Here is a 72089-nt window from a genome sequence, read left to right as displayed (position 1 = left end):
CTCCTTCTCCAAGCTTTCGGCCATCTCCTCCTCCTCACCTCATTTCCACCATAGATTCAACAAAATTAAGTGGTGAAATTACCTTTTTTTGATAGGTAAGTAAGGGAAAGCTATCTTCATGATATAGATCTACTTTTTTTTCTCCCTAGCTCGCTCCAACAACGTGCACATGCACTTTTTGTGGCCTAGCTAGATCTATGTATGTTTGTGGTGTTGCATGTGTTTGTGGTGTTGCATATATGTTTGTGTTTGAAGGTACCGGTATTTGAAATATGCGATAGTTGCCAATATTTTGCCGGAATGTTTTGATTCATTTCCGTTTCGGCGAGAATTTTGGCACTATGCTTTCTTTTTGGTCCTATTTTTAGGGAAGGTCATGCCAAATTTTTTCTTGGTTCTAACATATCGTTTTGCTCTACCCCGCAGGCGACCATGGTCCGCACGATGACTGAAGGCATCGTGAATAGGTTTTTGAGCTCCGCGAAGGCCGAGATGCTTCAAAAGAACGAGACGGAGATAAGATGTCCATGTCGAAGATGCAAGCTGAAGAGCCCTATTGCGGACCCGGATTCCGGGCAGGTGCGGGACCACCTGCTCTTGCGTGGTTTCATGGATGGCTATCGGTGGCAAGGTGATGAAGATGACTATCAAGTCGTCCATGGCCGGGGCCGGGCAAGAAATGAGGAAGGGCAACAAGACAAGTACCACCGCGGCGAGGGCGGGCGAGAAGACGAAGAATCTCCAGGACATGATCACGACGGTGATGCTGTACACAGTCATCATGTAGAAGATGTCGTACATGATGATGAGGAAGATCAAGACGAAGGGAATGATCATGAAGATGAAGATGCAGGAGCAGACGACGATGGAGGCTGGGTGCAGGACCCTCATATTCAAGAGCTGCTTCTCAAGCAGACGGATAACGCAAGAGCTGCCGCCCAAGAGAAAGCCAAGCTGGATCAACTGGAGATAGATGCGGTTACTCCATTGTATGAAGGATGCAGGCCCGAGGATACCCGCCTGAAAGTAACGCTCGTGGCTCTGGAGATGAAGGTAAAACACAAAATGACCGACGCATGCTTCGACGAGAACATGTCATTCTGGCACGAACGTCTTCCCAAGGGGAACAAGTGCCCGACCAGTTTCGAGGAGGCGAAGAAAATCATGTGTCCTCTGGATTTACCGCACATGAAATACCATGTGTGCATGACCAATTGCATCATTTATCGGGACGAGCACGCGGAGTCTACCATATGTCCGGTGTGCGGCGTCACTCGATACAAGAAGAGGAAGAAAGCTCCTCGAAAATCGGTGTGGTACTTTCCGATCACTCCTCGTCTGCAGCGGTATTTCGCGGACCCTAAGGTAGCAAAGCTCCTGCGTTGGCACGCGGATAGGGAGGAGAAGAAGCGAGAAGATGACGCAAATGATCCGGAGATAGATAAAAAAGACAAGATGCTGAGTCACCCCAAGGATGCGAGCCAGTGGCAAGCGTTGAACTTCGAATACCCAGAATTTGGGAACGATCCAAGGAACATCGTGCTGGGCGCGAGCACCGATGGAGTCAATCCGTTTGGCAGCCAGAGAAGCACACATAGCACCTGGCCTGTGTTTGTGTGGATGTACAACCTTCCCCCCTGGTTGTGCATGAAGAGGAAGTACATTCACATGAGTATGCTAATTGAAGGACCGAAACAACCAGGGAACGACATCAATCTGTATCTGGGGCTGCTGAAAGAGGAGCTTGACACGCTGTGGAAAACGCCAGCCAATACGTGGGACGCCGCAGAGAAAGAATATTTCCCTATGAGAGCCGCACTGCTCACGACGGTGCACGACTATCTCAGTTACGGATATCTCGCGGGGCAGGTAGTCCACGGATTTTCTGGATGTGTAAGGTGCATGGATGACACAACGTATCGCCAGCTAGATAGAGATCCCGGGTCTTCGAAAACCGTGTTCATGGGACATCGAAGGTGGCTTCGCGACGATGACCCGTGGAGGAAACGCAAGGATCTGTTCGATGGTGAAACCGAACCCCGAAAACGCCCGTGTACGAGGAGCGGCGAGGAAATAGACAAGCTGTTGAAAAATTGGAAAGACTGCCCACTGCCGGGAAAGAAGCGAAAGGCGCCAGAGCCGCTGCTGAAGGTATGGAAAACGAGGTCTGTTTTCTGGGACTTGCCGTACTGGAAGATCCACCGTGTGCCTCACAGCCTTGATGTCATGCATATCACGAAGAACGTGTGCGAGAGTCTGCTTGGTACCCTGCTCAACATGCCAGAGAGGACCAAAGATGGGCCGAAAGCAAGGGCAGACTTGAAATCAATGGGCATCAGGCAGGAGCTTCACGCTAATGATGATGATGATGATGATGATGATGAGGCAAAGCAGGACACGGAAAGTCGTCGCAAAGGCAAAAAGGCCAAGAAGACCGGAAATGACTACCCTCCCGCGTGCTTCACTCTAAGTCAGGAGGAGATCGAGCAGTTTTTCACCTGCCTCCTAGGAGTAAAACTTCCTTACGGTTACGCGGGGAAGATAATCAGATACCTAGACCCAGCGAAGCAGAAGTTCAGCGGGATGAAGTCTCACGACTGTCACGTGCTGATGACGCAGATACTTCCAGTTACAATCCGTGGGATCATGGACGCGCACGTCTGTGAAACGCTATTTTGCCTATGCAACTTATTCGACGTCATCTCTCGGAAGTCGATTGGCGTGAGGCAACTCAGAAGGCTATAGGAAGAGATCGTGGTGATACTATGCGAGCTTGAGATGTACTTCCCGCCCGCATTCTTCGACGTTATGGTGCATCTGCTGGTCCATATAGTGGAGGATATCATCCAACTCGGGCCGACGTTCCTGCACAGCATGATGCCGTTCGAAAGGATGAATGGTGTTATCAAAGGATACGTTCGCAACATGTCACGTCCAGAGGGAAGCATAGCCAGGGGCTTTCTGACCGAAGAGTGCATCTCCTACTGCACGAATTATCTAGGCATCGAGAACCCCGTTGGTCTGCCCGTCAACAGGCGCCTCGGCAGGCTCGCTGGATGGGGTCACCATGAGGGTCGCCGCGAAATGCATGTCGACTTCGAGGGTCGACTCGCCGACTTTGAAAGAGCAAACCTAGTCGCGCTACAACACATAGACGTGGTCGATCCTTGGGTGGTAGAGCACAAAACCTTTATTAAGAAGACGTACAATGACCGAGGCCAACAGAGGACGGACGGAGATATACTCAAAGAGCACAACTCATGTTTCACGCGTTGGTTCAAGCAGAAGCTTCTATCGTACCCTTTACATGAGGATTCTTCCGCGGAAGAACAACTCATATTCGCCTTGTCACAGGGCGCCGAGCACAACCTGATGACCTATGAGGCGTACGATATCAACGGCTACACATTCTACACCGAGGACAAGGACATGAAGAGCGATGGTTATCAGAACTCCGGGGTAACGATGGAATCCTACACCGGTAACGACAAGGACAGATACTACGGAAGGATCAAGGAGATCTGGGAGCTGAGCTACGCTGGAGAGAAGGTCCCGATGTTCCGTGTCAGATGGGCCAAAAACGTCATAAAAGAAGACCGGTATTTCACCACCATGGTTATACCCAAAGCCAAATCCAAGACCGCGGGCGCAAACGTCACCGCGAAAAATGAGCCATGGGTACTGGCTTCCCAAGTGGACCAATGCTTCTTCATTACCGACCCGCCAAAGCCCAGTCGTGTTGTCGTGAGGAGAGGCAAAAGGAAGATCATCGGAATGGATGGAGTAGCCAATGAGCAAGACTTCGACAAGTACGGCGACCCGAAGATCGAACATGACGACGACGATGAAGTAGCAGCACACACCACAAGAAGAAGCAGGACCACCCTACCTAAAGGACGTCCGTTCCACAGAAGAACTCCGTTTGCGAAAAAGAAGGGCAAGAAGATTGTGAACAGATAGCTAGCTAAGACCGATTGTATTTAAATCGTAGTCTTCATTTCTCGATTGTATTTCATGGGCACCTTTTGATATCATGAATATTTTTAAATTTCATGGGCACTTTTTGAATTCATGAGGACACTTGATCTCGATTCCCCCTCCATCTCGATCTCGATCCCCCTCCATCTCGATCGCACCCGCACCCTCCCCCTCTAGCTCCACCCATCGCAACCCTCCCCCGCTCCACTGCCGGAGCACCCGGCCCCCCGCACCCGCACTTTTTGAACATATTTTTTAAATTTTTTTTACTATTTTTATAAAAAATATTACTGTTATAATTTAAACAAGTTTGAACATATTTAAACACAAATAAATATAAAAAACAGCATTTAAAATGCATAAAAAATATTACTGTTATGATTTAAACAAGTTTGAACATATTTAAACACAAATAAATATAAAAAACACCATTTAAAATGCATAAAAAAAATATTGGGGATCCTGGGAATCGAACCCAGGACCTCCTGGTGTGTGTGCTGCATGCTGACCAGTCGGGCTAGTGCATGGGTTCTGTTGTAGACAGGGTTGGGCTGTAGATATGGCTACTAGGCTAGGTTAAAACAAAATTCTAATGGCGCACCGAGGGGGGTGCGCCATTAGAACAGTCGTACTTATGGCGCACCTGCGTGTGGTGCGCCATTAGAAAGCTTCCCTCCACCTATTCCCCTCTGGCCTCTCTCCCTCCCTCGCCAGATCCCCCCCCCCCACTCGACCTAACTTTTCCCCCGCGCCGTCGCCCCCCGACGCCCAGCCGCTGCCGGAGCTTCAACGCCGGCGTCTTCCTCAGTCCGAGCACGGGGTGCAGGACGACGACCGCGGCTGCTGGCCTTCCCACGGCCAACTGAGGCATCCCTTCGACGACGCCGCCGCCGCCGACCCCGACCCCAACCCCGACCCTGACCCCTCCGGCGACCGGCCGCGCCTGCCCAGGTACCTCTCCTCCTTCCTCCTTCCTCCTTCCTCCCTCTCCATCCTTCCTCCCTTCCCAACCTATGCATGGTGATTCCTCCCTTCTCCTCCACCCCCTCACCTGCAAACCCTACGGCCATGGCGGCAGGCTTCTTGCTCCCTTGTAAGAACATCCTCTCTGTTGGCCTACATGTATTTCAGAGAACAAATTCGTAGTTCATTTCATTCTATTGGCCTGCATTAGGTAAGCATCAAGTGGATTTAACTATTTTAGATAGTTTCAGTTAACTGTTTTGCGTTTCCTAAAGAGGTTCACCTATAGTTTCAAAAATTCAGTCACTGGATATATGCAATAATTTACAAAGAGCAAGTGATGTAGAGCAAAAATTCAGCAAATGATGTATAGTTTCAAAAATTCAGTGAAACTGAACCTACCCTATTGCTTCATGTAGCAAAGGCGGCAATGCAAGCAAGATCATGCTTGGCTTAGCCAAATTCATGTTACTGAATTTTTTTCAACATGATAAAATTGTCATGCTACTAAATGTTATAGAAATGCAAGGGAACACAGAAATACTAGGGCACACAACATTTAGAGTACTCTGAAATTCAGTTCTGAAATTTTTTGTTAGATAGTGGCTACACTAATCTAGAGTAGTATCCCAATCTGATGGAGTACTTGATTTGGGGGACTGAACTTATGCTTATGTATGCCATCAGAAGCAGTTCGAAATCATTATTCTCTCTTTTCCTTGCAGGTTTGGGCAACTTCAGTCGGTTGATCTTGAATCCATTGAGCCTTCACTTAGAGGTGGTACTCATCCATGTAACTCTTCACATTTCCATGTAGGATGGTTGCCTATCACTTACTAGTGTGCTAGTGCCCCTTAGTCCAAAGACTAATAGCTATGACAAAGTCTATGTTTATAAAGCGGTAAAGCGAAGCGAGGCGCTAGGGGGGCGCCTCACTGCTTAAGCGATAAAGCGTAAAGCGAGGCGACGCTTTACATAGACTCTGAACCTGATGGGCAGTATAATAGAGCACCATTTAGTGAGACATATATATGTTGATTCTAATCCACCAGTGAGCCCATATATTCTGATCCATCCACTAAGCAGTAAGGAACTAGCCAATTGCTATAAGAGAGGCAGTAGCACCTAACAGCAGAGGAGTTGTGCATAGCATAACACACAACAGAGCAGAAAAGGCTGGTGCAGATCTGAGGAAGCTGCTGCCAGAGGAGAGAGGAAAGAGCTGAAAGCCTGGATATTTGCACGCTCTGGTTTTGGTTCTCTCTCTTTCTTTCCCCTCCTGTAACTATTTCACATGTGAGCCCAGCCCTGTTTCCCTGCCAGGAATCTCTGTACCCTGCCTGGCAAGTCTAAGGCGTCCTCTCTGCCTTAAAGTGCCAATCAGGACGCCTAAGCAGGCGCTTCAGACGCTTTAGTGTCTAAGGCAGACGCCTTAGACACATGTCTAAAGCGAGTTGGACGCTTTGAGCCTGGAGGGCGCTCCAACGCTTAAGCGTCGCTTAAGCGACGCTTTAGGGACGCTTTACAAACAGAGGACAAAGTATAATTCCTTGTAGTGTTTAAGTATAACAAAATTCAGAGAAATGCATGCAGAAGCTAGATCAGTACCAACTAGCTAGCTAGCTAGTAGTAGTACTACTGCTACTGTTCTTTCCTTTATTTTGGTAGTACTACTGCTAGTAGTAGTACTACTGCTACTGTTCTTATGTGTGCTGTCCACAGATTGGTGTACAGTCCTCCTTCGAACCCAACTTTTTCACCAGGTGGAACCAATGTGATTAACTTTAGGATCATTCTGTATGCATTTTCCCTGTTAAGAAGGCGCGCCCACAAAGCCATCTTCCACGTGCTTGACCATCCAGGTCCATCTTCCCCTAGTAAGAAACAACGATGTATTAACTTTCGATTTGAGGAGAAATGTCCCTTTACTAGTAGGTGAGATAAACCAGTACTAGAAAAATATTTCTTGTTGCACCCTTTCTTGGCAAAACACATACAGCTACAAGTTTGTGTCTTATGTTTTCACTTGATAAGCGATGCTCCTAAGGCACATCCCGATAGTAAACCATTAATTCCAGCAATGAAGTTCAACAATGTGTATTCTTATTAGACTAGCACAATGCCCATTTGCTGCCACGGATTAAAAATTACACTGCAAGATTAAGATGATTATACTGCTATCTGTGCCAGACCACACCATCCATATCTGCTCTTATACACCCCCTTTGTGCTAGATCGAAGTCCAACAGTGGGTGTGGCGACTGTCAACAGTCATGTTGATGGACAGATTGCCACAACCATTTGATTTTCTTTTGCATTCATCCTATTGTCAAAACATGCACAATTATTTGACTAATTCCATAGTATTGCTCGATACGGTTGATTCAAAAAGCAGGACAGACAAAAAGGACATATCAAATGTGGACATGTACTGTAAGGAAAGCATAAGCTATTTTATACCGAACAAGTAAAATCATAAGACTAATCTGCTGTATCCATTACTATATTTGGTCCATAGATGTTTATGACTCTGAGCCATGATCTGTAAAAATACATTTGTCATTCTTTCTGTGTTTGTACAGACTTTCTAAACTATTGATGATTTTTTGTTGGGAGACATATTATATCTGGAATGGAAGCTCACATAAGTTGAGCTGATTTTTGTCCATATGAAAGCAGAGGACCATATGGTCTGTGGATGGGTTTTGTCTCCGACCATCGTGTCGTGATGAATTTGCAGGTACCCCGAGAGGCCCTTGAGTTTGCCGGAATGTCGATTAACTTCCGTTTCGGCAAATTCGGGTACTCCATATGTCCTATTTTCAGCAAAGGTCATGCTGAAATTTTCCGTGAATTTTAGCATGACTTTGCTAAAAATAGGACATATGGGGTACTTGCGACTAATGCATGGGCCGGGCTATCTTAGTACTTAGTTAAGTAGGATCAACTGCCCTGCCATTCTTGCTGCATTAAATCATAGGTGGCAATAGAGCCAAGTGATTAGGCCCAACTTAGAATTATCCTTAGCATCGATAAACCCTAGATGATAAACGCAACATAGGTGGCAATAGAGCCAAGATTAGGCCCAACCTAGGGTGCCTCGGCATCGATAAACCCTAAATGATGAAAACTTAACTTGGTTGCCCCGGATGCCTCGGTGTCGATGAGAACCTAAATGATGAAAGCTTAGGCTTTTAGGGTGCCTCGGTGTCGACAAACCCTAAATCATGAGACCATGATCTTGTTCCTTGACAATAACCATCTTTTTGACCAAACTTTTTTCCTATTTAGAGAGAAACATGGCCCACAACGATGAGGCCGGTGGTTCGGGCGGCAAGCAATTCTGGGAGCTGTCCCAAGAGATGGAGGAACAACCTCACCGCTATGATGACGCCGCGGAAGACACCGATCCTGATTACACAACCCCTAGTGGCGTCGGGGATGACACCACTGATGGTGCCGCCGAGGATGCCACCACTGATGATGGCGGCGCACACACAGATGGTGGCGGCGCAGACACAGATGGCAGCCAACCGAAGAAGCAAAGGAAGGACCGGCGCCCGAATGCGCTCCGCACCGTCAAGGAGGAATTCACTCAAGTGGACTCCGACGGGAATCCAACGGAGCCCAAACATATAGTCAAGGGGTACTCGGTTCAGCTCGGGTGCATTCTCCGGAGCACCGTCTCGATCAACACCGAGAACCTTAGGCATAAGGACCGAGGGAATTTGCGCAACCTCCTCTTCACGAAGATGCACGAATGATACAAGTTCCCCGCCGAATTTGAAAACACACGCCTCTCAGGGAATAAAGTGAACAATGCCGCCCTCACGAAGATGAGCACGGCCATGTCTACTTGGAGAAGCGCGGTGAAGAGAATGATTGATAAAGGTGATAGTTATGACAAGATCAAGGCGAAATATCCTTTGATGAGGGAAGATGAGTACAAGGAGTTCAAGATCAAGTGCCAGAGCCCCGCAACCTCCGAATCAAGTCAATGGGGGAAAGAAATGCGGGAGTTGAACATAGGGGAACACAAACTCGGTCCCGGCGGTTATAGAGTGGCGGAGCCTATATGGGACAAGGAGGATGCGGAGCGTGCCGAGCAAGGCCTACCGCCCCGCTTCGAGAAATACAGCGGTGACAAGCAGACCAGGAACTATGTCAGGGCCCGGTACAAGGAGGACCCGATAACAAAGGAGCTTACCACGGATCCGAAGACCAGGGCGCTTGAGCTTGTTCTGGTAAGGAATACACCCCCGCGTAATTAGCTCCATATGGTTGCACTCTAATTAATCCCCAATATTTCTAAATGGTTCATGTTCCTTTCGCAGGACAATGAAAGCAGTAGCGCGGGGTCGTCTAAGAGCTCCCCTTTCGACACCCCTTTAAATAGGGCGTTGAACGTAATGAAAAAGAAGGATAAGCTCGATAAGCCGACGTCAGCTGGTCGTGTGGCCGGCAAAGGCTTGTCCACAAAATGGGGGTCATACTATACCGCTGGTGTGCGGAAGGAGAAAAAGACCAGCTCGGAAAGCCAGATGCGCGAGGTTGAAGAACTCAAGGCACAAGTGGCGCGGATTCCGGAGCTTGTCCATGAGCAAGTGCAACAACAACTTGGAACGACGCTCAACGCCATGGTGCCTACGTTGATTCATGGGCTGACGACGTGGATTGCGGGCGGCCAAAAGGGGCCTCCCCCGGTTCCCAGCTTCACGGCCAGCAACTCGCACAGCGCGGCGGCGGCGCCATTGGTGTCTCCGGCGGCGGCACCATTGGTGTCTCCGGCGGCGGCGCCATTGGTGTCTCCGACGGAGGCGGTATTCGTGTCTCCGGCACCGGCACGGGCATTGGAGCTTAATGCACCCGGGTGTACGCCGACCGGCACCTCGCCAGCAAGCGCCCCCTCCGTCAGTTGCACGCCCGCCATTGGAGGTGCCTCGACATTAGCCGAGCTCGACGGCATCACGGTAACTAAGCCTCTCGGCCGATGACTTCATCTCCTTGCCTTTGACTGGGCATCCCTGACGCCCTATACATGTTTTTCCAGGGCACCGCCGACGTTCCTTGCACTCTTCTGCACTTCGTGGGCGCCGAGTTGGTCGATGTCGCCAAGGGCAGAATTGTTCAACCGGGCAACCCCATGTTCCACGGTAATCGGTTGCCAACCACAATGTATAGGGTTGAAGTGGTCCGGGTGCTGCCAGGCTGCGACGAGCTATTACCTCCGATTCGACCCGCTGGGGCCGACGAAGAAGATGAGATGACCCTCGGCACCTGCGTAAACTGGCCCCTGCTATGGCCGAAGAGACAGATTCGTTTGGGGGCGGGGGACACCACCCCACAGACAAGACCGCCAGTCGTGCCGGCGCCAAGCCATGGCAAGAACGCCGCAACGCTACCGGACCTGCCGGACATCCCTATGGCACAGGATCCGGACAGCCCTATGGCACAGGATCCGGACGGCGACGACAACGACGACGGTACATTTACCAAAGTTGATAAGTACTTTGCCGAACATGGGTACGCTGACGAGTTCTGCGGGCCTCTTTCTCAAGAACCCAACCAAGACCACCGCGATCTAGCTGGTACGGCGGAGAAATCCAATTGCAACAAGCGTCGTCTGGCGTTCAGTTCTCAGGACACGCCTCCAGCTCCCGCCTTCACCGAGCCTCAGATAGCTGAGGCGCGAAATATTATCAGCCCCAACACGCTGAAGAAAGCAGTCTGTGAGCAGAACTCGGTCCCATTACAGGAGATCAAGAAGAAGGGCCGGAAACGAAAGACTAACAAGGGCGCCGGTGCGAGCCAGCCGGCACCGAGTTTGATCCGTGCTCAGGACGGGCCACCTTCACCTAAGGATATCTCGAGGAGGGTGCATGTGGTGGGTAGGGCGATGCTACCGCCAAATATGCTGAATGCTGCAACCGGTGCTATGCGGAGTCTGCACGACAGTGTTCTGATTTTGGAGAAGCGGCGTCTCAGAGAGAAGGATGTGGCATACCCGGTTTTCGTGGCCAAGGTGCCAGAGAGCAAGGGATTTGTGGATGGCGACATTGGGGGTATGATCATCCTGCGGTTTGATGACATCTTTGCTATGTTTAACCTTCATCCGTTGCACTACACCTTCGTTCGGCTGTTTTCGCTGAGCATGCAGATGCGGATCATTAGAGACAATACCCCGGACATCGTGATAGTCGACCCCTTCTACATGCGTGCCAAGCACTCGAGCAGCGCTGGGGACCGCCAAATTACGAGTTCACACCTCGAAGGCGTCATTCTGGCAAACGCAGATAAGGATAACTTCCTTGTGCCTTACTTTCCCGAGTAAGTCATCCCTTAACCGCCCCGTAACATATGATTTCTTAGATTTCGATCGTTCTTTTTTTTCTAACATTCCGTGTTCTGTGCAGTGACACACATTGCACACTCATCCTCTTAAGCCCGAAATATTCCATGGCCACGTATTTTGACCCGAACCGTAACTCCATGATAGACTACACAAATGTGAAGAAAGTTCTTGATGATGTTCTCCCCGGCTACGCCCAATCTGGAGGCACCTTCACCAGGCCAGTTCGTAAGTACGGCAAGCACATCTTCTCACACAATACGAAGTTCTGCTGCGTCAAGCAGCCGCCTGGCGGTCAGAAGGATGCCTACTACGCCCTCCATCACATGTCGGCGATCGTAAGGGACCATCATCACCTTCTGCTACCAGATAATCTCAAAGATTGGGCCGCGAGCTTGTCGGCAGTCCAGGACGGGGACCTCAGACAAGAATTCTTTCGCATCCAGTCGGAGTTTGCGGACATCATCCATCAAGATGTCCTTCATACCGCGGGGCAGTTCTTCCTCAGATATCAACCGTCCAACAGTGAGATAGATGAAACGCTACAAATGCAGGGTGACAACGACCGTGATTTCATGACCATCACGACAGACGGCGGCTTCACCCACGCTCCTGTCCGATGAGTTGAGTCGAAAGTAGTGATGTGTAGTTCTGAAACATTGATTGGCTCATGTTGTAATTAAACTTTAATGAATTCGGATGTCTCTTTGGTTTGGACGGTTGTTCAACTTAGATGTAATCGATGCTATTTATTAGTAGGACCATGAATCATGCTATTAATGTCTTGCTTTTCTCTTCCGATCCTTTTGTTGCATACTTACACATTGCTTATGTATTGTCTGTTGTTTGGCTTGTGCATAGAGATGTCGTCGTATGTCGTGTACAAGGGTAAGGTTCCCGGAGTCTACGATGACTGGGAGGAGTGTCGGAGACAGGTTCACCGTTTCAGCGGTAACAGTTACAAAGGGTACACCACTAGGAGCGGAGGCCGAATCTAGATACGCCCGCTATCTAGCGGGAGAGAGGAGGGAGCGTTGGAGGAACCGGATGAAGACCAGTTTGATCGCGATGATGCTCATCGTGATGACCACAGCTCTCTTCTATGTGATGGTAGTTTAGATGATCGATATCGACTTGTAATGTGAAGGCAAACTCGATACTCGCGGTCTTGAGACTTGTAATGTTTTATCTTTGTCCGGTCTTTTGAATTCGGAGACTAATATGATGAATTGTATTCGGAGACTAGTCTTCTATTGTATTTGATGAATCTGATGTTGCTGTGTGCTGCTGTCTATATTCTATGCAATAATATATTTTGTAACCTGTGCAAAAATCAGAAAAGCAAAAAAAATAAAACCTAATATTCATACTAATGGCGCACCACACAAGACACTAATGGCGCACTGTGATCAGCACACTAATGGCGCATTAGCTGCTGGTGCGCCATTAGAATGCCAAAGCACATTTGTACATATGGCCCCTGGGAGGCATTCTAATGGCGCACTGCAGGCTATACTAATGGCGCACTACGCGGTGCGCCATTAGAACACCAGATACTAATGGCGCACCAGTAGTGCGCCATTAGAATTTAATTCTAATGGCGTGATGCCAGTGGCGCACCAGTAGTGTGCCATTAGAAGGCAAATTCGGTGCGCCACTAGCATGCCTTTTCCTAGTAATGTAGTGGTGGTCACACTCATCCTCTCATAGGAAATGCTCTCAATGTCACGTATGGTGGAGTCACTCATGTCTCTCATGTGGTGGTGGCTCTCCTCACATGGCACTTGGGGCATCTCGACATATGTGGGTGTCGGAGAGATGTTGGTGCAAATGTCTCCATGCGCGGTCACGTAGCTTGACTCGGAGTATGAGTCCAATGTGGGCGCCGTCTTCATGGTGTTGAAGAGGTTTGCGCTCGTCGCCGAGGTCGAAGGGGATGGCCCTTGCTCGACCGTCTTGTCACCGTCTTGGTGTGGGAGGCCCATATGATGCAGCACCTGTAGCTCGTCTCCATGACCGAAGGGAATTTCCCATGCTCGGCCATCTTCCTCGGGGGGCTTCCGAAGATGGAAGTGTCGCCCTCGCTTGTAGGTGGTTGCCTTGGACTTGATGAAGTCGATGTAGGCGTACATGTGGGAAGTAGGCGAAGATGCCGTACGTCCAAAGGCGAAGATGCCTTGATAGCACTTGGCGAAGATGCCGAAGTGGTTGATGTAGCCGTAGCGCCGTCTTGGTGGTGGTCGTCTCGCGGTCTTCTTTTGTGCTCTTGAAGCTTGGACTTGGCGTGATGTAGGGCTCGTTGGGACTTGTGCATTTGCGCTTGTGGAGCATCTTCATGATGATGACGTCGTTGTCGTGCTTGAGCTCATAGGCGTTCGTCGTCGTCGTGCACATGATTCTTGGAGGTGACTTGCCCTTCATGACGATGTTGATCACGAACGTGATGGTGGTCTCCATGTAGATGTGGGCTTGGATGACTTGCGCTTGCATCTTTTTCGCGCTCCAAAGACTTGTGGCTTGAATGTCGCCGTCTTGAAGATGATGAAGGGGAAGTAGACTTGAGCAAGGTCTGAATCTCCTCCATCCTTGCATCTTGCTCCTCTTTATGTGAGGCAAGCTTCTTGTCGATGTAGTCCCTTCTACTTTCTTCGGAGTGACGAATGTCGATGGAGATGTTCTCGATGCGCTCTCGCAATCTTGATTGTGCGCCTTGCACTTGTCGTTGTAGATCGAAGATAGACGCTTTGGTGATGTAGTTGTTCACGCCGTCGTTGTTGTCGTAGACCGGAGATGAAATGCCTTGCCTATCCATCACAAGACTCGAGCAAATATGAGTGGGAGAAAGAGAAGAACTTATACCAATGTACCTTGACCGATGTTGACAATGAATCAAGTTCACTCAAATGCGGACAATGAAATAGCACTATTGGTACCAATCCTTGTCGGTTCTCACGCCTACACAAGTAAAGCTTATGGTGGAGCTCGATGAGGATAGTGGCACAAAAATTTAATGCCAAATGTTAGCAAGAGTCAATAATGTTGAAAGAGATTCACAAATTCACAAGTGAAACAAATGGACCAATAGCAAAGAATGGCACACGGAAACACACACACGGATAGATAAATGGGGTCGTGCAACCAAGGAATGAGCACAAAATGTGGAATCCACGGAAAAAGCTTGTTTTGCACAACTCAAGAGAGACGCTAGCACGATTGCTCAATAGGCGGATACGACACTTGTGCACAACCTATAAGATGCAAAATGTATAAACTTTCTATCCCAAGTATGCTATGTATGTATGGTTCCCGGTGTTTCTCTCAAGATGATCCAAGATGATCGGATATGACAATCTTATGTGCAATGTGGTATGATGCTATGGCACTTGCTTACAAGCTCTTTCCTCTCTTTCTTTTGCTTAAAAGCTTTATTTCTCTTTTTTTGTATGGCCACTTTTGCACAATGCACAAGCCAAGATAGCAATTGTGTATATGCGGGAACAAACTTGGGACACAAGATAGGATACCAATATATGCACCACAATGGTATGGTATGTATGCAATGAGAAGTATGATCACTAATGTGCACAAGTAACGTTGCCGGCAATACTCAAATGGCTAGTCTCGATAGGCAAGTGACGCAAAATGGGCTAGGGGTTAACAATGCAATTGCAAGGGAATATACAATGGTGTCGTCGAGGTTACCGTCCTTTGCGATGATGAGTGGCGGTGTTCTTGATGTAGATACCAAGATGATGGAGACTCGTCCCTAAGTAGCCGAAACACCTTAGGAAATGGAAAAACCGCGAACTCAAAATCTCAAATGACAAATGTCAAATGGTGGTAGCGGAAAGTGGTGGTGGTTTGCACTTGGCAATGCGGAAGTGGAACGATGGATATACATGTGTCCGAGTTGAAGTTGCCGTCCCTAAGTAGCTGAAACACCTTAGGAGACACAAACCACAACTCAAACAAAAATGGGTTAAGTTGGGGTGGAAGTGTATGGTGGGCAAGGTTATGTGGAAATGGTGGTGGTGGTTGATGAAGAAGCAATTGTCCCTAAGTAGCCGAAACACCTTAGGAGACTCGAATCACTACTCAAGAAACCACAAATGCTATGGCAAGCAAAATTGGTTAGGTTGCGGAAGTCGGTGCTGGCTATGCGGATGATATGGTGGTGGCCCTAGGCAAAGATGCCAATATTCACAAAATTTGATGGAGTCAAATGATGTTGGTGGTATTTTTGTGGGATAGGGGATGTCAAGAACTTCAAAACGAGCTAAAGAACGTCAAAATCGAAGTTCGGATGAATTAGTTATGGACAAGACAAAAATCAACCAAAGTGGGAATCTACAGGTTACGGACGTCCGGAAAGGTCGGATGTCCGCGGCGTCGGACGTTCGGGAAGGTCGGAAATCCGTAAATTCAGCTCGGGTTTGAGGTTCCGGTCGTCCGGGAAAGGTCGGACGTCCGGTGCTTCGTGGGGGTCCGGACGTCCGTAAAAGTCGGTCGTCCGGTGGGCCGGGGTCAACGCGAGATGCGAGTTTGGGGCGCGATTTTGGGCGGAAAATGGAGATTTTGGGGTCAAAATTCGTGGGATTTCGTGGATGAAAGATGGGGAAACTTGGGGAAATGCTAGATCCACTCGAAACCAAGCAAATCCATGGATCAAAATCAACAAAACATCATCAAACCAACAAATCACAAAAAAATTTGGGGCTATTTTTGGTGGGGATTTTCGGATTTAGGCAAGAACACACAAAATCAAGCTAGAAAACGAGGGGTAGGGGCTCCAAAAACGTGAGCAACGTGGCTCATGATACCAAGATGATATCATGAGACAAGATGTCTCTGATCCAAGATGATATAGGGTGGAACCCTAGGTGGACGATCTTTCACGTTTGGAGTGGATCCTACGGAGAAACACGAAGAACACGCGGAAGCACAAAGGGGAAAACACGGGGAAGACGAGAGAGAATCATGAAACCAACAAGGAATCAATCACACGAGTGCTAGATCACCGACAACATAGAGTAACATATGATCCACAATCAACAAAGGTAAGGATACAAAGGAACCGTTCTTCTCCGTACGGAGGTCTTGATGATCTTCCCTAGAAAGGGGTCTTGAATCCGCTTGGGGGATCTTCTCCGAAGAGGTCCTGAACTCCGAGGAGAAGTATCCAAGTGGATGAGTAAGGGCTCTCACACAAATATGAGCTAAACCAATGCTAAATCTAACTAGGAGGAGGTGGAAGAGTATATATAGTCTAGGGCCACGAAGGGGTAAGTGAAGGGGTACATGGGCTGCGGCCCAACACACTGTGCGCAGACAGGCGTCGGACGTCCGGAGGGTTTCGGTCGTCCGGAGGCTCGGGAAGGTCCGGACGTCCGGTGCTCTTCGGACTTCCGTAGATTCGGCTCGGGTGCGCTTCGGTCGGACGTCCGGAGTGGGCCGGTCGTCCGGAGGCTCGCGGGGTCCCGGACGTCCGGAGTTCTTGGGATGTCCGCAAATTCGGTTCGGTGGTCGCTGGCACGGCCGTCCGGAGGGGGCCGGTCGTCCGGAGCCTGGGAGTCGTCGGACGTCCGGTCCTGGTCGGACGTCCGGCCGCTGTAGCTTCGGGCAGCTTCTTCTCTTGGTCCTTGTACTTGGTGTCCTCGCCGTCTTCTCCATGGTCTTCCTCCTTGTGCCTGGTCATGCATAGCACATATATATGAGGTAGTAACCATGTCTCACATGTGGGAAGTGAAGGTTCGGACAGGAGCGAGTTCACCTTGTGTCCAATGACGTATAGTTGAGGTCTCGTCATAAGTCCTCTTAGGGTTTGAAGAGTAGTCGGAGTGTACATGGGGGTGAACGTGGGATGCTCCGCATCACAGCGGTTGGGTGAAGATTGATAGTTAATGTGCCATAATTTATAGTTATGAAATATGAATATGTAAATTAATTAATTTATAGCTTAGACTTGCTAAGGTCACTTTTCTTTTATTCTTGAGTGTTTTACACTCCAGAATAAAGACACCTATTTACTAGGGTACTCAAGCACTTTCATACTATTGGACTTAAAGTCACAACGCAACCTTTCTGATTTTAGGTCGTCAATACTTAATGTCTATCATGAATTTTTATATGAGAGTAAATTAGATTAATTAAGCTCTTGATTTAAAATCTACCAAAATTGTAGTTATTCGATAAGAGAAACCCATTTGCTCGTAGACTTTAGTGTTACTGCCTCGTCTTACGGTGTGACATTGATATAATTATAATTAAAATTGCGGCGCGAAAATATGACATGCGGAGGGACGAGAACTAGCGGTAAAACGGGAAAAAAATTGGGTGGGGGCGGGTTCCAAACCCCTGACTGTGCATATCCGCTCTAATCTGTCGCCACCTGTCCCTGCTCTTCATCTGACGCTATCCTCTCATCCGCCCCTGTACGTACGTTTCTCGGCTCGAGTACTTTGCATCGGCTCAAAGAAAGAACTACTCGGCTCGTATCAATCACTTCCGTGGCGATCGGGGTTTCCATGGCGAGCGACTGGAGCCGCCTTCTCCACACGGTCGGACTGGTGCACTTGAGTTCCTTGGTTCGGCAATGGCCGCAGCGTGCCAGAACGACTCGCCGCCATCTCTCTCCCATGGCCGCATCGGGCTGGAATTACACCCATGGCCTCCGCAGGTCGTGCCCCCGCTGCCTGAAGTGCTGCCTCCATCGAGAAGGACGGGGGGAGACGCACGCCAGCGTTTGGCATTATCGTCGTCTTGGATCATGTAAACCACGCGGATGAAGACGGTTCCTAATCCATCTCGTACCGCCCGCTGCCGACAGTGATGCTGGGTGCGGCAAATTGCGACATAGACTACTTGCTGCCGCGGAGTATGACACAGCTATGACACTGTTAGAATACTTGAACCATAAGCAGAGAGAGGATCCAACATTTTTTTATGCAACAAAATCAAAGATATGAGTATGTAAAAGATGATATAGAACTTCAGTTTTCCTTTCAATTTATAGATGATCGCAATTATCTATCCTCTTACAGATCCGAAAATTTACAATCAATAATCCTGAACAATTTACAATAGAGATTCATCATTATTTTCATCATAAGGTTCTGAATATTCAAATTCACTGAGTTAAAAATTTCAACGAAATTTCAATGAAATTTCCCAAATTTCAGTGAGGTTCAAAATATTTTTTAACCCCGCAATTTCAAGGCTGATTCAAACTGATTTCGAAATAAATTTAAATTATGGTTAAATTCTTTAAAATTAAGTGAAATTTGAAATCTCAAAATCCGAAATAATTTCCAAAATATGCAAAATATCTGATCTCGTAGCAGGCCATGAAAATGCACAAATAATACAGTCCACTTAACACGGTCTACTTCATGTTCTCGGTCATCGGCTTCTCTGTTTAACCTTTGTTCCCTCTTCCTACCCCAGCTATCTATGAACCGGCCACTCTAAACCTATTTGCAAGCCTGAACTATTAGTGCATCAATTATAATTCAGAGAAGTTCAAAAAACTCTGACATCTAAACTGTAGGAGGCTTCGTGGAACACAAACAAGTTGCGTGCGATGGTGCCGGCAGCATAGAGCATATAACAATGCTAGCCAAGAAACTTACATGAACAGCTGCTGCAAAAGAGGGAACATACTTTTGCTTACTGATAATAGAAATACAGTGTGATATCAAACAGAGTTGAAATCTGAAAGCTATACTCGTTGAACTATTATACAGTCATGCTCTAGGGAGAGAGGGTATTACAATTGTGATGCCCATTGACAAGAAAATTGCTACACCAAAAACTAGAAAATCAAACCATTATGTAAGGTGTGCTGGTTCATCACTCATCAGTGAAAAGCTGCTCTTTTTCTGAATCGGGAAAACGAGTTCATTCAGTTGTTGGTTTACTAAAGAGTGGATGCACACAGATATCAGATCCGGCGAGCTCATGGCCACGACAGCACGCTGGCGCCATGCACGCACGAACTCGCCGAGCGGGCGCTGCACTCCGTCAGCCAGCAGGGGCTCCTCCATGTCCAACTACGGCCGCCACAGCGGCTGCCAGTCGGATCTGGATCTTCTGACGCCGGCAAATCAAGCAGCACTCCCACGGACGCACACCGTCCACGATACCTCCTGGGCCGCCGTCGCCGCCACTCCGCTCCGCCGACGTCGCTCGCCCTTGGCTGTTCGCTGGGCGTGGAACAAGATGGGGGATCGTGTTCAGTTTCGTGAGCCGATACAACAGGTACCGATCGAGCCGAGCGGAGGCGCCGGAGTGACGGAACGAGCCGAAAAAACGAGCGCTATAGCGGATGCCGTGGGATGGAAACATGGGACAGGTGGCACAATCTCACGTGGAGACGGTCTCCACCCAATTTTTTTCCGTAAAACGATGATGTACAAGCACACACCACAATTAATACATGTATAATTCTAAATTTGGTACCCAAAACTATTGGTTTGGACACGAAGACGTACATACTTGTAACCATATAAAATGCACTAGATGCAAAAGGCAATGAAAACAGAATCACTTGTCCCTCGCGTGAATGGACTGATGAACCCAGGCGCAGTTTCACCACAAGTTTCTTCACAGAAGTGCCATTTGAGCAGTGTTTAACCCCCATTTGAGCTTTCTACCCTGTCAAATGCACCACTCCGTTGTGAACGCAACGGTGGTAGTATTTATTTTCCAACAATCTACTTGTTTAATCTGCGCACGATAGCTTGTGTACTAAGGATCCTCTCCCTGAATACAACAAGTTATATGGCGGCAAGATGATGTGTTTGCAGTTCATTGCCTGCATTCCGTCACTGAAAGCCCCAGTTTTCATATCATAAAATCGCAGCATCACGTTCAGCGTGTTGGAGACGTACCCTTGTGTTGCCACCGGCATCCACATCCACATGACCATCCTCCGGTCATCGAGCACGGCTAAGGGATTCCCAAAATACTCGCAAGAAGTTCCCGGTGGCTGTGGTGACCAGAGTTTATCGCATGGCATGACGATCTTGTGCCGCATAGACCATAGAGGCCGGTGAGGGTCCACGAGAAACCACAGCTCGACTAAGGTTTGGTCATCATGGCATGCTACGAGTTGGCCTTCTAGTGTGGCTAGGGTGAAACGCAAATAACTGACGTTGGGCATGGGAGGGCAGCAGGCTTCCAAGCCTCGCTTCCAAGGTCAAACGCCATGATCTGGCGATGATGCTTGTTGAGCTTCAGCTGTGTGCGTGCTTGGCAGGTGACCAAGAAGTAGGCGACACCCTCAACGACGGTAATCTCTCTGCTATAGGTCGACGGCGGTGATGGCAATTCCACACTAAGCAGTGGGCTTCCCGTCTCTCTCCAGTGCTCCCCGTCGTTGTCATCTAGGGTGAGGATCTTGCAGATCTGCCGCTCCTGCATTATTGAGTTGGCCATGGCGAGCAATTTGTCCTCTCCCGTGAAGGTGAAGGCCATGCACCCAAGCATGCGCCAAGTAGAAAAACGATGTGATGATGGCGGGTCGGGCAAGAGTTTGCCTGCACCGGTGACAGGGTCTATCAGGCAGAGCCGCCCGTCCTTGTTGTTGACGCGGACTGCTCGAGCTGATAGACTCCATGTGGCATCAATGTTGACCAGCTTGATGACGTCGCCGGAGTCCATGTCCAGGATGTCGACCACATGGCCTGGGCCATCGTGGCACACGCCAACGGCGATGTATGGGCCATGGGAGGCGGTGATGAAGTCCGGATGGCAGAGCAGGGAGTGCCAGGAGGTGCAAACGGCATAGAAGCGGCATATCGGCTTGACGGGGAGCCGCAGCAGGATGTTGTAGACAGGGTACAGCGGCAGGAGACCTTCATTAGCGGTGGCCTCGTTTGGAGCGGAGCTGGATAGCCGGTTTGGTGCATGGAGCATGGACGCCATCGTCGTCGCCATCGTCCTAGTGATGCAATAATTCTAACAATACTTACCTTGCATGAGCACAACTTAAAAAATGAATATTACCTAACTGCGGGGATCGGAATTTTGTTATGCAAAAACTGTGGGGATTCTTGTCCTAGTTAGTATTGGTGTAAGAATAGTTTTTGTTGATTTAAAAAAGAGAGAATATGTTTTGTTATTTATTATTATTACTGGATTTTAAATATTGCACAGGATCCATTCAAAAATCGTATGAACATTTACGATCAAATACAAATTTAATCTCATGATTACATCTGCAAACTCAAAATTTAGTAGTGGTTTGAATACCCTAAGGGCATCTCCAACAATGAGACGTAAACCTCCCACAAAAATCCGGACTGACACGTCCAGACCATTTTTGACATGCAACACGGTTCTGAAATGTTCACAGACGTGTGGGTGTCCGAATTTCATATCCAAAGCAAATACGTAGTTGATTTGGGGGCGCCCGTACCACAGCCCGCAGCAGCCGACGCTAGCGCTTCCGAGCGAGTATTTTGATTTCAATACCCTAAAGACAAATTTCTTCAATGTTTAATGAATTTAATAATTTTAGTCTCAAAATACCAAAAGTAGAAAAAAAGAAATTAGATTGTTGAAACTCTATTTTACATATCTTGAGTGCTACAACAATGTTTTCAACTCACTACCAACAGCCAAATACACATTGGTTTATTGGCAAAGAAAAGCTCAGAAAATGTCAAATACACATTGGTTTATTGGCCAAGAAAAGCTCAGAAAGTGATTGTTCCTTGTAGAAGAATGCTTCATCATATGGTGTGATATCGATGCCATCAACAAAGTGTTGTGCAAAAATGTGGCAGGTGCTAGTCCAGGACTTGAATCCTATGAGTTGGTTCCATCACAAGGTACGTAAACATCAAAGCTATTCTCAGTTCACGATATCAAGGTATATGACACAAAGTGTGGGCCTACTACTAGTTACAACTTAATCCAAACTCCTGACCCTTCCAGTTTGGTTCAAAAGTACCACGTGTGTGCCGGCGGCAACATAATCATATAAGTTGAACAGTTGGAAGACAAGTGCACATCTGTTGCCTCCCGTTCCTGAGAGTCTTTACTCAAGTAAACCAGCATCCTTAAGAACAGTCTCAAAATTCTCCTCGCTCTCCCAGCTTGGGACCTCCTGTACTTTGTGTTGGAAGTAGTTCTCGATCTTTGTCATCAAAATGTCATCGGTTGCACCGCATAGCAGGTTGAACACAGCTCCTGTCACGAGCACCGATTCAGTTAGGAATATATCCCACAAAATTAGCATTGTTATTGGACAACAGGGTAGCTGTTAATTTGGCATGAATAATTTTCATGATTAGACAGATTCTATGTTTTTAGTGTACAAAACATATAAGAGTTCAAGTAAATTGTGTGAACAATCCAAGAAAATCAGTTTACAATCCAAACAAGCATATAACGTCCATAATCGACAAGCAATGGTCACATAAGTTCTATCATATCCTCATAAAGAAGTTCAGAATTCTTGCCAAATCTTATTCACAACATTACCAAACTAATTCTGGTGAGAAGTTCAATCTCAGGCTAGAATATCATTAGGTTTACTAAAGGTGGCATGTTTTCTTATTACTCAGGTTTGGTCTGCCTTTACCCCCAAGCCTTTTGCATTTGTCACGATGTTGACCATTATTATGCTTATAACGGCTGTTATGTGATACTCATTACAATTTATTTTATGTAATGCTAGAATAGAATACAGTCATCATCTCCCACTATTTGTTTTGGAAAGTATGCGATACATAAATAAATTTACCTTTTCGGCCAAAGCGCCCAGCTCTGCCAATTCTGTGCAGGTACACCTCATAATCAGGCTCATCTCTAGAATTATATTTGATTGGCATGTCGTAGTTGATGACCAGATTGACCTTTCAATGGGATAATGTTAGAATTGGAAATTCAACCTGTGAGTAAAATTGGTATGAAACACATAGTACCTGTGATTGGTCAAAACCTCGGGCAAGAAGATCAGTTGATATAAGAACCTTGGTGTACCCATCTTTGAATTCCTGTATTACCTTTTCCCTCTCTGAGTGGTCGAGGGATCCTTGAATTGAGGAACACACATAGTCCTCTTTTGTCAAAGCGTTATGAAGATTCTTAGTACTTATCTTTGTTCTCACAAATATGATAACCTGTCCAACCTTTTGACCAAACTCAAAGATCTTGTCCCTTATGACCTCTATTTTGGCTATCTCATCGGGGACTCGGACTTTATATTGCTGTACTTTGTCCAAAGTAAGATCTTCCTTCTTCACAAATATCTCGTTTCCATCCTTAATGACCGTTGTAATAAAATCCTTCACTTTCTCGTTGAAGGTTGCAGAAAACAGAAGCAGCTGGCATAAAAGAATTCAGATAAGAAAAATGCACCATACAAAAAGAGAAACAAACACATCGAGGCAAGAAATTTGATGAGTACTAAGAATGTTCGTAATGTTTTGACAAAAAAAGGAACCATATAAAAAAGCTAGTTGAATGGCACATCCATGGAATTACGCCAAGAGTTACAAGCATCACAAAGGATTATCCGCCACATGGACTAGGCTAGTGAAATATCAAAGCAAATCAACACAATATATGGATGAATGTAAAGTTGCAGGCAATGACACCCAGCGGATGGCTTTAAGATTACTATGACTAGACGATACCCCTTAAGACGTAGTGTGGATCAACTACTTAATTATATATAGGACAGGAGTTCCCAATGTACAATTAGCCAGTTACATAGATAATGCCATAGCACATGATTTCTTTTTGTAAGTCCTAAACTGGCAACAACAAATATGCCCATGGATGAATATGTATTGTTCCAAAAACTAAGAATAATATGTGTTGCTTCAAACATAAACAAAATTGAATATCACAATCAGAAAAACTTGCAAAATTAAATACAACCCCTTGCATCACCAAATGACCCATTTACACCATAAGCCGTCTACCTATCATTAGCAACCGGTAGAAGTTCAACAAGCAGCACATGAGCACATACAAAGTAAATGAACAAGTTGTTTCCCTTCAGAAGTCCCAAGATTCAAAATATTTTCTAGAACACATGATTGCCACAACAACGGACATTCGATTTTGAACTATTCCGGTGTGCAAGTTGTTGCATGTGATTCTACTGTCAAAGTCAAAAGTAGTCACATGACCAAAAGTGTTACCTGACAGTCACCAGCACTGCTCTGTATGTCCTTCATGATCCTTTTAGAATCACTCATAAAGTTCTCCTACAAGAACATTCACCAGCACAAGAAAGAGGACTCATTAAATCTAATAGAAGATACTTGGTCTCTGAATAACATTGGGTATATTAATTGGTGATGACTCGAGCTGATAGATGAGAAGCGAAATCAAGTGTACCTCAGCAAGCATGTGGTCTGCCTCGTCAAACACAAGAATCTTAATCTCCCTTGTGGCAAGCTTCTTCTTGGCAATCCACTTAATGAGCGTCCCAGAAGTGCCAATCACCACCTGATCAGTTACCGCTGGCATCTTGGAGATGGGCATGTAATCCTTGAGAGCCGGCGAGATGGCGCAAGCACAGGTAATGCCGGTAAACTTGCTCATCCTCATGAGCACAGATTTATTCTGCACAGAGCAACAAATAAGATTCAGCACAGTGCTGCGGTTTGTTATTAGTATCCAATAAGGAGCAGATGAGAAACCTGCTGCGCAAGCTCCCTGGTAGGGCAGATGCAGATGGCCTGGGGAATCCTGCGGCTGGGGTCGACGCGGCTGAGCATGCCGAGGACGAAGCAGGTGGTCTTGCCGGAGCCGTTGTGCGCCTGCGCCACGAGGTTCTTGTAGGGCGGCGTGAGGATCATGGGAAGCGTGACGGCCTGGATCTTGCTGGGGCGGCTGAACCCCATCTCGTCGTGCAGACCCTTGAGCAGCTCCGGCGTGAGCTTCAGGTCCTCGAAGGTCGTCGCTGATTCGTACACGGTGCCGCCGGAGGCCACCTGGGGAGCAAAGAACCAAATTAATGAGCCAACCGACATGCATAGAGAGGGGCATGGCTAGCGAGGCGAGTGCAGAGCAGAGGCGCCTACGGCTTGGATTTGGGAGTCGTCGTCGTAGTCATCCAGCAGAGGCGGTCCGCCGCCGCCGCCGTCCTCCGGCGCCAATAGCGAGAGCGCCTCCATCTTCTTCTGGTTCTCGTCCACCGCCGTCTCGAAGGCCTTAGGATCGTCGACGTCGGCCGGGGACTTCTTCTCCAAATCGGGGTTGGCGGCGCCGTCGGCCATTGAAAGGAGACAAAGCAAAATCGATAGCGTTTCCGGTTGCGGTTGCGAGTGTTGCGACCTCGAGCCAAAACTCGATTCGCCGAGAATTTGTGTGAAACGTTTTGAATATATTTGGCGGCGCGGACGTGCACGTGCACCACAAGGAGTCGTCCAAACAAGCCGTAGCCTTTTCTCTTTCGGACTGGAATCGAACCAAAGATATGTCCGACACCGTCTTGGTCTACATCTGCACTAACTCAGGAAAGTTTATCAAGCAAGTGTTGATTCACGTCGTGGAGGTGCTAGCTAGTACGAGAGATTTTTTTTTTTCTGACAATTGCTCACAAGTCATGCATGAGAACATCGAGGATTAACACTATGTTAGGGAAACTCCAACACGCCGACGCATTTGGTCCACACGTGTCCGTTTGAATCGGAGCGGACGAAAACACTGGCCCAATAGGCTGACGCATATCCAAATCGCGGACTCATGTTCGTGTGGACACATTTCAAGCCCAAACCACGGACACGAGATCGACGAGCCGCGCGTCCCCTCTGTGTCCGCCTCGGGCCTGCCTGTGGGCCACCCGACCACCACTACGGTCATAGTCAATGCCTACCTACCACCGAGGGCCTACTTGACAGTGAGTGGAAGCGTCCGGAGTCATGGAGACATACGGGTGGCAAGGCGTCGTGCGGGAGTGGGTCAGTGATACGTCTCCAATGTATCTATAAATTATGAATCAAGGAGCATGAACAAAATAGTCTGCTTGAATTTTTGTTTTGGTTGGTCTTTGCGCAATCGGTTGTAGTCGGTATTTCCACAGTTGAAGATAGTTGGGAAAAAAACCTTTTGGTCTCTTCAAATGGTTCACTCAATTTCATTTATGTTTCACATAGTGCGTTTTACTTGTAGGCTGTTGGTCCCAAAATGAACAACACATCAGCACATTATCTATATTAAGTAAGAACAGCAGCATACAATGAATAACTAAGTAATTACTATTAACATAAGCCAAAACATTACTAAGAACAGCCAACCCTAAAATTCCTTTCGAATAGTTTGCTTAACTTCCAGTTAGTACTTGGTTTCTGCGCCAATTGGTGCAATGGGTCATCTAGTTTAATAGAAATGGCTATGTGCGTCGTTGGATGCAGGGACCGGGGGTTTGAACACCATTTTTGAAAAAAGATAACAAAAAATAATCAAAAATCAGTAAAGATCTTAAGGTAGATCTTAAGGTAACTTCCACTCACAAGAAAATTTGAGTCTAAAATAAAGTAAATTTCCACTACGAATATTGACATCATTAATGAATCAATCTTAAAAAGTAGCAATTTTATTTCCTAGAATTGCAATTTGGAATCAAATTAGTTTTCAATTTGGTAAATTTTTGTGGCCGGGGCGCCGGCCAAACTATGCACCGGTCTACCGTGTGCACGCCGCGTGGACGTGACATCATGCGTATGGCCCACACTCCTGCTTCCCTCATCCTTATCCCCTGGGCGTCTTATCTCTTCACCGAATCACACATTCATTCTCTTTCTCTCTCGTACATAGCTACATCCATAAGAAGTTGGGTCATCTATTTTGGAACGGAGGGAGAGTACATCCATTGATTCCCCATTGACGGCCACGCCTCTTTTTCCAATTCGTGGTCCTGCTCCTCCGACGAGCTCCCCGGCCGCCATAATCCTACCTCCATGGCGAGCTCCTCCGGTCCTCCCCTCCCCTCACCTACCCCCTCCCCCCCCCCCCTTCACCCTCATCAGTCTCTTCTCTAGCCGCGAGCAACGGCGCGGCGTGTTTTTTGATGGAACCAGCGCATGATGATGATGCGATCGGCGCACGGCCATGCTGGAGCCGGCGCACGCCCCACAATGTGGCTATGGATGTTGCAAGCCCAGCCACCGTGCGGTCGGCGACGATGTGCTATAGAGAGATGCCGGATCCGACCATGGTCGGAGCTGCAACTACTAGTGTTTTTTGCTACAACCACTACCTTTTTTTTGCTAGCACCGGTGGCGATTTTTGTTGGAACCAGCGAGGGATTTTGCTGCATCCTGCATCTATTTCTTCTGCAAACTTGCCTCCATATTTTGGCCACCACCGGTTTTGTGCTTTTGTTGGAACCGGCATATTATTTTGCTGGAAGTAGCTTGTTTTTTCTTTGCTACAATCGACCTTGGAGCTTTTCCGTGCTAAATTTGCTTTTGCTGGAACCGGCGCATATTTTTGCTGGAAGCTGTTTTTTTTTGCTACAACCACTGGAGCTTTTTTCTACAGAATTTGTTTTGCTGGAATTAGAGCCTTTATTTGCTGGAACCTAGTAATATTTTTGCTTCAACTAACCACTTGAGGATTTTGTTTGTTTTCAGAAATTTTTTGTTGGATAGCACGATGCAAGCCAAAGGCCATGGCGAGCCGGAGACGGTGATGTTGGGGGCATGCTGGAACCATGGAGAACCGCGAGCTGGAACCAACCGGGGGCATTCGAGCTGCAATCCTTCGTTGACGCCGCGCTGGGGGCCCACTGGCGACCATGATGCAATCCTGACGGCCACGGGTGGGGACGCGTCGGAGCTCGTTGGTGACGGCCCCGACGACGGCAAGTCGGGGGGAGGCGAGGGGGTCGATGCTCTGCGTGCGGGAGCGTGAGGAACGAGGGAAGAAGACGACTGTAGGAGGGCGTCAGATCCGATGGTTGTAAATAGATGAATCGGACGGATGTACTGTGATCGTCCCAAATTTGGGCCGGTACGCCGGCGCCTATCACTGGCCTTTCAATTTTCATGTGATTTTGTCTTCATCTGCTAATTAGAGAACAATATCTTCCAAAAATAGAGAACTAGGAATTCACATACACTTATATTACATGAAAAGGTCATAGAAAACGATCAGCCGCAAAAAAAAAAAAACATATAAAAAACAAAACCACCGTGGCTCTTGCCGTGCGGACGCTAACCCAGACACCCTTCAGATTACGCAAGTTTCTTATTGGTGGACGCACATATTAGATCTTGAGCAATACACTGATTAAGTACACTACTACTACTAGCTCTCTAATGCAGCTCTCCTGATCCCTCCTCTTCCTGAATACAATATGCTCCACGTGTGCACAGTAACATGGCTGCACTTTGCTACCTGCATTCCATCTGTGAAAGCCCTGGTTTTTGGGTCGTAATACCGCAGCACCGTGTCCAGCGGGATGCTGCAGCCTGTTGGTGTCACCCGCATCCACATGACAATCATTCGGTCGTCTAGCCCCGCTAATGGCTTCCCGAAATACATGCCAGAAGTCGGCACCGGTGACGAGAGCTTAAGAGAGGGCATGACAATCTTGTGCCGCATACACCAGTCAGCCTGGTCAGGGTCCACAAGAAACCATAGCTCCATGAAGGTTTGGCGGTTGTCATGGCACACAACGAGTTTGCCTTCAAGTGTGGCTAAGGCGACATTGTGCTTGCACTCCGGGCCTTGGAGCGCATCCGGCTGCCACACCTTGTCTCCAAGGTCAAACGCCATGATCCAGGCATGCTGCACGTCGAGCGTGTGGTCCGGCTTGACCAGGAAGTAGGCCACCCCCTCGACCACAGCGACTTCCCTGCTGTAAGTCCATGGCGGTAGTGGCGCTAGCAAACTGTACCCTGGGGTCCCCGTCTCCCTCCAGCGCTGCTCCCCGCCATTATCGTTGAGGGTGATGATCTGGCATATCTGCTGCCACGCATGCTTAGCTGCGTTCGCGATGGCGAGCACCTTGTACTCTCCCGTCAAGGCGGCGCACCCAAGCGTGCACAAAGTAGACATGTGGTTTGATGCCGGCGGGTCAGGCAAGAGTTTGACTGCGCCAGTGGCAGGGTCGATCAGGTGGAGCCGCCCGTCGTTGCCCACGACACAGACTGCTCGTTCAGGACTCACGTCGGGCGTCTCGTGCGGTGGCGTCGTGTCGTGGCGGCTTGTGACGTCAATGCTCACCCGCTTGAGGACGCGGCCAGAATCCATGTCCAAGACGCTGACGACGACATCGCCAGAGCCGTCATAGCACAGGCCGACTGCGATGCGCGGGCCAGGTTGAGCGGCTGCGATGAAATCCAGGTGGCAGAGCAGGGAGTGCCATGCGGTGCAAACGGCCCGGAAGCGGCAGACCGACTTGGCAGGAAGGCGCAGTAGGATGTCGTGGAGCAGGTCGAGTGGCAGGACGCCGCCGCCGTCGTCCTCCGGCGCCGATAGCGAGAGCGCCTCCGTCTTCTTCTGGTATGTGTCCACTGCCGTCTCGGTGGCCTTAGGAGCCTCGACGTCGGCCGGGAACTTCTTCTCCATCTCGGGGTTGGCGGCGCCGTTGGCCATCGGGAAGAGACCAAGAGAATCGATAGCGTCTTCGGTGCCGATAGCGTGTTCAAAAGCAGTCGATTCGCCGTTTGAGGGTTTGTGTTTGTGTTAAACGTGTTGAATATGTTCAGCGCCGTCCACGACAAGGAGTCGACCAAACAAGCTATATCTGTTTTTTTTTTCTTTTCCTTTTTCTTTCTTTTATCCAAACAAGTTATATCTGACGACACCACCGTGTTCGTCTAGATCTGCACTAGATTAGGAAACTTTATATCAAACACAAGTACTGATTCACTCCGTGGAGGTTCTAGCTAGTACGGGAGTTTTTTTTAACACAGTACAATCGAAATCGAAGTGGCTGACATACATGAGCATATACTTACATTTATGAACGAACACACGCATACCCGAGAGACTGAGCCAGCATAGCATCTTGAAATTGACGAAGTCACCACAGGTGTCTCGTACTTGACAGGAACATCTCCTCCCACTAAACGAACATGGCTGAAATGTCTTAAAAAATATAAAAAAATCAGAGCACCAATGTCAAGTATAAGACTTGAACCCCTATTGGGAGGGGATACCACTGTCCAGCTAACCATCCAACCACAGATTCATTCGTAGAGAGAGCTTTTTTTTTCCCGACAGTTGCTCATAAGCCATGCATGAGAAAATCAAGGATTAACACTGTTATACACTATGTTCATGGTCCAATGATAGTTTGGACAATTACTAGTAGCTATGATTGCATCTCTTCTATTATGATGATGAATTGCTTGGCTCTTTATTTTGTATCTTCGTCCGGGTTACCCGATTCCCTTGTATTTTGTGTTAAAGTTTGACCATTAATTTCACTAGGTAAATGATCGTGTCAAGCAACCGGATGAGTTTTCGGCCGGTCACTCCCAGCACGCGTCCTAGGGTGGACCCTCGAACAGGTTTTGCCTCTTTTCCCTTGTCTCCTTGTGATGATTCTCATCCATTCGTTCTTCAAGCGCATGATTAGCCTGGAAAGCGTCGCCGCCACACCGTCCAAACCTAACACACTGACTCCCTATGGAAAATCTCAGACAAATTTCCCAGGACGTTGTATGATAAGCCTGGATCTAATATCGAACTCTAGAACCACATGAATGTGTGTCACGCAGAAACCATCCCAGATAAATTTTGTTTTTCAACTATACTACATGACAGTGTTGCTGGTCTATTGTAATTTAGTAACTCCCTGTCATGCATGCAATATGCTAGTCGTGTCTTGTTCTCAAAATCGCTGATTCGCGGGTTGTAGAACCGCACCATGATATTTGCTGAGAGCTACAGTCGGGCTCCGATGGCACAACCACGTGTTCCACACAACAATCCTCTCAAATTTTTGGCTTAGATATTATACTGATATATTTTGGCTCCGAGACTGGCCACGATGCCTGACAAGGTGTAGTTGGCCACCACGCCTCGTTGTCTAGGTCGAATGCCATGATCCATCAATTATGGATGTCAACTTTAGGCCCGACAAGGTACCTAGCGAGCACCAGAAAGTAGGCAACCCCACCGATGGCGGCAGCCCTACTGCATGAAGAAGATGGTGATGCCAACTAAAACAAAGGGTTCTCGATGACCCTCCCGCAGTAGGCACCATGGACACCCAAGGTGAGAATCTTTCATGTATGACACACATCTGCTACAGAGACAAACAAGCTAGGGTGGTGACAGTGGTGGGCCGTGTGTGGTGATGAAGTTATCCGGGTAGCAGAGCATGGAGCACTGTGACATGCAAATGGCGCGGAAGCTATAGAGTTGGTGTGGAGGCAGAGCGGGATGTCAGTCTAGGTGAAGGAACTCAACATTGATTATTGGTGCGTGGAGGTCGAGCGTCATCGCCATACTTAGATTGGTTTGACATGATGCCAAAAAGTTCTTCTCCCCCTCGTAATTTCTAATCAATTAAATTTCAAATAAAGTCAAACCATCAAATCATATCGTAATCAGTTGGGGTTGTTTGCATCTTCCAAAACATAACAGGACAACCCTGACAACACACTTAATTATGTATGTTTAGGACTTAGATGACTACCACACGTCAGGTGCGAGCACATGGCAACTCCGAACGTCTTTGACGACAAGTTTAGTTACGCGAGGATGACAACTTTAGTTGGCAAGCATGGCAATTTTCGTGCTTCGTCTTATTTTGGAATTCGTCCTCTTTGGGTGACTGGAATTGCCATCGAAAAACACCAGGGCCGGGTGCCACGCTCCTGATGTGTGACACTTATCTTTTGGATATGCTTATTGTTGTACGTGTGACCTGCTGCACGAAACTGAGTTCATATTTTTCACGGTTACATTTTTTTTCCATCCTATTGGTTGCTTCATACATGCCTTACATAAACCAGTTGTGGAATTCATGTATGCAACTGTGCACTGAAATATGTGTAAGTTCTTTTCAGGTGAAACTGTTGTCAAATATTACAACAGCAGTCTGCATAATATGCTTATAGCTAGCACTCTTAATTTGTGTAAAACCAAATAAACTTATGTATGGTGAGATCTGTGCTGATGTGCCCATGTGATTTGTACTCACCATGTTGAGAAATACAGCAAGTGTAGTCTCCGTGCATGATATGCCTACAAACCACGAAAAAAGATGTACAACACGAAAGATCTTTTGCAAGATAAATGTAATGATATTATTCTTGCATCCTTAGTTCCAATACTTATACATACTGGAGGTCAAAGTTCTTAAACATTGATTTGATGAATAAACTTCTTGAAAAAAAATTGATGCATAACTACACGTCTTATATTTTTCGATAGATGGAATTGTTATTTGTGTAAGCATTCCAAAATCAGTACAAGATCTAAGTTACTTTCAACTTAGGGAAATTAAATCAAACTAAAATTTGGTAAATTTGCATTGTGAATATAGGTATCATTAACGAATCAGTCTTAACAACAAAAATATACACCAATAAGCCATCTAAAGATTTATTATTGAAGAGCGCACGTAGTCAAGAGTAGTGAATTTTCACGCACCATAATTTTATTACGTGGAATTACAATTTGGAACCAAATACCCTTTTCCGATTTTGAAGTGGTCTTTTGTGCTCATACCCTAATTAAAGAACAATATCTTCTGAAAATAGGGAATTACAGATTAACATACACTTATATATTACCAAAAACGAACTACAATACGACCACTATTATGGATCGGATGAAATGCATGGACAAATTAACCCAAACATACTTCAATTTCACACCAAGTTTCTTACTGAAGGATGCACAGATCAGATCTTTACCAATACGGTCCTGAAAAGATGATGCTCTAGATGAATGACGTGTTGTCTACTGATTAAGTGAACTGTTAGCTCTCTAATGCTGCTCTTCCCCTTCCTCTTCCTAAATGCAATATGCTCCACGAGTGTACGGTCACATCGTTGCACTTTGTAACATGCATTTCATCCGTGCAAGCCCAGGTTCTCGGGTCATAATACCGCATCACCGCATCCAGCGTGTTGCTGAACCCTGGTGGGGCCACCCGCATCCATACGACGATCTTCCGATCGTCTCTCACCGCTAATGGCTTGATAAAATATTCGTGAGAGGTCGCCATTGGTGACTGGAGTTTTGGATATGGCATGAGAATCCTTTGCCGCATAGACCATAGAGCCTGCTGAGGGTCAACAAGAAACCACAGCTCATAGGTTTGGTAGTTTTCATGGCACGCGACGAGTTGGCCTTGTAGTGTGACCAAGGTGACATTGTTTTCGCGTGCCGGGCCTCGGAGGGCATCCGGCTGCCACACCTCGTTTTGGAGGTCAAACGCCATGATCTAGCAATGACGCAAGTTGGGCTCCATCCATGCGAGTACGTTGTAGTGGTACGGGGACACCAGGAAGTAGGCCAGCCCATCGACTAGAGCAACCTCTCTGTTGTAAGTCCATGGCGGTAGTGGCAGTACCACATTGAACCGCGGGCTCCCCGTCTCCCTCCAGCGTCGCTCCACGCCGTTATCGTCGAGGGTAAGGATCTTGCAGATCTGTCGGACGTGATTAGTTGAGTTCGTGATTGCGAGCACCTTGTACTCTCCTGTCAATGCCGCGCGCCCAAGGGTGCACGAAGTAGACAAGTGGTCTGTTGACGGTGGGAAGGGCAGGAGTTTAACTGCGCCGGTGTTAGGGTTTATCAGGCGGAGCTGCCCGTCCTTGCCGACAACACAGACTGCTCGTTCAGGACTCACGCCGGGCGTCCCATGCGGTGGCGGCGTGCCGTGGTGGCTTGTGGTGTCAATGCTTACCTGCTTGAGGACGTGGCCGGACTCCATGTTGAGGACGCTGAGGACGATGCTGCTAGGGCCGTCGTGGCACACGCCGACTGCAATGCTGGGGCCAGGTTGGGCTTGGGCGGCAGCGATGAAGTCCGGATGGCAGAGCAGGGAGTGCCATGAGATGCAGACGGCGCGGAAGCGGCAGATCGACTTGGCAGGGAGGCGTAGCAGGATGTCTTGGAGCAGGTCTAGCGGCAGGACGCCGTCGTTGGCGGTGGCGACGATGGGAGGGCCAGGAGCGGGCCTGGATCGCCTGGCTGCTGGGTGGAGCGTGGACGCCATGCTCGCCGTATGTAGCCGACGCAAACTTTTCCAATCTCGTCCGACCGAATTTGCTAGATTTCTCCCGTACGTGTTTGTGTTTGTATATCCAGCAAGCAGGACCAAAACACAAAGGAATCCTACCTGTTGACGACGTTGTCTCTTTTTTTAGGGTAGTTGACAACGTTTTCGCGTTAGATTTATTTTTTCGTTGCAATAATTAGTTGCCTCGAACGTGCCTTTTTTTTAAGTTGCCTCGAACGTGCCTTTTTTTTTTAAGTTGCCTCGAACGTGCCTTGCATGCGCACATAGCACGGCATTGCATGAACTATACTTTTTTCTTTCAAATGACATGGCATATGCCCTAAAAAAATGACATTGCATATGTGGTAAGCCCATCTTGAAAGTTATAAATATATTATTCGCAAAAACGTTACAATTATCTCCTTATAAACCTACGATCTTCAAGGTGAAAACCTACGATCTGATCTTCGATGGTCCGATCAGGCGACGGCGGCGCTTGCGCGTCGTTCTCTTCTTGAAGATGTCGCTTTTGAAGAACCTTCTTCGTAGTCCTTGTGCTGTCAAGAGATGATTCGGGCCGATGGACACTGTTGTATGTCGTCAATTATTGTTTCATCGCTTTCGGAATTTTTTTCTTTTTCCCCTTCGCCTAGGCATAGCTTCGGTCTTGAATGACTTTTCTATTTGCCGACGTGATACTTTGCGTGTGTGTTAGTGTTGGCTGTGTGCATCCTATTTATGCAGAGGCCGAGTGTCTACTCACAATAATTGTATCGCTTGATGCTGATTTTGAGTCAACAAAAAACACCCTTTGTTGAAAATCTCCTTCTAAACAAACAAAACACCTTTTGTTTCAGATGATATGGCATATGTGGTATACGGCCGCTACAGATCTTTTTTAAAAGATTATCCGGGTCATGTGCCGTCAGATCTGGCGCATCGAATGGCCGAGCGGCACCCTCCACCATCACAACACATGCCTTATTGCAGTTTTTTTTTCTGCAGGAGTGGTCATGTTGCAGAAATTTTAAGATTTTTTGGCAACAAAGGTCTTGATGCATATTCTCTTTTTTCCAAGAGAGGTCTTGTTACATATTAATTTGTTTTTGCAACAAAGGTCTTCTTGCAAAACTTTTTTGCAACAGAGGTCTTGTTGCATATTTGTTTTTGCAATCGATGTCTTGGTGCGTAAACGTCTCCACGTTGCGCAGAACTAGCACAACTGCGGTAATTGTTGCTATGGTGGGACTGGCAATTGCGACTACGCTCGGGGGGCGTCATCCAAGGATGGCCACACCAGTGCTACCGCGGGACGGCAGGGCGACTGCGGAAGCAACTCCCCATGGTGCAAGTGAACTCTGGTGCTCCCACGGGACGTTGAACGCGGCTTGAGATCTTGTTGCAGAGGCAAGACAGATGGAACCTGCAAGGAGATGAGAGTTCAGAGCGAGAAAGAGAGGAAAATGGTTGGGAGAAGAAGGTGGAGATTTTCGGAGAGAAGGTGAGGGGCACGTGGTTGTTTGGGGGATAGCGAAAACAAATGTGAATGTGTATAAAGAACGGTTGGATCATGATGGTCCCGCGATTGCGCGGGCGGCTGAACTCTACCCGTGATAGGTCGGCTCAAGAGAACTATTTTCCTTCCTTTTACCACGCATATACGATTTAACTTAAGTCGGACTTTGTATAGTTTGACCTAATTTATATTTGAAATATGAACATGATAATATTAAAGATATACAATATAAAATTTAATTCCATTAGGTGTCTAATGATATTCATTTGACATTGTGAATGTTGATATTTTGCCTATAAAGTTGTTCAAACTTGATGAAGTTTGACTTAAGACAAGACATATATGCGGAGTAAGAATTAGTGGTGGAGTATGAACATTCACGACTACAAATTTTATTTCATGACATTTAAAATTTGGAACCAGATAGATTTTAAATTTCTAGTTGTTTGATTACCCTAGAGAACATTATCTTCCAAGATAAGTGAATTTCCTAATTTATGAAATCTCAAAATAATCTTGCATTTGAGTTTGAATTGTTGAAATTACTAAAATTTATATTCAAAATTATCATATAATAGATCAAATGTTTTCTGATATTCGTTCCAAGTTCTTGTAAGGTGATAACATCATGTTTCCAATTTTTTATTATTTTGAATAGCCTAAAGACCACAACACTTAATGAAATTTCATATTTTTGGGCTTGAAATCCCAATAGAAAAAGTTTAATTCACTTATCATGAAATTTGTAATACAAGTAAGATTAGCTTTGAACCATATAAATATTAGGCTCAAATTACCAAAATACTGCAACAAATCTGGAAATACACTTATCACTAGCTGACAGGGCCTTGAGAAGTTCACCGTGAAATGGCACAACAATGCAATTACTAAAAGCGATGTAGCACAAGGTGACTTATGGGAGAGGAAGATATGATTGGCCCATTGCAGATGTAAAAGATGACTGGACGACGACCTGTGGAAGCATGCATCATGAGATATGTTTGTGGCCCGATTATAAATATTGTCTGCAAAAGGTTTCATCCAACCAAGAACAACATTTGCTTGACTGGATTAAAATCCATTCGATCACTATAAATTTGCTACATGAGAATGGCATGTAGAACTAAGTCACTTGTGCTTCCATGCACATCGACAAAATAATCCCATTGAGCATGAGCTTCAAGATTTCCAAAAGCTCCTTGTTCCAGCACTGAGCTGGTTTCTCTCCTATCCTCAGTTAGTGGTAGTGCCCGACGAGTTATGTGGTGCTGCGTTGGGGCATTAGTTTGGGCGTTGTGGCATATTCGGAACAAAGTCGAAGGTTCCTTCCCGTCTCATCCCGCTGACGTGATCTTAAAATGTGTCATCTTCTTGCAGCAATGGTCGCCGCTGGGAAGGCATCAAGACGCTGATCTACTGCAGCTCGCTCTTGCCCGTCTCAACAAGTCTACGCTTTGGCAAGAGCTCCTGTGCCGCCTCCCTAGGGACGTGAGGCACCTTTTGGTTTCACCTGTACGAGCCTGCGCTCTGGTTTAGCCTTTTGTGGCTTGTAACCCAAGACTTCCCTCCTAACGCTTGATCTTGTGAGGGTGTTGCTTTTGTGTAAGACTATGGTTTCGTGTACGCTGCCTGATGTGAGCTTTATTAATTTAAAGCCGGACGCCTTTGGCGTCTTTGTTCTAAAAAAAGCTCCTTGTTGGGCATTTCTTCTCTGCCACCCAGATTCGTCCTCAAGATTGTCATCTGTTGATTAGTGCTAGTCTTGCTACCCCTATCTAATGCACTTAGCATCCTACTGCCATGCCTCACTATCTAGAGTGAACGCCATGATCAAGCATAGACGTCTGCGGTCTACGACCTACGATAGTACACACGCAGCACTCGGGTGTAGGTGCATGATCCCGTTGATTACGACAACGGAAGCCCATATTTGCCCATATAGTATTTTTTTTTCACTATTAAAAAAATATTGAATAGCTTCTGATTAAAATCCCAAAATAAATGTGCATTTATTTATAAATGTTGAAACCAAAATACCCTTCAAGAAACTTCATGCTACCGAGCTCAGCAAAGAACTTCGACATGGGCGGATCAATTTCTCAACATAGCCTATGACAACATAAGTAAACCGAAATATCATTGTTGCGTGTGGTGGATGAGTCAGATATAAAGCGCAGGTGAAATTGTGTAGCAAGCTAGCTCTGCGATGCCGTTGGAAATCATGTGATCCAGAACTAACTCTTAAACACTGTATTATATAATGCTTGAACAAAACTCGTATGGAAAGAAGCAACTATGAATGCAAGAGAACCGGAGCAATTTGTGCAAAATAATCATAACTCACTTCATGTATTTCATAATGGCTAAAAATTTTGCATAAAATTTATCTGGAACAATTTGCAGAAGTTTTTCGTAACTCCCTCTATTTCATAATAATGGCTGAAAATTTTGCTTAAAATTTTCGATCAGTTAACTGTCCTGAACGTGCGATGGTTGGTTCAGAGGAAGGAGCAGCTACAGGTGTCACTGGCCTGGCCCGCCAGGACCGCCCGCCCCGCCCAGCCCACCAGGACCGCCAGGAACGCCCGGCCCGCCAGGCATGCCATTGCCGCCCTTACCGCCGGAGCCATCGCCGCCGCGGCCACCGACCCCGCCAGGCGCGCTGAAGCCTCCCTCCCCTCCGCGCCCGCCTTCCCCGCCGATGACGCCGTCTCCACCCTTACCACCAGCGCCGCCGCGCGCCTTGTAGCCTCCTTTCCTGCCTTTGCCGCCCGCGCCGCCCCGGGGGGTACGGCGGACGCCGAGAAGGCCACGGAAGCAGCTGAAGTCGCGACTGCCATAGCCAGCGTTACCTCCGTCACCCCCGCGTCCACCGTTCCCACCACGACCGCCATCGCCGCCACGACCACCGTCCCCACCAAACCGCCATCGCCGCCGGGGCCACCGTCCGGAGCACGACGGCCGTTGCCGCGGCGACCACCGTCCCCACCACGACCGCCATCGCCGCCGCGACCCCCATTGCCGCCGCGACCACCGTCCCCACCGCGTCCACCATGCCCACCAATGCCGCCGTCTCCGCCTTTACCGCCCGCGCCGCCATGCCCGAAGCAGCCGCCGTCCCCACCTTTCCCACCGGTGCCGCCGTTGCCGCCATACCCGCCGTCACCCCCGGCGCCGCCTTCCCCGCCGTCGCACCCATAGCCTCCATGGCCGCCCGGTTGGCCGGGCTGCCCGTGGACGATGTTGTTGGCCGCCATGCTGAAGTTCGATGAAGTGAGGTCGAGGCGAAGAGGTGGGCGTCGCGGTCTGGTTGGGGCAGCGCTGATCGTCGAGGCCGGGGGCGGACTGGCGGCGGCGGCGACTCCGGCCGGCTCAAGCTTCGTGTGCCGATCGAGATGAAACGGAGACTACCATATATATAAATGGTAATTGCTATGTATATATGGTAACGACGTCATATGTATATATGGTAATTGCTACGTATATATGGTAACGTCCGGACTAATTGATTCGTAATTAATTAGCGTGTGCTCGATTTCTTTCTTGTGTCTATGGCAACCCATGCCATCACGTATGTCTTGTCTCAAGGCAGAGGTATGACAGGAACAATAGTCGGACCAGCAATCACGTATGTCTTGTGTCTATTGACTTCCGTTTCTATCCCCGTTTTCACCCATAACGCCTCCCACATTAATCGCACCTTCCGCAAACGCACCCCCTCGTTCCATCGTTCCATCTACTCCTCTTGTACCACGTGACAAGCAATTCAAACTAATCAAAAAAAAAATCTACTCCCTCTCGTACCTAAATATTTCTTGACATTATGACAGTGTCAAAAAACGTCTTGTAGTATTATGTTACAGAGGTAGTATGCTGATGATATCCTGTGTTTGCCCCCTGATTTGTGTGAAAATTACTTTTGATGAAATTGATACAGGCATGGCACCATCAATTGTTAATGCTATCGGAGCTAAGTCAGTTAAAGAGAGAAGCCATGAAAAGGTTACGAATAATAATTTCAAGCATGCGGTCAGATTGCATCGAGGAAACGATGGTCATGTACGTCAGTTGTGTGGACCGAGAATTAATTCTATAGTTAGCAGATCAAAGATCAATGAAGTGTTGCATGCATTAGATTCAAGAGACGTGCATGGTTCTATACGCATGGTACGAGCAGATTTGGACTACAAGAAAAACAGGACGTGGAGAGGATCATCATGGGGCAGTATGGCAAGAGATCAGGCATGTTCCGATTTTAAACAGCAGTTGAAATCATGTCAGCTAATAGATATGCATCAAAGGAGGAAACTTGAGATAAAAGAAGATCCTGTACGTGACAAGGTGCTGCCAAATTTTAGGACACCTCCTAGATATGTCACCATAGGAGTCCTTTCCTTCCAAATCAGTTAGTAGTATTTTTTTTCCTTTGATTTGCGTCCACTAGTTTGTTACCTACGTGAGTATTCCTTCCGTTAGGATTTAGTGATTTGTTAGTTTATTTTTTAGACTCCAGATATTTCTTTGTTTTAGGCGTACAAGAGTTGAGCCATATAAAAGGCTGGCTTCGGCCATGTACGGAAGGGAGTTTGGAGTTTTATTCCGAGTATGAGATACACAGAAAAACGTCCGAGTTACGAACGATCATATCTTGTGTATTACCTGTGATTTTCCCATCGTGGAAATTTGCTAGCGGCGGAGGGTTGATCATCACATCGACGCCTACGTGCTGATCCGAGGGGGTCATTATTTTCGTTTGTGTATTTTTGTACACAGGTGAAAATTGTTCTTGGAGGTTACGAGGAGGAAAAGGGAGACGAGGTGTTGATCGAGTATCGCCGTGAAAGATCGGGCCATCTACACGCACGAATTAGCATCTTGCTAGTTCGGTCCATATCAAGTGGTATTCAGAGCTAAGGTTGGTCACGGCGATCAATTGGCAATGTCGTCTGGGGAGCCGAGCATCAAGGCTTTGAGCAAGAACATATTGATGGAGGAGGAAGGCATCGGCGAGGTCGTTCTTTTTCACACTCGTTGCGTCGTGAAGGAACGTCGTGTTAATTTGACGATCGATGAAGGTTCTGCGGTCAACATGGTGAGCACCGAGTTGGTGGAAAAATTGGGGCTGAATATGGCGGCTCTTGAAAGACCATACACGCTGAAGTGGTTTAAAGGTGAAATCAAAATTATTCATCGGATTTTGCTAATTTTTGATTTGGGAAAATATTGTTGTGCGGAATTTTTTCACGTTTGCCCTGTGCCCATGGTGTCGTGCCATATGCTACTTGGGAACCCATGGTGCAAACGTGTTGGGGCTGTTCGGAATTCCAAGAAAAATAGTTACTCTCTATCATGGAAGGGCCAACATATTTGTTTTATTCCTATGCCAGTAGATGTGTTCAGGACAGATTGGGAAGGTCGTTTGCGAAAAAGAAGAGAAGAGCAAGAAGAAATAAAGGAAGAAGTCGATGCGCCGACAAAGGGGCTGAATCTTTTGGTAGAGAAGGTGCAAGAGGACAGCGGTGCAAAGGGGCAGCGGTGGAGTGTTTTTAAGACACAGTGCAAGATCAAGGACCATGCATGTAAGATGATAATTGATGGTGGCAGTTTTACCAACGCCATTAGCAAAGATCTTGTGCAAGAATTAGGTTTGTGTATGTGGCGGCACCCTCGACCGCACCACGTGGAGTCGTTATACAACTCCGGGAAATTAAAGATTACACATAAGGTACGTGTACCATTTGCTCTTGGAGATTATATTGATAAGGTGGATTGTGATGTCTTGCCGATGGACGCTTGTCAGTTGCTATTAGGGAGACCGTGGCAGTTCGATCATGATGCAGTGCATGCAGGAAAATCCAATACATACACGTTCATGCATGATGGAAGACAGACATGTACTGAAACCGATGTCTGATTCTATAATCAAAATAGAATTGCAAGCTCCGAAATATTTGATGGTACCCAAAATAGACTCGAAACCGAGGACGGTTTCATTTGAAGGGAGGGAGGATGATACAGGCATGGCACCATCAATTGTTAATGCTATCGAAGCTAAGTCAGTTAAGGAGAGAAGCCATGAAAAGGTTACGAATAATAATTTCAAGCATGCGCCAGATTGCATCGAGGAAACGATGGTCATGTACGTCAGTTGTGTGGACCGAGAATTAATTCTATAGTTAGCAGATCAAAGATCAATGAAGTGTTGCATGCATTAGATTCAAGAGACGTGCATGGTTCTATACGCATGGTACGAGCAGATTTGGACTACAAGAAAAACAGGACGTGGAGAGGATCATCATGGGGCAGTATGGCAAGAGATCAGGCATGTTCCGATTTTAAACAACAGTTGAAATCATGTCAGCTAATAGATATGCATCAAAGGAGGAAACTTGAGATAAAAGATCCTGTACGTGACAAGGTGCTGCCAAATTTTAGGACACCTCCTAGATATGTCACCATAGGAGTCCTTTCCTTCCAAATCAGTTAGTAGTATTTTTTTCCTTTGATTTGCGTCCACTAGTTTGTTACCTACGTGAGTATTCCTTCCGTTAGGATTTAGTGATTTGTTAGTTTATTTTTTAGACTCCAGATATTTCTTTGTTTTAGGCGTACGAGAGTTGAGCCATATAAAAGGCTGGCTTCGGCCATGTACGGAGGGGAGTTTGGAGTTTTATTCCGAGTATGAGATATACAGAAAAACGTCCGAGTTACGGACGACCATATCTTGCGTATTACCTGTGATTTTCCCATCATGGAAATTTACTAGCAGCAGAGGGTTGATCATCACATCGACGCCTACGTGCTGATCCGAGGGGGTCATTATTTTCGTTTGTGTATTTTTGTACACAGGTGAAAATTGTTCTTGGAGGTTACGAGGAGGAAAAGGGAGACGAGGTGTTGATCGAGTATCGCCGTGAAAGATCGGGCCATCTACACGCACGAATTAGCATCTTGCTAGTTCGGTCCATATCAGAAATTCACAGTCTAGATCTTCAAATTCTGTACTCACATATTGGTGCTAAGCATTGGTAATTCCCACTTCCAAAATATTGTGCTTCCATTTTTATACGAGCTATCTTGAGACTGCTGGATTATGATTATTCCATTTTTATACATGTGCTTCTTCACCGTGTGGCGTTTTCAAATCAAGATCCTATTTTTTCATCTTCTTGTTGCACACCCTCCTTCCGGGTTTATTGGGCATCTAATTGTGCCAAACTTTGACTGTCTATATGGTTAACTAAATATAAACTATATGCTACAAAAATTATATGTTTGGATTTGTATTCGGAAGAGGTTTCCCATGGTATAATCTTTGTTACATATAGTTTAGATTTTATTAGTTATAAAATCTATAGCCAATCTTTTGCCTAGAATAAGATGGGGCCTAATACAAATGGATGGTGGGAGTATGTTGAGATACCTTGAATTTGATGCTTCCAAATATGCATGCTTCCTAAACATCGTAGACGTGCTTCTTCAATCTATGTAGCTCGAGTTAGTAATCCTCATTATGCTTGCAAAATTAGTTTTCTAACTGAAAATACTTCGTTCTTATATAGTCATGTTTATGATTATATTAACAAGAGTCTATGTTAACATTAGCTAACATTTCTATATCTTAGTTTATTCATGAAGCACACCACTTTGTGCATCTGATCTGGTTAGCAATCAATTTGTTATGCTTCCGATTTATTCCATGACTTTTCTTCAAGCCATTGTAAGTCTCTGCCACTTTTATCGCACAAATATTTTTCTTCTACCATTATCAGATACTGTTGTGTGCTTCAATCATTATTGGGTGTTGCTTCAATACGTAATCTTATCGTACAAACATTTTGCTTCTTTTAGTAATTTTTTATGGCAATGGTGTAGTTTGTGCTTCCTTTCTTTCTCACTTAATGCTTCCATTGTTTAGATACTTCATCGTACCAGGTTCCAGTTGTGCTTCTCTATTTTATTGTTCTGAGTACGAGCTGAAATCAACCAAGTACTGCCCTAAGTTGTTGGTTGTAGTGGAAACCTATTTAACATAGCAAATAAAATGGAAGATGAATTGTTCATTGTAGAAGATTATACTTGTTATTATTATTTTTAATAGAAGTTACATCAATTAAGAAAAGCTATATTTGGCATCAAAGTTTCGTCATCTCTAGTTCCATATATATTTTTCATCTTGACAACCTCCTATTATCAGACAAAATTTAGTTATACAAGGTGCGGTCCATTATGGTCTTAATAAGTGAAAAGGTGGAGATTAGGCGCTTCTAGCAAGGTGGGTGAAATCTTTATATTTTTCCCCTCAAAATCCTAGCAAACTGTTATGCAACTCTCGACAAATGAACCGAATTTTGTGCACATGTAAGTTGATAATTATTTTTCATAATTTATCCGTTATTTTTCTCGATCTACTAAAAACTCCTAATGAGGTGGACAAATTGTTGTCAGTATGAATCCCTACATTATTCCTATTTAGGTTGATGCACCAAAAATACTGACAACCATTGCTAGAGATGATAGTAATCGTTGTTGGAATTATCTCGGCTAGACCTAGACAAGAAAGGTAGCCAAGGGACAAGTGAAACGTGATAAAGGACTAGAGCAAAGCAACAACTATTATAGGTACAAAGCATTACCACGGTCTCATGTGACAACTCCGGACGTCATTGTCCTTTTTTTACAATATAGGATCAATGGGCCCCTAACTTTGAATTAACAATGCCATCAATTGGCTAGGAATTACAACCAGCCATGATGGCATAACGATACAAGGTAGTTGACTAGATAGCTTATGAGACAATGCAAACTATAAGAAAACAAGGTAAGGATAAGCACTACTTGCCAATGTCAACGCTGAACACACTCAGACACGGAAAGCAACCAAGAAGATGAAGCAAATGAGGATCAGCCTACGACCACATGCAAAATCGTTCATGCATGTTGCTCTCTGTATACCAAGCCTCTTAGTTTGAGTACACTATGATGATACCTCGCGAGATGGAGTCATGATTTTGACATGACTGGGGACAAGAATATAACCATCGGCATCGTGCAAGAGACAAAAGTTTTACAATAAGCCGTTCGACGTCGTGATAGCCTACAGTGTGACTCGTGGAGTACCGTGGTACTCATAATCTCATGTGACACCAGCACTGATTTCATTTTGTCATGTTGCGCTAGCAAACCAAGCCTAGTACTTCTAGGCACATGACTAAAAAGATTGGTCCTCGCGTCGCTGCTAGTCATCATAAGGGAACCTTCCCTTTCTTGTAGAACCTCGTTGCCGCCGAAAGATGTGGCTTGGATAAGCTAGAATCATGGACAGAGGCAGCGGGGACGTTCATCGTGTGGTGGCGTGCTTCCATGTTGGGGGGGGGGGGGGGGGGGTTCTCGTCGCTCCTCCGTTCGGGATGCTTGGTGGATAACATGCCCAATAGCTTCCTCGGTTGTGTACCTTTGGTGGGTTGCCACTCCTGACCTTCCTATTAGGAATATAGAGGTGGAATTCTGTGCAGCATCCGGGACACCGAATCTGGCCGACGTGTTGGTTGACGCGTGCCAGACTTCTATCTCTTCTGGTGTGGAGGGGGGGGGGGGCTCACGGTGGGGGATGCTCTCTCCCTGCTGCTACACGGTGGGGGGGGGGGGGGGGCTCACGGTGTGTGGCAATGAACGATGATTCTCCAGGTGCGTCGGGCTTAGTGTTGGCCCGTTCTAGGCTTGCAGAGGGCCCGTGGTGCTCCTTTGCAGGCGGAAGCTGCTTGGGGCCTAGACAGTGGATCCGCACATAGCGGAACTAAGGCCCCAATGAGGTTGGTTGGGTTTGTGGCGTTGTGGCTTGCCTGAGCCCTCATTGTAGTGGTGGTGGTGGTGGTGCTAATAGCACGATGCAAGCAGTCCACCATGGCGATGTGGTGGTCATGTTGCCGTTTTGTCCATTTTGATTTGGTTCACCGCTATTGAATTCAGTTCACACAAGCTTGGCTCCTACCCAAGGTATGTTCTTCCAAGAGGGTCGTTGCCAGTGATGCTCCAAGGATGTATCATCCAAGAGTATTTCGTCAAATTGGGTTGGGGCCAGTCGCGCCGAATTGGCATTTGAGGATATGACCTAGCTGAACCTATCAAAGTGCGGTGCGGCAGTTGTGCAAGTGTGGACAAAACAATTGATCGATGGGTCAATGTCAGTTATAGTGTCGTCATCGAATGAGGCTTCTCTTGTTGACGACATCTCCAAAGATCTTGCTTACGATCTCTTCGGGACGAGGTCAGTTAAGGTGCGGGCGGTCTATATCCGTTGGCGCCAACAATTGTATTTTTTTTCATTGGTTTTCCGTTGGTTTTCATTATAAAAGTCAATTATGTATTTTTCCTTTTCTTATCTTAACGTCATTGGTTTATAATTCATTAATCAGACTAGAAAATTGAGTCTGTAAAAAGCACCTAGCAAATGGTTGAAATATGGCTAGATACGTAAGGTCAACAGTTTGCGGTCAGATTCCATATTATACTCCCCATATGGGGTATGACTCGTTTTGGGGGTTTAGTAGCAGAGCCAAAACTTGCTGGTCTTCTGTCACTACCATACCTGCAGCAGCTTGATGAAATGTCTGCTCACGGCGTGCCAGCTCCAGCACACAACAGTTTGCCGCTAATGAATTCACTGCTATTGAATTCAGTTCAGAACAGTTTGGCTCCTCCCCAGGGTCAAAGGTGTCTGAGGCATAAGGTTCCAGGATGAAAGCCTTGTTCTACGACTGGACGCTCCATGATGGCATTGTCGAAGAGTACTCTATCACATTGGGCCAAGGCCGGTCGGAGCGAAGTGACATTTGTGGTTGTTAGCTGGCCAAACCTACCAAAGTTCAGTGGGGGTCGTGCAAGTGTTTGCGCAAAAAACAAATTGATCAACGGTGGTCGATGCCGTGACGGCGACATTCTCAGACGTCGTTTCTCTTCTTTACAACGTCTCCAAAGATCTTGCTTATGATTGCTTCGGGATGAGGTCACGTTCGGTGGTGCTGATTGTGGTGGTGTGCATACGTTGGCGCTAGTAGTTGTATTTTTTTCATTTTGTATACTGGTTCTCCATCGAATTTAAACCAATCAATCATGTATTTTTGCCTTTTCCTATCCTGATGTCACTGGATTATAATTTAGTCTAGAAAATTATATCCAGAAAAGCGTCGTTAAATAGTACAGCTAGCTGATGGCTATATTACATTGCCACTTCATATATAGCCAAGTTTATAGCCGGCAACTGCAATAGTTGCATAATGTACTACTTTGTTGATACATGATCCACCTTCCTCTCTCACAAACTGTCCTGAAGCGCGTGCTGCGACCTACTGTTAATCAATAGCATGTTTCCTTCTCTTTCTTCTTCTCTCTTATTCAACTCATCAAAATATAAAGTCTTACAGTTCGCCTAAATCAATTTACTGTACTTGCTCTAATCGCTAGATAAGTAAGGTTACTAGTTTGCATCCAGATTATACTCCCCATATATGGGTATAGCTAATTCGGGGGGTTTGGCGGCACGTCTAGAACCTACTCGGCCTTTCGCCTCCCGTCCCTGTAGCATCTTGATGAACCGCTTGCTCTCGATCATCGCGCACCAACTCCGGCAGACAAGCTTGAGATGCATGAGGTCGCGTGGTGGCGGCCGACAGCATGTCAGGGCCACGCACAAGGCCCGTGTCGCCGCCGGCGAGAAGAGGATGTCCTCGTGCGGCCGGCCGGGGGAGATGATGCTTTCCTCGTAGAGCGTGGGCGGCCACACGCGGTTGCTGTAGGACAGGCGTTTCATGTTGCCGGTCGCTGGTGTGTATGCGAAGGAGCAGATCGCCCACCCCTCGTACTTTTTCATAAACAATACTACTAGCATAGCCCGCGCGGCAGCACGCCGCGCCCATCGTTACGTTGTATTTATATAGATCGTAAAAGGCATTTTTATATTTGTAACAATAGAATCGTCCATGGCTAAAACCCAGACAGAGTATATCCGATGAGTCCAGTAAAAAAAGATGGAGAAGGGGACATTTATTGCAGCTATGCATGATACATACTAAGAGCGGAAGTTTACACGTTGATACATTACTAATAAGGTCTACTTATTGGCATTGTATACAACACGTCGGGCCTGTTGATACACTATGTGATAAATTCTGCATACGGTTATATTAAACTTTAACTGTTAACTATTTGATTAATTATTCAATTGTTGCTTATTCAACTCTAATTTTTATGTTGCAATGTATGTATAAACATCATATTGATATAGATGCTGAAATCTTTCATAGATAAAATCATTATTGCATAAAAAGAATCAATGCATTGCAGATAAAGGGAATACATATTGATATTGCATGATAAAATTTGATTCTTCAATAATTCATAGCATCCATGTTCAACCGCTTGCTGGATTTGTGTCGATGATGAAACTATACAGAACTTTGTTAATACTTTATGTTCAGATTACATACATGATAAAAGGAAGACTAATGTGTTAATTTTTTGACTGTTGATTGGTTTCTAGTTTGACATCATCTCTTTCTGGTTTGCAGGGGCATGCAAATAGATATGCTTACTTGGTTTGTTTAATGGGACCAAACACGAAGGTAATTACTAAGGACTGTTTCAAGACAACCATCTAAGGTTAACCTCATGATAACTTCTCAATATAGAGATTGGATCAACTCAAACTGGAATCAATATAATTTTTCATTTAAGTTTGCGAATTGATGATAGAGAAAAACATCCCCAAATCAAATCGTAATAATACATGAAGTAGAATGTGAAACATAAATTAATGCACCCTTTCACCATTATGTAAGCAGCCCAGTTAGGAAAATAAATTGAATTTCCGGCACAAAAGAATAAAGTCTGGCATGAAATTTGAAAGATGTATCTTGTCATGTCCTAGAGTAGCTTAACAGAGTTGTGTATATCAGCTTAATACAAAAATAATATAACACCAAACTATCTGTAATTTATGTCCGCTCAGTTCAATCATAGATTCCATGCTCATCAGATGAGGATATGTAGCCTAAATCATCTTCCAAAAAATATATGCAGAAACATTCTTTGCATTTCTGTTTTCATTCCTTCAAAAAAATAATCCTAATACAAAAATAAATACGATTGTGCTTCATGCAGTCACCACATCATCAAAATAGTGAAAATTCATGATACCGTTAGAGCTCAGTCTGCAAAAACCTTAAACACTAAATTAGTATTATGTCCACACTTTGACTCGAAAAAAATAATGCCACCTCAAAGCGCAGTTGATCTCCCTCCCGCTCCAACGATTTGGCCTTTTCTTGCTTGAACACTCAGTTTCTGATTCATTAGATTGAGCTCCGCGTGTTATGAACTAATACTTTTCTCTCCATTATCAAGTTTGCTTGTAGATTGCTGCACCTCAAGTACATCAAAAGATGCATAGGTAATTTGTGCAAATTGGAAGGCTCACAGTACACAGGAATTTGATTTCTCTCATACTTCAAACAGAAGAGGTGAAACGGAGTAGCAGAGAGAGAGAGAGACAGAGAGATAGCTAACAGTACACGGTCCGTAAACAACAGTCTGTCCTTTAGATGGAAGTAGCCCGTGAGTACATGACTGTTTTTGCCGGATAATCCTGCAGCTAACCTTGAAGGGCGAACAACGCAGCGGCCTAGTGTACGTGCAGCTATTCGTGCTCAAGTGGACCTTGAAAGCGCGCTGCCCGCACGCGGAGGCGTTGCCGGTCTCGTCGCGACTTGCTGGTACTACAGTGTAGCACCGTCGAGATGGGTCGAAAGGAAGCGACATTCTGTCTCCCTTTCTAAAAACTGCTTCCATATGATGTCCAGACTTTCCTTTTCATGATTTCAGCCAACATGCTTACATTATTTCTTCGCTCTGGTTGAGAGCGGATTCCTATCAGCAGTGCAGGGTTTGACCCACCGAATATGAAGCCCACAAAGGATGGGTTCAAGTTACTAATTAGCTGCTATTTGAGTTATGAACAGAATCTTGTCTAGCAGAGAATCAATTGGAGGTCGAGAAAGAGCGAATTAAATGACGAAAGGAGCAAGAACAACCGTCTGCACTCCATGCGTGCTGGTGAGGAGCCCGCAGCTGAACTCGATGATGTAGACAGCCACGCCGAAGTAAGCCCAGCTAACGCGTGCGCCGATCCATACCAGGCCCCGACCGGAGCCGCAAAGAAGGTCGACGGGGAGGAGGAGGCCTCGAGCAGCGACAGCGCGTCGCCGACGGCCAGGACGTGACGGCGACGACCACTGCTAAACGTGAAGCCGAGCGGCTGGCTGAAGGAAAGAAGGCCAGCGTAGGAGCAACCTCCGATGGCAACCACCATGGTACAGAGGCCGGAGAGCCTCCTGGTGGTGATGGAGTCGATCGGTGGACCGAGAGGAGGACAATCCAGGAAAACATGGCAGAGATAATCGCAGCGAAGGACGACAAGGACAACGTCCGGGCGTCATCACGGGGCCTCAAGGAGCTTTCTTGCGTGATACCTCGCCCTCAACACCGCCGAGCACCGCCGCCTCATCGTCGCTGAGTTCAGGCGCGCCTGTCTCGACGACACGACCAGCACATGCCACCACCGAACTCTGACTGCTTGGCCTCCACCCTGCCCATCCCGCTGTCACTCTCGGCAAATTGTTACTGGTGGAAGTGGTGGAGAATTGAGAAAGATAGAGATGCAGCTGTGTCAATGGAGGCGTGCCGAATGCCCTTGATCGAAGGCAGAGGGCTTTTTATACATGTATAAAGGCGATGGAGGATCTGGCGGGAACCTTCTTCCCAGGGCCTTCGAGAGGGCTCCATCGAGGGCGGCAAGGCGGCGCTGCATTGGGAATCGAGAGTTGGAGAGAAAAGCGACGGGGAAGATCGACACGCACGCACATCCATGGGCTTAGGGCCTGTTTGGTTCCAAATAAGTCACCAACTTATAAGTCGAAAAGTGAAAAAAGTGACTTATTTTGCCGAACAGACCCGACTTATAAGTCACCCCAACTTATAAGTCATAAGTTGCTCCACCCCAACTTAAAACTTATAAGTCAACCCCTTTTGCGTGGGTCCCACCACCTGCATGATGTTGATTGATGTGAAAAGGTGTGTCAGGTGACAACCAAACATGTGTGACTTATAAGTCAGGTGACTTAAAACCAGTGACTTATAAGTCAGGTGACAACCAAACAGGCGTGACTTATAAATCACTGGTTTTAAGTCACCTGACTTATAAGTCGGGTGACTTATTAAAACCAAACAGGCCCTTAGTACCAGGAAACCTCCACACAAATTAAGCTGTCAAAATTAGAAGATGGACACGTACAAACGACAGAGGCTATCCCACCGAGGACAGGCACGCGAAACCAAGACCAATGAAAACGCACGGACGAACTGCGCTCATCCCACCGAGGACAGGCATGCATAACGAAGACCAATGGGAAGGCACGGACAATCCGGTCGACAAATGAACTCTTGTACAACGAATTCATTTGTGTGTGTAAGTTGTAGCCTTGTAGGTCGCCCTGGCTTCACCTTATGCAATGGGAAGAAAAGAATCAGTGCGGGCCACGTAACCTGGCTGGGCCGGCTATCTCTACCTGGGCGTACTTGGTTTTCGCTGCCCAGATGTTTGTATGGTATACGCTTCCGCCTGATCCTAAAAAAAATGGTATACGCTTCCGCCTTATAGAGAGCAGTGCTCCACGTCAATCATGAAAAATCCGCTCGATGCAGAAAATAGTTGTCAAAATGCACAGGGTCATGCGCACTGGTCTGGCCCATTTTTGTCAAAACACAAATGTTGAGAATGTTCAATCTCTTCTTTAACAATTGTTCGCTTTTTTCAGAAAATATTCACAATTAGTTTTTCTGAACATAATTTTCAAAAAATCACACTATTAAAATTGATTGCCTTTACCAAAGAATGTTATTTTCGCTTCTTTTTTTCCAAAAATCGAAAACTTCAAAAAGTATTTGCAAATTTGGAAAGTGTTCGCATATGTCAGAAAATGTACTCAATTTTGGAAAATTGTTCGCATTTACGATAAGAAGTTCACAATATTGAATATGTTCTTTTTTAAAAAGTTGTTCACATATTTTAATAATGAAAGTTTCAGAAACTCTCTTGCACTTAAAAAAACTTCATGATTTTAAACTTGTTTTTTTCTTCAAAAAATCTTTGGAATTTATGAAAATTGTTCATACTTTTAAAAAATCGTGTTGCATCCGTGAAAGCCCCGGTTGTTACTTGTTAGGTCATAATACCGCATCACCGCATCCAACACGCTGCCGAACCCTGGTGCGGCTACCTGCATCCACACGACGATCATCCGGTCGTCTATCACTGCTAGTGGCTTCACAAAATACTCGCAAGAAGTCACCGGTGGTGATTGAACTTCTAGGTAGGGCATGACAATCCTGTGCCAGACCTTGTTTTCAAGGTCAAACGCCATGATCCAGGCATGATGCATTTTGGGCTCAATCCATGCGTTTACGTGGTACGGGGCGACCAGGAAATAGGCCACCCCTTTGACGACGGCAACCTCTCTGTTGTAAGTCCACGACGGTTGTGGCAATACCACGTTGAAGGGTGGGCTCCATGTCTCCCTCCAGCTCTGCTCCTAGCCATTGCCATCGAGGGTGAGGATCTCGTATATATGCCACGCGTGCTTAATTGAGTTTGTGATGGCGAGCACCTTGTACTCTCCCGTGAAGGACGCACACCCAAGCATGCGCAAAGTAAACATGTGGTCTGATGACGGCGGGGAGGGCAAGAGTTTGACTGCACCGGTGGCGGGGTCAATCGGGCAGAGCCGCCCGTCCTTGCCAACGACGCACACTGCTCGGTCAGGACTAACTGCAAGCGCCTCATGCGGTGCCGGCGAGCCATGGTGTGGGCCGGTGGCGTCAATGCTTACTCGCCTGAGGACATCGCCGGACTCTATGTGCAAGACGCTGACGACGAGATTGTTAAGGCCGTCATGGCACACGCCGACTACAATGCACGGGTCAGGTTGGGCGGCATCGATGAAGTCCAGATGGCATAGCAGGGAGTGCCAGGAGGTGCAGACGGCGCGGAAGCGGCAGATCGACTTGGCAGGGAGGCGCAGCAGGATGTCGTAGAGCAGGTCCAGCGGCAGGAGGCCGTCGTTGGCTGTGCCGTCAACCGGAGGACCAGGAGCGGAGCTGGATCGCCGGATTGGTGGGTGAAGCGTGGACGCCATCGTCGTCGTAGCCGACAAAAACTTGTTCAATTTCGTCCGATGGAATTAGCTGGATTTCTCTCGCCCCATCTTCCATCAGATCATAATACTGTTCCCTCAAAAAAAATATCATGAGACGGTTCCACAGGACCAAAACACAAAGGAAGCCTAGCTAGCTGTTGACGATATTGTCTACTCCCTCCGTCGGGTGTACATCTAGTTTCAAATTTTGTCCACAAAAAAGTGTACTTCTATCTTCCCAAATACATTTTAAACTGAGAAAAAAATACTTCTCTCTCATCACACGGTAATCAAGACCAATAGCAATCTACACATAATTTTCTTAATTTCTACATGCACTTAGCTCATTGAAGGTTGGATAATTAAAGAGGAGAGAGATAGTGGCTTGCAAATTTTCAATGAATTTTTACTCAACTCCATAATTTGTCCTAAAATTTCTAGATGTAAATTCTTCACCGGACAGAGGGAGTATGCATGGGGATAATCAATCTCGCTGTACCGAGTAGTTAGCTGTCACGTTAGATTTGTTTTTTCTTTGCGTTAGTTGCCTCGGACGTGCCTTGCATGCGTACGTAGCATGAACTAAACCGACGGATCAGAGGCAGGGAGTGCGAGGAGCCTCCGTTGGTGGTGGCGTTGACCGGAGGACCAGGAGCCTGATCGACGCTTGTCTCCGTAGCGCCGGCCGGGTAGTCGTCACGTTAAATTTGATTTGTTTTCTGGTTGCACTAACGAAAATCCTACACCTACAAAGAGAACCTACGGACGGTTACAAAATCTTCTATCTAATCTAAACACCCCCTGATTTTCAGGCCGGTGGGCCCAGCCTCACCCAAAGACCAATCCTAATCATCCATGTTTGTTATTGGCGAATGATACGCGCCGGCGCACCGGCTCAAATTTGGGCCGGTCGCTACGCTACCGCACGACACACTGCTTTTAGACCGTACAATTCTTCATTCATCTAAAGAAAAAAGAAAAAAGAAGAGGATAGAGCCCAGCGCAACCGCTCGACCTCATCCGCACTCGCCGGCCTCCCACACGGCTGTGCAACATGTGCTCGTCGGCCGCCCCGTGACCCGTGCTTGCTGTCGGTTTGCTCGTGCCGGCACGCCGCACCAAGTTGCCGTCGTCGCGCGCGAGGTCGCCATCGTACCTGAGGTTGCCATTGCAGCTCCCGACGGCCCCGTGGATGAATACGGTCCCATCTCCACCACCAACCGCCGTTGCAGCTCCGTCACCATAGTCGTCCCCCCGTTCCAGCAAATCAACTCCATGGTCACAGCTTTCCATCTCGCCATCGCTGCATGTAGCTCCCACCGTTGACGGTTGTAGCATCGCCGACGTCGTCCAACTCTGGCTCGACGCGTCGTCAGCTCCCACCACCATGTTCCAGCAAAAAACAAAACAAAAATCAGCAACAAAAAGCCACCGTCATCGGTAGTAGCAAAAAGGAAATATAGTTCCAGCAAAACACATCAGTGGTTCCAACCAAAATACCGCCGTCGCCGTAGACTGTCGCAATGAAACACCTTGCTGAAGAAGCAAAACATTTGCCGGTTGTAGCAAAACAAAAGGCCGGTTCCAGCAAAACGACTTGCCTGGTTGTCCGATTCCAGCACTGGTCGGTGTGGATGCAACTTTTTCGCAGGCCGGTTCCAGCAAACAACGTCGTCGCTCCACCGCCTTCTGGCAAAGAGGACCAGGAGCCTCTTTGCCGCCTGCTGTGACAGCACGCGCCAGGAAAACCTTTAGACCTTGACCCACCTTTGGACAAACCTTTAGACCTTGACCCACCGTTGGACAACTGCCCTGTCAATTTCTTCCGCGCCTAGGAAGTTACAGAAGTGAGTTTCTTGATTTCTAACGCTGTGATTCTGCATGTCCAGTACTAGATCATAAACAATGTTGACGAATGCACAGGTGGACAACTACCCTGTCAATTTCTACCATTCGAGAGAGTTCTCAGTATACACTTATGTTTCCCCCTCTTTTTCCACCCCAAGTATGGTTTACTCGTGTACTACCATTACTTAGTTTTTCACATGAATGCAAACTGAATTATTATTTTTTGAGCTAAGTATTGGTACTGGTATAGAAGCTGTATGCTTTCAGACCAGCGCCTCTCTGAAGTTTAATTTTTTTTAACCCAGGGGGACGCTTCTGGAGTCTGTACAATGGTCGTAGAACATGGTGCCAGGGTCATATAGACCAGCAATGCTACACTTACGTATAGAAAAGCCACGGATTCTCGCTACGGACTGGTGTGGTAACTAGTGGTTGGATATCATAGGGCCCACGCCCTTAAATCAGGCGGGAGGTTTAATAGAGAGAGGACAACTATGCCTGTAGATGTAATCCGTAGCAATTCATCCGTAAGTGTAGGATTTTTGCATATAGACTGATGGGTAAGCAGGTCTTTTTGTCCAATTCCAAGTTAGCGGTGGATGTATTCCACGTTAGCATCTGTTGATCAGAATTGGGATGTACTCTTATTTCAATTTTTGAGTCTCTGGTTGAAGATTACATGAGTTCTGCACGTATGGGGAGGAAGATAGTATAAAGAAATAAAAAGAAGAGATTGGTAAAAAGCTTGGTGAAGAACAAGGTGGTCTTCTGATGTGTTCTTGTCAAACGGTACTCGATTTTCTCATTGGTTGTTGTAAACATGAGGTGTGTGCGTATGGCAAATATGAGAAATGGAAGTAGCCACATTAGAAGGTGTGAGTACGAGAAAAGTAAAGGTTCGATATTAGCCTCTAGCTTTTTATAATGTTTCCAAAGAATCTGATATGGATGTTACCAAAGTTATAAAACTACGTGAATTTCATTTTCTAAATCAAACTGCTCATGCAACGCTGGGAGGATTTGGATGAGGCAAATTTTTACATGCTCCCTCTTACCCCCCTTTCTTTACATGTGAGGTAAGAAGGTAAAAGTTAATCAAACCATTAACTAATGAGATCAATGTCTCAGATTTATTATATACTCTTACCTCTGCTATGGCAGAAACTTGGTTTTCGTGAACAATGGATTGAAATGATAATGGCATGTAAAAATTTGCTCCAACGAGGGGTATTCAGCAAGGGGACCCTCTCTCCCCTTATTTGTTCCTTATTTATGCAGAAGGACTTTCTAGTATGTTGCAATACGAAGAAGAAGTTGGTGGTATGGATGGGATTAGAGTGTGCAGGAATGCACTGTCAGTTTCACACCTTTTATTTGCTGATGATTCTCTAATACTCAGAAAAGCAGATATGTTAAATGCAACTTCCTTACAACAAACACTAAATACCTATTGCCAGAGTTCGGGACAAATGGTGAGTTTGGCTAAGTCTACCATATTCTTTAGTCCTCAAGAGCGGAGATCTGTCAAACTTTGCATATTGATACTGAAGCACTTTCAGATAAGTACCTTGGCCTCCCAACTTTAGTGGGAGCTGACAGAACTGATTGCTTCACGCATTTTGTAGATAGAATCAAAATCAGGTTTATGGGTTGGATGGAAAAAATCCTTTCTACTGGAGAAAAGGAGATGTTACTGAAAGTAGTGGCCCAAGCCATACCAGTTTATGCCATGTCTGTGTTTAGTTTACCTACAGGTATTTGTAAAGAGATAACAAATATTATTGCACAATTTTGATGGGGTGATGATGCAGATAACAAAAGAATGCGGATCCTAAAAGTGAAGGAGGTATGGGGTTTCGGGACCATACTCTTTTAATCTAACAATGCTTGCAAAACAATGCTGGAGGCTGATAACTGAACCGGAATCTTTGGTGGAGGTAGTGCTTAAAGCAAAGTATTACCCAAATGGGTCTCTACTGGAGGCAACACCAAAGAATGGCTCCTCGTTTACTTGGCAAAGTATTCTAAAAGGGCTTGACACCTTCAAAAAAGGTTATATATGGAGAATTGGAACTGGAGAGAAGGTAAACATTTGGAGAGACCCATGGATTCCATCCAATGCAGACAGAATGATAATCACTCCAAGAGGTCAAACTGTCATTACGAGAGTATGGGAATTAATTGATCCGATTAATGGGTCATGGGATGAAGCCTTGATTATGGAGTTGTTTAATCCGGTGGATGTTCTGAGAATACTTCAGATTCCATTAATTTGCAAGATTTTAATGACTTTATTGCTTGCCACCCGAATAGAACAGGAACATTTTTCACCAGAAGTGCTTATCATATGCAATGGATGCATAGGTTTCGGGGGCATGCAATGATGGAGGGATACCCTGGTGGATCTACCCCATTGGCAGTCCGGAAAACGCTATGAAAGCTTCAAGTCCCACGTAAAGTTTAGATTTTTGGGTGGAGAATATTGCAAGGAATAATCCTGCTTCGAGCTATACTTGAATTCATGTGGATAGATCTGGTTCGGGGATATTTGAATTTATATTGTCTTTACTAGACCAGTAGCTCATGGTTCATCAAGAGTTGAATTTAAACAAGTTATAATTGTTGGAGGGTGGTATCTATGGTGGATACGGAGACGTGTGACACATAATGAAGCAATTCCGTCAGCATGGAAGTGGCTGCTCTCGGTACTATCTATTTCAAGTAACCATCAGAGAGCTTCGGCTATGTCAAGGAACATAAATGAAGCAAAATGGTCTAAGCCCGATCCTCAATTTATTAAACTCATGTGGATAGATCTGGTTCGGCGATATTTGAATTTATACTGTCTTTACCAGACCAGCATCTCGCGGTTCATCAAGAGTTGAATTTAAACAAATTATAATTGTTGGAGGGTGGTATCTATGATGGATACGGAGACGTATGACACATAATGAAGCAATTCCGTCAGCATGGAAGTGGCTGCTCTCGGTACTATGTATTTCAAGTAACCATCAGAGAGCTTCGGCTATGTCAAGGAACATAACTGAAGCAAAATGGTCTAAGCCCGATCCTCGATTTATTAAACTCAATGTGGATGCAGTGTTCTATCCTGATGAAAGGTGTAGGGTCTACAACAGCTATTATATGTGATGACAGAGGTAATTTTATTGGAGCTCAATGCAAATTCATTCCTTTTGCAGCGGATTTAATTACTACTGAAGCTTTGGCCATGCGAGATGGCCTTGTGTTTCCGAAGGCCCTTGGATGTAATCGAGTCGAAGCGGAATCAGATTCTCTGCAGGTCATCAACTTTTGCAATGGTCAAACAACTTGGTGGGACGCTACGGCGGCCATTTTCGCATAATGTCTAACACTAGTAATTCGTTTGGGAAGGTCATTTTTAAGCACTGTTATCGATCTTGTAATCAAGTGGCTCATGTGCTAGCTCATTTTTGTTATTGTAATAAGACTTCTTTTAGCTGGTTGGACGAGCCTCCTGACATTGTTCTCATCAAGCTCATAGAGGATGTAAACCTATTTTGAGTTTCAATAAAACCAGCCATGATGGCCTTCCCTAAAAAAAACCTTTTTGCCAATTGGTATTTGTGCAATAGTGCCGCCGCAAAAAAAGGTATTTATGCAATAGTGCAAAGTATATGTTTTGCTATCTACTCCCTCTGTTCCTAAATACAAGTCTTTCTAGAGATTTCAATATGGACTGTGTACAGAGCAAAATGAGCGAATCTGTACTTTAAACTGTGTCTATATACATCCGTATGTACTTCCATATTGAAATCTCTAGAAAGACTTATATTTATGAATGGAGGAAGTATTACTAGACTTTAAATTATGAAATTTGACCCATTCAAAAACTATATGAACATTCACGAATACAAATTTTATTCCATGACATTTAAAATTTAGACCAGATAGCTTTTAATTTTATTCCAAGAGGAGTGAATTTCCTAACTTGTGATAGAAAATCCCAACATAATCGTGCGCTCAAGTTTGAATTGTTAAAACTACTAAAATTTATACTAAAAATTATCATATAATATATGATCTTTTAAGAAATATTTCATTCAATGAAGTTCTTGTAATGTGATAACATCATTTTTACAATGTTTGTGTATTTTGAATACCCTAAGGACCACGTTCGTCAACAATATTTAGTGAAATTTCATAATTTTTGGCTCAAAATCCCAATAGAAAAAGTTTAATTTACTTATCATGAAGGTTGTAATATTGTATACAATTAGATCTATTTCGTTTCATGTTTCATAACGTAGCAAACATTACAATTTAAATATTTGGAATACATTAATATTTTAGGATCAAATTAAGTGCAGGAAAACTGAAAACACACCTATCACTTGCTGGCAGGACCTTGAGATTTTATTGTGATAATGCCATCACTAGTAGCGATGGCGCACACGGTGAGTTATGGGAGAGGAAGATATGATTGACCGATCGCAGATATGTAAAGATGAGTGGACAATGACATTTATGCAAGCGTCCATCATGATTTATTAATATAGGGCCTAATAGGTCTTTTCGAGGTAGGCTTTGACCAATGATGAAATTATTAATATATGAGATATATGATATAAAAATTATATCATCACACATACGAATTCGAGGGTATGCTTTGTGTGACATACATGTCAGATATTATTGTGGATGGAGAGAGTATACCGGATGGTACATGTCATTTAAATCTTTAAAACAAGATCAACTTTGGACATGGTTTCAACAAGGTCAAGTTCGAATGTTGATACAATAATGAAACTTACATGATACTCCCTCCATCCACATATATAGGGTCCGTCTTTCGAGGAAACCTTTGACCAATGATAAAATTATTAATGTATGAGATGCATGATATAAAAAATATATCATCAAAACCCCTTTCACATAAAAAATTCGAGGGTATGCTTTTTTTGACAAGCATGTCATATCATATTGTGGATGGGGGGAGTATACCGATGGTACAATAATGAATGCATGAAAATAATAATGAAAACATGTAAAATAGCCGTGCCATAGAAATGAAATCGTATAGAAAAATATGAAAATAACACCTTTAGAACTCAGCCCAACCAGGAAAGATAATGTAACAAAATGATATGAAAACTTATTTCAAGACTCCAAAAATAGAAACAAAACCTTAATGAAATAGTACCTGATATCCGAAATGAAAAAGCAATGAAAACATAAACCGGAAAAATAATTTGAATTTGAAAAACAAAATCAATCCTGTCCAAAATTGATCTTGTTTTGAAGATTTAAATATCATGAGTACTAGTACCTGTTGCTCTGTCTTTGTGCTTGCCTATTGCTCTGTGTACATTAAGCCTCGTAGTTTGAGTGCACGATAATGGTACCTCATGAGAACGAGTCAGTGTTTTCCCATGAGTGGGAAGAAGAATATAATCATCGCAGAAGAGACAATAGCTTTATTACTATATGAGCCGGCAGACGTCGCGAGAGGCTACAAGCCTACAACACAACTCGCAGAGCATCATCGTGTAATCAACGTTGATTTTCACTGCACATGTATGGCAATTGAGAAATGCTACACTTTTAGCATCAGATTAAGCTTACCAACTCTATGACCCGCAAAAATGTCGATAAAATAAGAGGGGGTCGGGGGGGGGGGGGGGCGTGCTAAACATCAGATACCTGGAATTTTTTGACGCATCTGTCACATTCTGCTTCGCACAAGACTGAAGTCGGGGATAGTGTGAAGAGCGCCGGCCACGGCGAGGACGCACTATGGTGAGCTGGAGCCGATGATAACCAGTGGGAGCGAATCTGAAACTTGACAATGCGGGGCGGGGAGGGGGCCCACCGGTCACAGGGATGGGTGGGGGCGGAAGCACATGGTTAGGGCTAGGTAGGTCGGGGGGGGGGGGGCGGAGGGGAACCGTCTCGTGCCGCACGGGAGGAGGATGAACATGTGGTGTAGCAACGTGGCCGTTGAATACTGACGCGAATCGTTTCTTCAGTTACCTGACATTTAGGCGCTCTCAATAAAAATCGTATCTTTTTTTTTGAAAGTCGGTACTTTATTGACTAAACAACAAAGTCATACAAAGTCTCCCGGATACACTCGGGAGCATAGTTGAAAACAGAAAGACCAGTAGAATTATAACAAGACCTAGCTAAAACATGAGCCAACACATTACAACGCCGACGAACAAGCACATCAGAGAAAGAGGAGAAGCCCAGAGTTGCCAGGTTGATATCAGCCACGATGGAACCAACCACAGAACGATCTTGGGCTTTGTATTTCAGCCTTTGCATCAAAAAGAGGCAATCAGTGGCAAAGATCACATGGGAAAAGTGTTCTTCACGTGCCATCTCAACTACCCTATGAAGAGCCAAAGCTTCAGCCATCTCGGGGGTGAGTGCACCAGGCAACACATCAGTACACGCCTTGATACATTGACCCATATGGTTGAGTGCTACTACACCAGCACCAGACTTGTTGGAGTTATGAAATAAAGCTGCATCAGAAAATAGCATAACTGTACCTAGAGGCGGTGGAGACCAATTTGAGCTAGCAGCAATAGTCTCGCATCTATTCACAGGAACAGGTTTGTAAACATGTTCAAAAATCATTTGAACATAACCACGAATTTTGCCTGCGCTGCTTCTCGGACTAGCAACTTCAGGAGTGTTTTGAGCTGAGTTTCGAGCATCCCAAATGTGCCAAATGGTTACAGCCATCACAGTTGCCTCACGAGCAGAGCATCGAGATAATAAGAAATCCAAAAGCCACTGTTTTGGAGACCTGAATTCACCACGGCGCAGCTGGACATGAAAGAAATTCTTCACTCCATCCCACACATTTCTTGCAAAATCGCGGAAGAGCAAGGCATGCTCGATACTCTCCAGCCGGCCGCAGAATGCACATACAGCAGGAGCAGGAACCTTGCGCCTCCAGAGTCGTTCCCCAGAAGGCAAAAAGTTATGTGCAAAACGCCATAAGACGATCTTCATCTTGTTAGGTGCAATAACAGACCATATAGATTTCCACTCCTTTCTCCTCCGCCGCTCTGTTAGAGGATTGGCCACGGCCGTTATTACTATTTCTTTCCATGATCATTTCGTCCGAGCCATGTTGTATGCCGAACGAACAGAATAATCCCCCAACCTGGTAACAAGCCAGTATGCAAAATCTCGTGTAGGATCGCTGCCGCAATGTCCGGCGCGAAGAAAGCATGCACAGTCTCATCGATCCAAAAACCTGTATCTTCATCCAACAAACAATGAACTGTGGCCGACTCTGGGATTGGCCAGGTTGTCCTATAAAAATCGTATCTACTAGGAGTATTTAGTTATGCAAGTGAATGAGACTAGCTAGGAGTAGATCGTATTCCGCGGGTCGAAGTCTAGAAAACTACACCGAACAAAATTATAAGAAACAGATACCAGACTAGTGATCATTCCATTGCAGCTTGGTTCAAGTGTTACTAATCAATCAGACTAGAAGATTGTACCGTAAAATACAGCTGGGAGATTGAAATGTGGACATCCGGATTAGCTAAGGTCATCAGTTAGCCACATTCCAGAATGTACCCCATATGGGGGTGCGGCTCCTTGGGGGCTTTAGCAGCACGGACAGGACTTGGTCGGCCCCTGTCTCCGCCCTTGCCTTCAGCAGCTTGACGAAACGCGTGCTCTCGATCATGGCGCGCCAGCTCCGGCAGACAAACTTGAGATGCATGAGGTCACGTGGCGGCGGCGGACAGCACGCCAATGCCACGCACAGGGCCCGTGTCGCGGCCGGCGAGAAGAGGATGTCCTCGTGCGGCCTGCCGGGGGAGACAACGTTTTCCTCGTACAGCGTGGCCGGCTCATAGCTGATGTAGGGCAGACGCTCCACGTTGCCGGTCGCTGGCGTGTACGCGAAGGGGCAGCTGCAGGCTGCCGACCGCTTGATGCTCTTTTTTATAAATAGTATGCGGCGGCCGTCCCCGTCGTCCATGCAGGCAACCGGACTGGCTTTGCCAGAGAGTATGGACCGCGCGACCTCCGGCGACGCCGCGTTTGGGTCTATGCGGCAGCGCAGCTCCCATGCACCGGCCTCGTAGTCACGCAGCAACCACAAGTTGTATGACCGGCGATCGCGGTGGACGATGGGGTTGAAGAGACACAGGCGCCCTTCAAGCTCCGTCAGTTGGTACTCTCCGAGGTAGTCCACGCGCGGAGGCAGTGGCACGACCCCAAACGCCTCGTCGGCAACGGAGAAGGAGACGATGATCCCCCGGCGCGTCACCCTCCAGCAGTAGTCCTTCATTGGCTTCTGCTTCTGCGCCATCCAGTGCACGTGGCCGTGCGTGAACACGCTCGGCTCGTACTCGCTCACCCAGCCCGGCGGCTTCGTCGCCTCGGGGCGGCCGATCGCCGCCGGCGCGCGCCAGAACCCCTCTTGATCCAGCACGTAGACCTGAACGAGGACGGGTATCTTGTCTCCACGGTAGTATATGCGCACCACCTTGTGCTTGCCGCTGCGCGCGTCGTAGCCGAGCCCAAAGCTCTCGTAGCGCCGCTGCGCCGGGTGACGGCAGCCCGCCTTCCAGTGGCACGGCGGGAGCAACGCGATGTGGCCGGTGGAGGGGTTGTACACGCAGCGCGACCCCTCGACGGGACCGCCGTGTAGAAGCACGAGCCCGCGGCAGTGCTGCGTGATGATGGTGGGGTAGTGAAGGGGCGTGGTGGTCCGCGGCAGCTGCACCACGCCGTTGCCGGGACGGGCTGGCGACCACGCATGCGCCGTGGTTATGTTGGCCAGCCACAAGTTCTGAAAAAGAAAGAACCTGGGGCCACCGTGCCGGTTGGCGGCGCGGCGGTGGCGGTCAATGAAGTCGTCGGAGGAGAGCGCGGCCGCCCAGCCCCGTGAGAGGCCGCGGCACCCGAGGACTAAGCTGGCCGGCAGCCGCGTGAAGATGTCCTCGATGACGTCGTCGGGGAGGGCCGGACATGGAGGCTCCATGGTGTCCGCGGTTGCGGTCTAGAGATGGCGAACGGCGGCGGCACGTATATGTAAAAGTTGTAGCCTTAGGTCAAATCGCCCTGGCTTCACCTTATGCAGTGGGAAAAAAGAATCAGTGCGGGCCACGTAGCCTGGCTGGACCGCCTACCTGGGCTTACATGGTTTTCTCTGCCCAGATGTTTGTATGGTATACGTTTCCCCCTTAGAGCATCTCCAACAAAAACGCAAAAATATCAAGCGCTAAAATAGCTTTACAGCATTATTGTAGCACTTTTAGCACGCCACAGCAAATATTAATTTTTCACATGCCCAAAATCGCGCACACAAAAACCCACGCGCCGCGGCCAACATTGGTTTCCGGTGCCCAGCATTTGCAGCGTGCGATAGCGCTTCTAAGCGCGTGCGTTAAATTCTTTTGCATGCGCACTACATTACAACATTTACTGGAGCGTCTCCGGCGCGTAAAAAAGACGGTTTTTAACGCGCGGAGCAGTTTTTAAACGCCTGTTGAGGCTAGTATAGAGAGCAGTGCTTCACGTCAATGATTGAAAATCCGCTCGATGCGGTCAAAATACACATGGTCGTGCGCACTAGTCTGGCACATTCTCATCAAAAGGCACAAGTTTTTCCTTTTTATTTTTTCCTCAAGTATTTTATGTTTTTTAGTTTTAGGAAAATACAGATCTTGAAAATGTTCAATACATTCTTAAACCATTGTTCACTTTTATCAGAAAATATTAAGAATTCAAACTTTTTATAAAAATCTTAATTTTCATAATAATCACATTAAAAAATTTATTGCCTTTTCCAAAAAAAATTCTTTCCTTTTTTCGAAAATAAAAAAATTCAGAAATTGCTCGCAGATTTAAAAAGTGTTTGTAATTTTCAAAAATTCGCATTTAAAAAAATAAGCTCACCATATTGAAAATGTTCGTTCTTCCAAATATTGTTCTCACATTCATTTTTTTAAATTCCAAAAATATTTTGCATTTTCAGAAAAAACTTCACAATCTCAAATTATCCATTTAAAAAATTTATTTGGTGTTTATGAGAATTGTTCATACTTTAGAAAAAGAGCGTGTTTTCAAAAATATTCGAACTGACGGGTAAATAATTGAAATACCGAATATTGTTTGGAACAAGAATTATTTTTGAAAACAGGAATATTTCTTTTGCATCAGTGAATAATGTGTTAAAATGCGAACTTGAAATTCCAAACAAAAATTGAAAACATAATTTTAAAATGAAATTTTGATTTTTTTAAACATGAAAAATATATATATAATAAGTAAAAATAATACCAAAAACCAATAAAGAAAAAGACTGACACAACATTATCGGTTTATCACAGCTAGTACTAATTAATCACGATACATGTGCAGATCAATTAACAATAATAAAAACCTACCTGTTAAACTGCGTCGGATCAAGACCATTTAAGTGGTGATACGTCCAATTGATTATTAAACAAGTACGTAGACAAATATATTAAGTTTTTATTTGCGTACATAGTCGCCGCCTCCCCAAAACTAGGGTTCTTTGCCTCCTACCGGCGCCGGCGCCAGTCCGTCCCGCGTCCGGTGGCCTTAGGGCCATGGAGGCGGAGTGGATCTGGGCCCTTGCCGGTGGGAGGGCTCCGTTTTTATATTTTTTTTCGAGCTTTGTTAGGGTTTGTGTCCTGCTCAGGAAGGCGAGACGGCGGCGGCTCCTTGAAGATGGAATAAAGGTTTCCTCGTCTAATCCCCGTTCCGGTGAGGCGTGTAGCATCATCGGTGGGCATGTGGAGGTGTGTCTCCGGCGGATCTGTCTTTGGTGGATTTACTCGGATCTGTTCGTCGTTCGTCTTCGTTCTTGTGTCTTCAGGTTGGATCCTTTTGATCTACACTCTTCATCCGCGGAGGTTACTGTTCTGGTGCGTTGGTTCTATGGGACCTTAGCACGACGACTTCCCGACTGTGTACTACAACAAAGTTTGCCCGGCTCTGTGAGGGAGGGGCGATGACAGCGGCGCGCCTTCAGCTAACTTCAGTGTTTCTAGTCGTCGCTAGGTGGTCTACGGATCTAGATGTAATTTTTATTATTTCTAGTGTTCGTTGTACTACCATGATTAAAGATGAATAGATTGAAATTTTTTCCGCAAAAAAAATAACTTTTTATTTTTAGCTGAGGAGATTCGTGAGGGGAAAGGATCCATGAGGGCCATGACAAAACAAGCTAAGAGCTTTTTGGCGATTGAAGTACTTATGTGAGGGGAGGATGGAGCCGTGTGAGATGGGGTGCCGGGGCATTGCCGCGAAGGATAATACTGAGTACCTTTCCGCAAAAAAAAAAACGATAATACTAAGTACTGACCACGCAATAAACTGGAAGGTGATTCGATAAGGGAAAATAACGGAGTCGTCAGAGGAAGAAGACCTAGCGTGCTTTGTTAATCGTGTTGACACATAGCATTCCTTTGACAAGGTCTAACTTAGTGAGAAAACAAAAACAGGTCCCATAGATTTTTTTCTACGGTTTGTGGAGGTAATGGCACCGGTATTTACCAGGGATGTATGGAGATGTGATGGCATATGATCCGGTACATAGGTGCTGCTAAAAATCAGTCGACCCAGACTTCGCTAAGTCTCAGTCAACTACTTGACTACCAGATCTACTACTGCTTTTTGATACGTGCAACCTGCGTTTAATTGAAAATTGGCTTTTGTAGATAGACGAACTAGGGTGGGCGGCTTTCTTGTCTCTTTTTTTCTGTCGGTTTGGGCGGTGGGCTGGGCAGGGAAGTGGCAGGCTTTTTGCGGTGTCTCTTTTTCTTTTTCGCCTGTAATTTTTACAAAGTGTAAGAGCGACCCCTGACTAGAAAAAGAACTTAGATTAAAAAAAAAAGACCCGAAAAAGAACTGTATACTTTCCTAAGAAAAAGGAAAAGAATTGTATACTGTAGTAGCATCTTTGGTGAGTATTTCTCCTTTCTTTCTAGAATCCACGGGTGTGTGTGTGGCTGTTGTTGATAGATTATACCCCTATTGTATAGTTTTCAGATGTGTTTTTTCTAGTGCAGCATCTATGTCTTGTTTTTTGAAAACCAGAATTTTCCTTTTTGAGACTTGTGTGCGCACGTTTTTCTTATTGAACAAGCATCCATATCTTTTTTTTCTAGTTTTTTTTACGTTTGCCTTTGTGTTAAGTATGTCAGTCTAAATGAAGTACGGATGGAAATATCTAATTCAAAAAGTATAAATTTATGTGGTTTTGCTATTCTAAGTCGACCAAGAATTAGTCAAGTTTAGTCGATTCGGTAGCAATCGGACCTCAACTGCAAGTGTTGCACCAGAATGCAACTCCATGTCTTCAAAGCGACCAAGAATTGCTAGTTTTTGTTTGTTTGTTTTGTTTTTTCTCTCTTGTCCAATCAGTTTGCTTCCAGTTTTTTTGGTGACGGCTGTTTTAGTGTACGTCAGGCCCACTCTTTTCCTTCTTCTTTATTTTATGTGTGGGCAGGCACTAGTAGAAAAGGGGGCTTTCATCCAGGCCAGTTTAGCCCATTAGTCCCGGTTCAATCCAGAACCGGGACCAATGGAGCTATTTGCCCCGGTTCGTGAGCCCAGGGGGCCAGCCGGGCCACGTGGGCCATTGGTCCCGGTTCGTCCGGACCTTTTGGTCCCGGTTGGTGGGACAACCGGGACCAATGGCCCTGGCTCCTAGCCCACCCTTATGGGTGCCGGTTGGTGGCATGAACCGGGACCAAAGACTACCGAAGAACCTGCAATTTAGGCACCCGAAAGTAAGTATTATATAGTAGCATATTCCACGCATCTCCTAGTGATTCAAGCGCTAGTTTCATCAATACCATTTAGCATGCTTGCTAATTATCAGTTTGATTGACCTCTATTTCTTGTAAAGTGGTTGTGGCAGGAACAAGGGAATGATTTCTGTGGATACTACATTTGCGAGTCCATCCGCCACACGACCTGTGAGCGGGGCTACTCCGACAAACAATATGAAGTGCGTAAATAACAATATTCACAATTTTATTTTATTACCATCATTTGTGTTGACTTTCATTCATTCATATATATATATATATATATGTATTGACCCCCTTCTTAAAATTAGATGTTTCGGATGCGGGATGAACTCCTAGCACCAGATCGCATGCGAGCAATTCAAGAGGAATTGGCGGCATTCTTTCTTGACCACGTGATCACTGAAGACGGAGAATACTATGTGGACCACGCGTCCGTATGTTAGGAGATTATATATTTATAAAAGATAATTATTGTATATATGTAGCCGGTAGTGTCGGATAGATATACGAGAACTTGTTGTTCGACCAATCTCTCGGAGAAGGAGAGGTGGTCGATATCACTTCTCTCTGTATGCATATATGTTCATGACGATCTTCTGTTTGCTTACTCTAGCTAGCTAGCGTGTCTAGCTAGTCCTCTCTATACGTATGTATGGTACGTAGCATCGACCAAGCACGGACAAAAGAGATGACACTTCTCTCTATTAATTAGCTAGCTATAGCACAATATATGAAACACCTAAATTAACCCCCCAAAACCCCCCAACCCCCCCCCCTTTCGAAAAAAAAACAAAAACCACAGCCACATAAACGCTGATGCGTGGATGCCTATTGGTCCCGGTTGGTGCCACCAACCGGGACCAAAGGCCCTCCTGCCTGGGCTCAGGGGACAGGCCACGTGGAGGCCCTTCTGTCCCGGCTCTGGATTGAACCGGGACTAAAGGGGTCAGGGCATTAATACCGACCCTTTAGTCCCGGTTCATGAACCGGGACTAAAGGCCCTCACCAACCGGGACAATAGGCCCTTTTTCTACTAGTGAGGGATGTGTGATGGCCTGGCTTTTTCCGGTTTTGTTTGGTTTTGTTTTCTGTTTTTATTTTATTTTCCTGCCTATTTTTTATCTTTTTGCAAGTGTTTTTAACAAAAAATATCAGCGCCCTCATGACATTGATTTTATTTTTCGATTGTATTTTTACCATTTTTTATTGTTTCATTTTTTATTTATATTTTCTTCTTTTTATTTTCTTTTCTAAAACAATCCCTGTTTATTTATTTATATTGTCTCTTTTTATTGCTTTAAAACCGTTTTCTTGTATGCCTGCTATTAGGTGCAATTGCAAGTGTCGCCATTGACTGTAATTTATTAGTCTTTTGTTGAGAGAAGAGTAGTTGCATGTTTGTCACTAGGCATCTAACTACAAGGGTCGCCCCCGATTACAGTTGAATGCGCACATACCCGACTGCAATTAACATTTATTTTGTAAGTGGGTGGTGGGAAAGTGAGGGAGGAGTTGCATGTGTGATATAAGGCTTGCAATTGCAAGTGTCGCCCTCGACGCAACTGCATGTCGCTCTCCCGACTTCAATTGGCCTTGTGTTTTTGTCGAAAAGTGGGGGGGGGGGAGAGTAATTGCTTGCCGACAGTAGTCTTGAATTGCAAGTGTCGCCCTTGGCCGCAACTGCATGCCTACACACCAGACCACAATTGCATGCCCACACACCCGACTCCAACCGACATTTTTGATTTGTTAGTTGGCGGCGGGAGAGGGGGGGGGGAGTTGCATGTTCGATACTAGGCTTGCAACTGCAAGTCTCACCCTCGACTGGAACTGCATGTCCCCTATCAGCTGCAACTGGCCTTGTGTTTTTGTTGGAGAGGGGATGAATTCATGTCTGACAATACGCTTGCAACTACAAGTTTCATCCTCAACTAGAATTGCATGTCTAACAGTAGGCTTGCAACAACAAGTGTCGTCCTCGACTGCAATTGCATGCCTACACACTCGGCTGCAAATGATTTTTTTTTGTTTCATAAGTGAGCGGAAGGAGAGGGGATGGGAGGTGCATGCATGGTACTAGGCTTGCAACTGCATGTGTTGCCCTCAAATGCAACAACACATGTCTGCTACCGACTGCAACTAGCCTTGTGTTTTTGTCGGAGAGGGGGTGAATTGCATGTCCGACAATAGACTTGCAACTACAAGTGTCATTCTCAACTATAATTGCATGTTTGACAGTAGGAATTGCAGCTTCAAGTGTTGCCCTCGATTGCAAGTGCATGCCTACACACCCGGCTACAACTGACCTTTTTTTGTAAGTGAGCGGGAGGAGAGGGGGGGGGGGTTGCATGTCCGACAATAGGCTTGCAACTACAAGTGTCACCCTCGACTACAACTGCAAGCCTACACACTCGACTGCTACTGGCCTTTTTTTTGTTTTGTAAGGGAGCGATAGGGGGCGCGGGAGTTGCATGTCCGATACTAGGCTTGCAACTACAAGTGTCACCCTCGACTGCAACTGTATGCCTACACACCCAATGCATCTGACATTTTTGTTTTGTAAGTGGGCGCCGAGAGAGGGGGGTAGTTGCATGTCCGACACTAGGCTTTGCAACTGCAAGTGTTGCCACCTAATGCAACTACATGTCCACACACCGGCACTACTTCTAACCTTTGTTTTGTAAGAGTGGCGGGAGAGGTGGGTGGGGGTGTAGTTGCATGTCCAATACTAGGCATTCAACTACAAGTGTCACCCCCGAATGCAACTGGTCTTGTGGTTTTGTCAAAGGACGGCGAGAGAGGAGGTGTGGTAGTTGCATGTCCGAGGAGGATGGGGGCAGTTGCATGTCCAGTATTAGACATGCAACTGCAAAATCCCCCCCCCCCGACTGCAATTGCATGTCTTCCAACATGGTTGCAAGTAGACTTTTTGTCATGTTGGGGAGGGGGAGCTGCATGCCCGACACTAAGCTTCAAACTGCAAGTGCCGCCCTCGACTGCAACTGCATGTCCGATAGTAGGCTCGCAATTGCAAGACTCGCCCCCCGCTGCAACTGGTTTTTTTTGCATCTATACACCCGACATGGGCGGCCTGCTATGCGGGTTTATTATTGACCTTTTCTATTTCCATTTCTACTTTTTTAAAATTACCATTGTGTTTCGAATTTGTATTCTTCTTCTCTTTGATTTGTTAAGAAAAAGAATGCAACCCATGTCAGATGCACACATTTTGCATGTCCACCATTTGTACGCAACTTAATATTCTTTCCTTTTGAAAATCAGTGCCACACTATTTAGTTTCTTTTGTTTCCATTTTGTTTCTTTGTTACATTAAAGATTAATTTTTGTCCTAATATATGAAAGAATTTATAAAAATAGAAAAATAAAAAGAGAAGCAAGATGACGTGGAAACAAAAGGACTGAACGATGAGCTAGACTGGCGACAGAAAAATGTTTTTTATTTACTTCTCTTATTGAACATTTTTTCCTGTGTCAAGAAAAAACAAAGGCAGAAACAAACTGCCCAGCCCAAATTAAAAAAAAGCAAACAACAGAGAAACAAAAAAAGGCCCAGCTAAGAATAACCCCAGCAGCTATCGAGTAAACAAACGGACCTAATCTGCCTTTGGTGACATCAGCCGACTTAGACTTCGCAGACCTAGAGAGACCCTAAATATATTGAGTTGATTTTCTAGTTCAATTTCCTGAGACCTAAGAATTTATACTCCTTTTTTTTCTTGTCTGCAGGCTGATACTTCACACAGCTAGACTCCCCTCTCACTCCAGCCACCGTGGTCCCCTCCTACTGCGAGCCTCCCTCGGCACTGTAACATTCCAAATTTTCAATTTGGCTTGTTATACATAGGTCATCCATGCATATCATATTTTATTGCCTTTTGTTTGCAATCCTTGAAATCCTAAGCAACTCAAGGACCCTCGGAGAGAGTTGGGGATTTTTCGATTTTCATATTTGATTTTTATCAAGTAGTGAAGACGAGGATTTTTGATTTTAATTATTTTCTCTCCGGAAAATATTTCATTTGAAATAATAAATGAGAGGAGATAATATGACTTCTCCAAAATAATTGAAATATCGGAGGAAAAATGTTAAAATTATTATTTAGATTTTATTTGATTTATTTGGAATTTTATTTGCCCTATAAAAAACTTGCATGTTTTAAAAATTGCTTTTTAGGGGCCAAGAAAAGTTCATCTTGTTCTAAAT

At 45.9% G+C, this 72089-nt stretch overlaps 3 protein-coding genes across 3 annotated transcripts; 1 reads left to right on the top strand and 2 right to left on the bottom strand.

Moving 5' to 3' along the window:
* Positions 1 to 21965: 21965 nt before the first annotated feature.
* LOC123117726 (DEAD-box ATP-dependent RNA helicase 38) lies at positions 21966 to 25598 on the bottom strand. Its single transcript, XM_044538426.1, has 7 exons — positions 25336 to 25598; positions 24952 to 25245; positions 24647 to 24874; positions 24448 to 24513; positions 23221 to 23622; positions 23040 to 23151; positions 21966 to 22483 (listed from the first exon to the last, which is right to left on the bottom strand). Exons 1-7 carry the CDS (start codon positions 25528 to 25530, stop codon positions 22332 to 22334), a joined length of 1449 nt encoding a protein of 482 aa, XP_044394361.1. The 5' UTR covers positions 25531 to 25598; the 3' UTR covers positions 21966 to 22331.
* A 2806-nt stretch (positions 25599 to 28404) lies between these two features.
* LOC123117727 (putative F-box protein At5g50220) lies at positions 28405 to 29962 on the bottom strand. The gene has a single exon (XM_044538427.1). It carries the CDS (start codon positions 29855 to 29857, stop codon positions 28565 to 28567), a length of 1293 nt encoding a protein of 430 aa, XP_044394362.1. The 5' UTR covers positions 29858 to 29962; the 3' UTR covers positions 28405 to 28564.
* An 8297-nt stretch (positions 29963 to 38259) lies between these two features.
* LOC123115301 (vegetative cell wall protein gp1-like) lies at positions 38260 to 39393 on the top strand. Its single transcript, XM_044536491.1, has 2 exons — positions 38260 to 38313; positions 38434 to 39393. The coding sequence occupies exons 1-2, from the start codon at positions 38260 to 38262 to the stop codon at positions 39163 to 39165; spliced, it is 786 nt and encodes a 261-aa protein (XP_044392426.1). The 3' UTR covers positions 39166 to 39393.
* The last annotated feature ends 32696 nt before the right edge of the window (positions 39394 to 72089 follow it).

Source organism: Triticum aestivum, chromosome 5B (assembly GCF_018294505.1).
Source record: "Triticum aestivum cultivar Chinese Spring chromosome 5B, IWGSC CS RefSeq v2.1, whole genome shotgun sequence".
NCBI classification, from domain to species: domain Eukaryota; kingdom Viridiplantae; phylum Streptophyta; class Magnoliopsida; order Poales; family Poaceae; genus Triticum; species Triticum aestivum.
This window is presented reverse-complemented; position numbering and strand designations above follow the sequence as displayed.

Excerpts from the sequence above, each read along its gene's own strand:
- LOC123117726 (XM_044538426.1), bottom strand. The coding sequence starts at position 25,530 with ATGGCCGACGGCGCCGCCAACCCCGATTTGGAGAAGAAGTCCCCGGCC. Across the intron at positions 24,514-24,646 it reads CAGACCACATGCTTGCTGAG|GAGAACTTTATGAGTGATTC; the intron begins GTACACTTGATT and ends ATGTTCTTGTAG. Across the intron at positions 23,623-24,447 it reads GCAGTGCTGGTGACTGTCAG|CTGCTTCTGTTTTCTGCAAC; the intron begins GTAACACTTTTG and ends CTTTTATGCCAG.
- LOC123117727 (XM_044538427.1), bottom strand. The coding sequence starts at position 29,857 with ATGGCCAACGGCGCCGCCAACCCCGAGATGGAGAAGAAGTTCCCGGCC.
- LOC123115301 (XM_044536491.1), top strand. The coding sequence starts at position 38,260 with ATGAATGCAAGAGAACCGGAGCAATTTGTGCAAAATAATCATAACTCA. Across the intron at positions 38,314-38,433 it reads ATAATCATAACTCACTTCAT|TTAACTGTCCTGAACGTGCG; the intron begins GTATTTCATAAT and ends ATTTTCGATCAG.